This window comes from Leopardus geoffroyi, chromosome C2 (assembly GCF_018350155.1).
Source record: "Leopardus geoffroyi isolate Oge1 chromosome C2, O.geoffroyi_Oge1_pat1.0, whole genome shotgun sequence".
Classification (NCBI taxonomy): Eukaryota; Metazoa; Chordata; class Mammalia; order Carnivora; family Felidae; genus Leopardus; species Leopardus geoffroyi.
The window spans coordinates 63,373,844-63,445,932 of NC_059333.1; positions in this window are offsets into that span (position 1 = coordinate 63,373,844).

The following is a 72,089-nucleotide window of genomic DNA, read 5'->3' on the forward strand; positions in this document are numbered from 1 at the left end:
GAGAACCCAAAAGAAGACCATGGGGGAGGGGAAGGAGAAAAAGAAAAAAATACAGAGAGGGAGGGAGGCAAACCATAAGAGACTCTTGGATGCTGACAAAAAATCTGAGGTTTGATGGGGGGTGTGGGAGAGGGGAAAGTGGGTGATGGGCATTGAGGAGGGCACTTGTTGGGATGACCACTGGGTGTTGTATGAAAACCAATTTGACAATAAATCATATTTTAAAAATGTGGCATCCTATGCACTTAAAGTTTTAAAGTTTAACAAGAGGAAAGGAAAAGAGTATTTATACAGTTGAGGGTATCCTGTGCCCTAGAAACTATATCAGGTGTGTTCTATGTCAGATATTGTTTATTTAATTTTCAGAATAATTTTATAGGAAAGGGATGCTTTTTACTGAGGCTCTGCATAAATAATGCACACAATGTTGTTAATAAGTAGCAAAGTTAGAACTTGACCAGGCTTTCCGATTTTTCCAATATACTTAACTGAAAAGTATATGTGCATTACTCTATATTATCATTAATTTTTTGTGTGTTGTTTCTTATGCTTATGCTGTCATGAAAATAAACTTACCTTAAAATAAGGTCTATATTTTATTTTAAAAACTTGAAAAAGTTATCCCAGCAAGATACTACTAAAAGAATATAGCTGCTTTTCTAATGCAAACTACTCCAAATAAGCGGCTTTATCTCTGAGATGATGCTGTTTCTAATACAGTGTACAGAAGAGGAAAGGTTATAATGGTGATCATGGAGCGATCAGTGAAAGTGTCAGTCCTGGGACAGAAGATCAATTGTATGCATTGTGAGTTCTCCTTGCCCAGAACCCCAGGGACTCTACTGCAATCCCATTCTGCTTTCAATGCCTCCTTTCTCTCTGCTCTTGAATAGTCCTGTTGAAAGTAGACTGTCTAAAGTTCACGTAGAACTGACTCTAGCTCAGAGTTCAAACATTTAGTTGAGCTAAGAACCTGGAAGGGTAGATTATAAATATTTTTTTTCTTTTTTATCTAAACCACTTGTGACTTCTAAATTACGATGGTGAGATTTTATATATAGTATTTTCTGCTTCCAGTCAAGTCAGTTAATACTGTAATTTACTGTGTTAATGGTACCATTTGTCCCTTCTGATCTCACTCTACATGCAGAGGCAGCAGTTTAAAAGGGGTTGCATAAACTCTGCTCCAACTAAGGGGGAGAAGGTTTGTGATTATAAATAATGCACTTTGCAGAATAAATAATGCACTTTGCAGAATATATATCAGCATCCTTAGATATCGACTCTGAAGACATTTTGGCAACCTTGATGGCATCACCATTAATATGTGACTCTAAAGAGGATGACTAAAGTACTTAATGCTGTATTTCATCACAAGCCACACAACTACAGAAGTGAATTTTCACATTACTAAAATTACAGACCAGAATATAATCTGGTCACTGATTATTAGGGACATGTACACAAATATAATTGCTAGCAAACTGTATATATTTTTAATTAAAATAGTTTCAGCAAAGAAAGTCTGCAACCTTGAGCTTCCAAAATCTAAGATTACTCTAATTATTGTCTCTCCTTTGTAGTTTTCTTTTTTTAAAATCTGCCTTTGTTTGCAGTCTAATCATCACAATCACAAATTGCAATTTCAAGAAGACACAGAGAGACAATATAAACTTTAACCCCAAGTGTTTCTTCTTGCAGAACTCCAAAAAGCAGTTTCAAGTCTTACAAATTCTCTTCACCAACAATGATCAGAAGCCCAGTGGCTGCCACAGTAATTGTTCCATAATCATATCCGTAATATCCGACCTGGTTTATGCACACAATCTATATTCTAATAGCAGTCAACAGGTCACAAGTTAATAAAAATACCATTAACGTCCCCCTGTGACTAAGGAAGAGAAATATTCATCTTACTAGGCCACAGTGGACCAATATGATTTCTGTGGCTGTTAGTGTAATTAACTGTGCTGGCCTGTGGATTTCCCTAGAGCTAAGTATAGGCTCAAGATGACCTTGAAGAGTTATGCTCTGTGGTACTCTGCCAGAGGGCGCAGTTTGTCAAGGGTTTGGGTCAGCCCTGAGTCAGACTCCCCTAGAAGATATTTGCTTATGTAACGTGCTGGACATAAAAAGCATTTGTACCGTTTCTATTTTCCCAGGTACAAGTGCACATAAACAGAGCAACTGGCAATAGTTGTGAAGTTGATAGTTTTCCTCTGACATCTCCAGTCTTCCTTTTTTTTTAAATTTTTTTTTTCCAACGTTTATTTTATTTTTTTGAGACAGAGAGAGACAGAGCATGAACGGGGGAGGGGCAGAGAGAGAGGGAGACACAGAATCGGAAACAGGCTCCAGGCTCTGAGCCATCAGCCCAGAGCCTGACGCGGGGCTCGAACTCACGGCCCGCGAGATCGTGACCTGGCTGAAGTCGGACGCTTAACCGACTGCGCCACCCAGGCGCCCCATCCAGTCTTCCTTTTTTGTCCGGCTTTCCACACCCAAGACTTTCAACTTGCTTTTCTATAGATACAACATGCCTTCCTGCTTTTCAGTGTCCTCCCTTACATTAACCATGACACAAAAACATTGATTACAACTTTAAAACCTTTATTTTTGTTTACTTATTTATTTCTGAGAGAGAGAGAGCACAAGCAGGGCAGAGAGAGGGCAGAGAGAGAAAGAGAATCCCAAGCAGGCTCTGTGCTGACAGCAATGTGATGGAATGTTTCTCAAAGTTTAAAAGTTGTAATCAATTGGGGCACCTGGGTGTCGGTTGAGCGTCGACTCTTCATTTCAGCTCAGGTCATGATTTCTCTGTTTTCAGTTGTGGGATAGAGAACCCATCGAGTGCCATGTCGGGCTCTGCATTGAAAGTGTGGATCCTGCTTGGGATTCTCTCTCTCTCCCCCCTTCTCTCTGCCCTTTCCCCCTCTCAAAATAAACAAGTAATCTTTAAAAGCAATGCTAATCCAGTCATCTATCACTGAGGCATTGCCACTCTATCTTAACAGCTATACTTTATAGTAAATCTTGACATTTGGAAAAGCAAGCTCTCTCTCCCAAAATGTCATCTTACTCTTTTTTCAAAATTCTATCAGTGATTCTTGGACCTTTGTACTTTAAAATATATCATATATATATATATATATATATATGTGTATATATATATATATATATATATATATATATACATATACATATATATATATACACACACACACACACACACACACACACACACACACACATATATACAGACAAAAATCTGTTTGGGATTTGATTAGGATTTTGCTGAACTTAGTTCACCATATTTATATTAAATGGATACACTATACAGCTCCATTTATGTATGTTTCCTTCCTACCTTTCAACAAATAGTTCGTTATGCTTTTTTTCTCCATTAGGGTTTTATGCAATCTTTGTTTGATTTTTTCCCATATAATTTATATTTTCTACCGTTATTATAAACATTGTCTTAAAAATAATTGTGTTTTTTCTGTCTGTATAAAAATAGTGTTGATTTTTGAATATTTATTTTTCTAGCTAGCAAATTTGCTAAACTCTTACTGATTCTATTTTTTTCTATGTAGGTACATGCAAAAATCAGAGTTTTTTGTTTTGTTTTAAATTAACCTTCCAATTTTTCAAACCTGTATTGCTTTTCTTACCTTACTGTCTAACTAGGACCTCTGAAACAATGCTGGATGAAAGTGGCAATAGTGTGCACCTTCATTCTCTTTATGGTTTTAAGGAAAATGTTTCTAAGGTTCAATTTTTGCACATTTTTGTTAAAGAGTGTCAATTTGGTGTTGAGACTTCCTGTGTGTCCTCTTGCCCTACTGGGCAAGCAGTTTTAGATGAACCATGGCTTCATGCAGTAGTTAGCTTCTACTTTTTTCAGTCTTTGGTAAGCCCAGGTGCTCAACCCTACATCACGGTATGACTCTCTAACCTCAGGTGAGGCTCTCTTAGAGTGCTTCACATTCAACTGGGACTCAGTAACTTCAATCCATTGCACTGCTTTACTTTCTAAGTATTCCCTCCAGAAATATGTATCTAATTTTTAGGTGCAAATATGTTATTTATGTCATATCTGTCCAATAATGTTATGTTTTGGGGGCAAAAGGGTACCTAAAAGCATGACCTTACTATTTCTAATTTGGGAATCATTCTCATCATGTGTGCCCTTTCTCTGCACCACCTCACACCACCCTCTCTACTCCTGTCCTGCTAGGAGCAAGGGAATGATACAGGATCTCTAGGCTCTTATTCACATCTGGTGAATTGGAAGACTAAATTAGCTCAAGCCTCCAGAATCCAGCTTACCTCATCATGGAGGACAGGACAAGAAGTCACTGTTCAGGGACCTTGCTTTTAGATGTGTCAGTGTGGCTGAGAAAATAGGAGAGAGATAAGGGATGAAAAAATAAGATGTGAATGGACATCAAGGAAGAGACTGGACTTCAGCCAACTGGCAGAGTATGGAGAGGAGAGGGGAAGGTCTGCAAACTCTAAATGTTTACAGTATCATTCATTATTTTGGTCATTTTAAAAAGTTTATTTATTTATTTTGAGAGAGACAGAGACAGCATGAGCAGGGGAGGGGAAGAGAAGAATACCAAGCAGGCTCTGCACTATCTGTTCAGAGCCCAACGTGGGTCTCAAACCCATGAAACCGCAAGATCATGACCTGAGTTGAAACTGAGAGTTGGATGCTTAACCAACTGAGCCACCCAGGCACCCCTTAGATTTTTGGTCATTTAATCTGTATATGATAAATCACACATGGCATTGGGTAATTTTCACACTGATGTTAACTTTACAATGACAAAAAGTGAATAAAATATAACTTGGTTTTGAAGAAAAATAACCCAATATATTTGAAAATTTCATATTATGTATGTTATAGTATTTATTTGATTATAACAGCAGACACTTTTTACATGTATTCAAGAACCATGGTACCCTGTTTATGAGGAATAGTCATCTAGCATAACGAAGGAAGAAAAAGTCTAGAGGGAACATGGACTATAAGCAAACACTGAGTTCTGAGTATGACTTTTAGGCCCTTGCATTTTAGCTCTGAGGATTTGTATAGTAATCTATAGCAAATGAACAAATACTGAAGCCTTGCACCTGGTTTGTTCAATTAATTGTTGAGTGGTAACAGAGATTAGGGCAAGGGGACTCCAATGAGAAAAGTATGACCCATATTTTCTGTCAATTACATTAGTAAGTTATGCACCAAAATGTAGAGACCTGAGAAAAGAGACCTTACTGTCCATTTCCGACTATATCTTTGGGATTGAGTATGTGGGAGTTTGCTCATGTTACCTGATCCATATAAGAAGAAGGAAACTTGGACTAGAAGCTACAAATCACTAATTCGATGCCATTTCCGTTTACCCATACCGTCATGCTATAAAGCAGACTTCCTACAAATATTTCTTACAACAGTTTCATACTTTTACCAACTGAACATTAGAATAATGGCTTTTCTATTTAATTTCCCTTCATTCTGAAAGTATTTTCTTATCTCCTTAACCATTACTCCTAGGCACCACCCCTTGAACGCACCCCAACAATCATAACCAACACAACAAAAACTCTTGATGATATAACAGCTGTTCGATTGTTAAGGAAGAACAGATTCAAAAGCTTTTTCCTGGGTGGATCTATTCCAGGACAGAGGTGTTTTAGAGTCAATATTTTGTAGCGCAGTAGTGCACTAAGGCATTTCTGAAGCATCGGGGAGCTGCAAGCCAGCAAAATTCCTACAGTGCACAACCACATCCATTCCCTTTGAGCCATGCTGTTTTAATTCCTAGAGCCTGTTATTTGGGTAATGTCAAAACGCTAGGGAAATGACTGAAAAGCTGTAATAGGTTAAAAGAAAAAAAAGTATACATGGATGTGTTGGGCATGGGCAGAATGAGTGGTTTTATTTAGAAGTGTGTTTGTTTTTAGTAGTTCCTTGGCTTGGCTACTTATAAAGTGTTATGAAGAATATATAAAAATACATGAAATAACAGCACATAAAAATATACAAAGTAATATATAGGAAATGGTGTAAGGGCCACTTCAGTACACTTTCTAGATGACCCTTTAGGCACTCACTATCCCAGGTGTCTGGAGTTTTGGCTGCCCATGGCTCGTAGCTGGGTCCCTTGCCAGTAACTGCAGTTAGCTAAAGTGCTTCATCCAAGGCTACCCTCTTTTCCTAGTGACAACCTGCATCCAATAACTGACCAGTGTGGTGTTGCAAAGGCCTAGTCCTTTTGCCTTAGTTGGGATGGGGAGTTCTCCTGTTTCCAGAGCTCCCTTTGGGACTGTCTGTGGCCATGGTTGTAACTGCATTGCCATTCAGCTTCACCCTCTGTCCAATCTTGTGCCTCCACCCCTTACAGGTGATGTTTCTAAGAGTGCTCTCCAAAACCTCTATAAATAATTCTCTGTCTCAGGGTCTCTTTCTCAAGAAGCCAGACCTAAGACTGTTGATACCAGAAGTGAGTCTAGGGATGATTTTAAAATCGTATATTGAAGGTAGATTACTTACTAGCTTTCTGGCAATGAATTCCATCTCTTATGACAGGTGGAGCACTGATAGGCCCCAGAAATGTGGTTGCAGTACAATTATTAAAACTTTCATCAGTGAAGATGCATTATCTTGGATGTTTAAGAAGTTTGGGGACAAAATAATGACTAGAATCAGACAGTTATTGCTGGGGATCATTAATGCCTTCGGTAAAGACAACAAAAGGCTAAAGGTGATTAATCACCAGCATAAAGCAGAGTGAGTGCCAGAAGGCCTTCTTGACAACAGGTAGACTCTCTTCTCTAACAAGCAGAAGGCAAAAAATAAAAGCTGAGTATTAGACTCAGGAATTTAAGAGTAGAGCTCCAGATTGAGTTGGATTTCCAACCCTAGCAAGTTGATTACCAAGATCAGAAATGGGATTCTAAAACTGAGAATGGGGAAATCTAGCTTGAGGTCTCAAATACCTGTGAACCTGTAGGATCCCTTAAGCACTCTCAGCCTCGAGAAGCATCCCATTCTTACCTTCTAAAAACTAGTGCTCATCCTCTGAAGATAATGTAGAGACTTCTATGTTGCAAGACAATAAGCCACCTGAGAGCCACCATCACTTCTCCTTCTAGATCTTAGGCAAGTAACTAGAATCAAGTTTTAATATAACCTGGCTAGGGAAGTATTAGGCCTGTTAAGGGAAACAAAGGGATAATACTTTGAAAGAGCTTCAGAATCTAGGTAACATGTACTGGCAAGAGCTGGGCTTATATATATACAGGTCTGCATTCTACAAGATAATATATATATGGAACTGGATCCTGAAGAAGCCAATCATTAACAAAGAAATATTCAGTTGGATAAGAAAAAGTTTAGTAATATGGCAGCATTCTCCCATGATATAAGACTTAACACTCTAGCAGGACACTGGGAGATAATGCTCTTAGGATAACTCTGGAAGCTTGAATAAAGTGAAGGCCCAAACCAATTGAGTAGCAGTGCCAAATCTTTCACAGTAAATTATTAAAAGGCTCAGAAAAGTGATTATAGTAATAGAGTGGATATACTAACAGAGGTCATAAAGCCTACCAGATGACCCACTCTATTCCATGGAAGACAGTTTCTTTACCAAATTAATACAAAGTTTTCTGGTAAGAAAGGCACTAGAATCAATAATCACAATGGTGGTCATTCTCTGAAGGTCAGGGCTGATAGTAAGAGATGATATTAAATAACTGAACATTGTGATAGCAATAAAAATGACTGGATCCCCAGATAATAGAGACCAGGTAGAAGTACTTAACCATTAGGAGCAAAGCAGTATGTGCAATCATTGTTATGAATGTCATTGTTAGCGTAGCAATCAGACCAGGAGATAGTGCTATGAGAAGCAAGTGGGTCTGACCTACACAAAGTTATGAAAATGGTTGATAGAATACAATGTTCCCAGAATTAAGATAAATATACTGCCAATGAATGTATACAATCTATACAACCAAAATCAAAACCCAAAAAACATACTAAGGATCTATGATCAGGAGTCTGAGAACAACTGTTTAAATAAAACTCCCTCTCTCAAGCCCAATTTTCAGATCTGAGAGAATTCTCAGACCTGGAACCCTCTGACTAAAGAAGAGGCTGGATGGATCCTGCAATCTAGATCTTACCTATGGCCTATAGTCATTTACTTTAACAATCATAGCCTAAGGAAATGGGTATACCCAGAGATTTTAAGGATTCTTGGACAAAGACTCAAATCGACATTACTACCCATTTATGTAATAATTCATAATAGATCATTGTAGAATGGAGGCCACATGTGAGATGGGCATCAAACAGAGTCCTGGCCCGGGTTAACTCATGTTGAGTTCATTGTATGTTTAAATGTACATACTTAGTAGCTGAAAAACTCTCCACATAGGTTTCTTAACCTAAAGATAAGAGTTATTATAATGGGGCATGCCATATGGAAGTCTCCGAAGCTGTTCTTACTCCAGTCAAAATGGAAAAATTATAAGTAATAGTGCATCATGGGAAGAATGGCAGAATTGGGACCACCCCTAAAATATAGAGAGGTGATGGTTGCCATCATACCTTCATTTATTTACCAGTTTGTCCCCCCACCTCAAAACCAGAAGGATTCTGAAGTATGACAGTGAACCATCAAAACCACCAAGTGATGCCCAATTGCAGCTATTGGGCCAGATGTGGTATCTTTGCTAGAACATATTAACATAGTCTCAAGTACATGGGACATAGCCATTGGTCTACTATATGTGTTCTTTTCCATTTCTAACAGAAGTGGTTCACATTCATGTAGGAAAAGAAAATAATATTATAATATTGCCAGAGGGCTGGTTAAATCTTACACCCTCCATTATAATATACTCCAAAAGGACTGGGTCATTGAGAAATTCCATAGATCACATTTGCCCACTATTTTAAGAACATTATTTAAAATGGACACAATAAACAAAAATTGTTAGAGGTTCTGGCAAAACATGTGAGCTACAAAAATTCCAGGATGTGCCATATCAGTGACTTTTTAAGTGTCCTATTATCTTGATCATGCCAGGACAAGAGAAGCCCTCCAAAGGGAAAAGATACATTTTAGCATCTTATACCTCTTGCCATGAGGCATAATACCAGCTAAGCCTCTGGTTTCAGGCAGAAGAATATTTTATACTCAAAAAGTCTGTAATGACCCATTTACCAAGTGATATGGAAAGCTGACAGCTATGAGAGGGGCCTGGAATACGAAAGAGCTCCGTAGCAGATCTAGGCTACAGTGCTTGCAAGGTCACCACTTGGACCATGTGACTCACAGTATCTATGGTATTACAAGTATCTGTCATGAGAAAAGCACTTCTGCAGTTATGACATGTCCAATAGGAGAAGAAAACAGACACCTGGGATTTTGTCCATGATATCTACCACAAAGAATTATACACCATTTGAAAAAGAACTTCTGATTTCTGGTAGAATATCAAGTGACCATGAGGCCAGAGCCGCCCATCATGAGTTGAGTTCTATCTGAACCACTAGGTCACAGAGTAGGGTGGTCCCAGAGGTAATTCATCATACGATCGATGTGACAAATCTAGGATTAGACATAAATAAGGCCAGGAGTATAAAAAGTTTTCATGAACAGGTGGTTCAGACCTCATGCCATCCACTATGTTGCATCAGAACTTCTCAGTTTATACCTATGGACGAATCTGATATGTGGGGAATAGGGTAGAAGGAGAGGCTCTTATGACTAGCTGATGGAGAAGGAAAAAATCTGATTTAGGCTCGTGGAGGGGACATTATAATATGTGTGAACAAGCTAAAGGTGGACTATTGCTTCATCACAGTCCCACTGAGGGTGAGGGAAAATTCACTGGGCAGAGATTTGAGTGGCATATTTTATCATATATATATTTTTGCAAAACATAACTGTCCTGAGATGAAAATATACTGGGATTCAAAGGCACTAGTGCATGCTTTAGCTGGTTGTCCAACGACCCGCAAGGAAAATGAATGAAAGATTGTGTTAAAAGGTATCTGGAAAAGAAGTTTGTAGATGTGCTCTTGGAATTTCATGAAATTTAAGATCTTTGAATCACATATTAACACTTACCAAAGGGCAATTACCAAGGAAAAGGCTCTAATAAAACCAGAGAGACTAAGACTGTCATTTGACATTTGCCATCCTCTGCCATCATCACAATGCATACATGAATGGAGTTGCCATGGTGACAGAAACAGAGGCTATGTATGAACCCAAATTTAATGGGCTCTTCCCACTCACCAAGTCTGAGCCAGACATTGCTACTGCCAAATGTCCAAACTACCAGCCACAGAGACTAATGCTGAGCTGGTGACATGGCACTATGCCTCAAAGACAGCAATAAGTCACTTGGTAGAATTTAGTAACAGTGGGCTCCTTCTGCCCTTTGCCTCAGTTGGGATAAACTTGAAGTGCCATCTCAGCTCCTGAGCTCTCCATAGAAAGGGCTGAACTGCATCATAGTTTTGCTTCTTTCTCTGCCCAACCCTGCTTCCCTCATATCATATAGATGTTCAGACAATGCTGTACAAGAAAACTTCTGTAACAATTTACTGTCTCATAGTCTGTTTCCCAGGTAATTCAATCTAGGACAGATGGTAAGGGCCAGGATGAAAGTAATTACCTTCAGAAGAAAACATGAATTGAGATTAGTGGTCATTTTTCCATATCTGAAAATTCAGTAAAATAGTATTACTTCTTATTTGAAACAAGAATTTTCTTTTTGCTCAAGGGTGAGTTAGCAATAATTTGGTGAGAGAAATGATTTTATTTACATTCTACTGAAGTGACTCATTGTCTCTGTCACGACCTAGAACGTCAAAGAATTAAGTCTTAGTATGGCCCCCATCACACTCTACCAGAGTGCTTACAGCAAGTGATACTGCCTCATTTTATACATTATAAATGTGAAGTTGAGAGACATTAGTTTCCTTGCCTAAACTCTATAGCTAGGTTAGTGCTAAAGGAGAAATCAGAATATGAATCTAGCAATATTTAGTATGGTGTTTCTTTCTATCAATATGTTACCCTTCCAAGTCTTTGGAACCTATTAAAGTCTAAATAAAATAAATCACTTTAATGGGGGATATTCCACCTATTACTAAAAAGCTATTTGCTAAAATACCATATGTGTTTCTCAGAAACATCATTATGTGATGCTCATATTTCCACGTAGGAGAAGGAGAGCTGTAATTTGGTTACATTTTGCTGGGAGAGAGAGAGGGAAAGATTTGTCTTCAAGTCTGCCTTAAATAGAACTATAAAACAAAAGTGGGAGAACCCATCTGATCCCAAATTTCCATGGAAAACAAAAATATTTCAAAGGGTCAAAAGGACATTTTTTTAAAAATTTTAGATTCCAAAAGAAAGAATTTCTGATACTAACATATTTCAATAGTCACAGCTTTCACCTTCAGGTAAATATCCTAAAATCAACCCAAGTCTTTTGAGATTCAGCTTATGCTCATTGTATTATCTTCTATTCTTAGTAGTGATAAAGAAATAAACCTGAATGTTATCAGTATGTTCTTTGAATTATAGTTATAAAATGGAAATTCTATATTACTTATTTATAACCAAATTATCTACTGACTACAAATTGTACATCTTCATATTCCAAAGAGCTAACTAGATTAAGGAAATGCAATATGCATAGCTGATAAATAGCCCAGGTAGAATCTAGTTTTAAAGGCCATCACATTCTGGCTTTGTCATAAGTTGAAAAAAATGTAATACATAAACATGTGCAGAGTATAAAATCATAGCTTAGCACCAAAAATTAGTAGAGAAATAACAGAAAATAAAAGAAAGAGCTGACCAAGACATTGTTTGTTTGTTTGTTTGTTTTAAGAAATGACAGAGTTGCCTGAGTGGCTCAGTCAGTTAAGCTTCCATCTCTTGATTTTGACTCAGGTCATGATCTCCTGCATGATTTGTGGGACTGAGCCCCGTGTCAAGCTGCATGCTGTCAGCACAGCAGAGCCTGCCTGTAAGATTCTCTCTCTGCCTCCTCACTCCTTTTTCTAAATGAATATTAAAAAAAAAGATGTATTTAGTAATTTTAGAAATATTTATTGAGCACAAACTGTATTAATAACTCCACTTACATTTATACTTTTATATATTTTTTTATTCCTTACTCAATTAACACCCACAATGAAACTGTGAGATAGCTAATTGCATCTTCATTTGATGAATAAGGGAATATACACTCCAAGAAGTAACTTGCCCAAGATTACCAAGGATCAAAAGACAGACAGAACTCAAGGCTGAACATCCTCACCCAAAGGCTGCTCCATTATCCAAGTTATCTACTATTGTAAATGAAGAGCTTCTATGAAGGAGATTACCTTGGATCTAAGAAGCACCCATTCTTCCAAAATGACTTCAGAATTTTCTTGACTGTGGAGTAGAGGACCAGGACATATGGGAATGCTGAGAGATCAAATCTACTCTATGCATACAGTTAAGCCCATCTGGGTGAATTTTTCTACTTAGGTTTATACTTTCATTATATTTAAAAATATGGTTTAGGTTTTAGAAAAAATCAGGAAAATTATAAAAGTCAATATATTTTTTTAAACAGTGGGCTACCTGTTCTACCTATTATCTACTCTCTGAAAGATTAAAATGTCATTTAGTATGGCCCCATAACCATAACCCCGCCATCCCCCCCCCCCCCACCAAAGAGGTTCTATGTTCAAAAAGATCAGGGAATGTTAACTTTAATTAATTAATGCTAACCCTAATCAACCCTAAGGTTGTTCATCAGAATGTTTTTAGTACAGGACATTTCAGAGCCTTTAATATGTCACTATGGCTTGTGAATTATCTAAGGGAGGCAATAATATACAGTGTTCCTTGGATTTATTGGAATATTAACTTTTTTTATAAAGAAAAACCTAGTATCTCATCTAACTTATGTTCTATAGAATTCATCTTGGGAATTTTATCTCATAAAATCTAAAAAAGGCCTTAGACATTATTTATTTCAACTTCTCCAAGTTGTACATGAGTGAAATGAAGACCCAAGTAACTTGCTTAAAGGCACACAGTTATTGATATGGCTTACAGCTAGAACTAAGAGCCATCTGACTCCCATTAGAGTGCTATTTTCACTCCACATGCTATATTTCTGTAAATTAATATGAACAGTAAAAATAGTTTTGCCACCTGATACATACGTGGCACAAAGTCAATTACCATTGATGCAAATAATTTATAGTAAAGTGTCTTCCCAAATCAATGATATTCACTTACTAGTATATATTTTATTATAAGCTCAACATATTTTTAAAATGTGGATTTTCTGAATCCATCAGGGTATTGAACTTTATAAAATAATTTAATGCCTGTCTTCTTTTATGAATGTTCATTTTTTTATAAAATAAGAAGACATTTTTTAATGGAGAAAGTAAAAGAAATCATATCAAATGGGTGCCTACATTGTACCCAGTACTTTGCCTAAAGTGTCTTTAGTTAGTTCTCAAGGTAACTAAAACAATATATTAGTGGCTCTGTTTTCAATAGGAGATGGAAAAAAGACTCAGAATGTCAGTTAAGATATCCTATCACATAGCCAGCTAGTAGAAGAGTCAAGATTTCAATGCAGTTCTGTCTGGACAATTATTTAATTCTTTAAGACTCCATTTTCCTTTTTGGGAAATGGGAATAATATCCAACTGCATAAACTATGATAAATATTAAAACATTTTATGCACCATAAAGTGCTTATATGCATATAAATTACTATTACTCTTTCTAGTAAAGAGCAAATATATCTTAACATGTTTCCTATTTTTCAAGTCCTACAGTAATATACACCTGAAGACAAATATCACCATTGGGGGAAAACAATAAAAAAGTTCATTCTTTTATTATTTTTATTCTAAAGCTCCTACATTACTTTTAAAGTTTCACTGTAGGTCTTGATCATCTTTGTTGATTAAGCATGTGTAAAACTCAACATCTGTAATGAGAAATGGAAGATTTATGGAATTCAAAATTGCTTTGGGAACTGAAAACACAATTTTATTTATTAATGGTCACTAATGGCCTATCATCAAGGCAGCAACTGCTAGGTAAATAAACAATTAGCTGGTTTATTTGAAATGTAAGCAGAGGATAATCTAGCAATTTGTTTATTAGTCTTATCTGCTGGGCCCTTTACTTCTTAACTTCATAATGGAAAAGCTGGATATAAACTGAATGTTTTTATATTAAATTATATTTAAAACAGCCTAGGTGAGTTTGCCCTTATTTTCTAACTTAAATTCTGTTTATATCTACATTTTTTTTATCCTGTGTTTCCATTAGGTAGACATTAAGGAATTAAAATATAGTAACTCCCCACTTATCCAGAAGGTCCAGCTTGTCAGAAGTCTGATAAAGGCTTCAGAGAAGCCAGAAATATCTATCCCGAAGGCCTGCATTAAGGCTCTTAGGGATTCATGCGGAACTTTATTGACTTTTTAAATATGCAATTCTTTTAAAGCTTAGTTATCTGGCTTCTCAGACTCTGATAGATTAGTAGAAGCAAACCAGAAAAGGTCAGAAGCTGTCTGAAACAGGTAGAGTGTGAAAAGAGGTGATGGCTGACAACCTTTTACCACACTGTCCACACTGGGTCATAACAATCGTCCTGGATCAAAAGGGAAGGGCTAAATGACATTAACGATGCTTGGAATTTTCTGGTTAAGTCATGCATTTTAGAATGATTGCCCTCAAATGTGGTTAAGTTCAGGTAGCTATAAACTGAGTGATGCATGTGATTGCGTGCGTGTGTTTGTGTGTGTGTGTTGTGTGTGTAATTGGCAATGTTTTCCCAAAGTAGATACCATTTAAGAAGACTCTTAATAAAGAAGGAAATCACTAGGAAGATGAAAATGAGGCATATATTTTGAGAAGAGGGAACACCATAATCTAGTATTTTAGCTACTTGAAAGAGGGGTAATAGATGAGTCATCTGCTATGACTAGAGTACACAGTCTAAGCAGAGGGTAACCAGAAGCCTTGCTCCATCTCTTTAAGTCTTTAATTATTGTTAAAGTCTCCTCTTGCCCTACAGACTAGATGACTCTACCTTAAGGTGTTAGTTATTTATCCACTGCTGTGATTACAGGGCCTGTGCTATGGTTTGGTTAGGAGGATGAAGGAATAGAGTCTGGTAGGACAAGGTATGCGAAAAGGTAAACAGAAAAAGTCACCAATCTATGCCAAAAGTCTACCAGAACCCATGCCCTGTGCTGCATGTTTTTTCATCTCGTTTCCTCTAAGTTTCAAAACAGTCATAAATCACCACCATGGTTGTTATTCTCATCTCACGTGAGAAAACAGATTCCGAGAAGTTGATGGTCTTCCTCATAGACATGGAATAACTCGGCAGCAAGGCTGAATACTATACTCAGATCTGTTTGGTCCCATATCTGTGTGTCTTTTTATCACACCACATGACTAGCTTGGAAGAAGGGCTTCTGCAGGAGGAAAAATAGTACTAAAAGTAAACAATGGCTTTTAACAACAAACCTTACCTGCTGTAAAATAATAGTGCTTTCAATTCCTGAATAGATTGTAAATAAATAAATAAATAAACAAATAAATAAACAAGCATTGAGCACAAATTAGGTCCAGTGATGATAATAATGACATACTATTAATTAAACATCTGTTATCTGATAGCCAACATATTTTACATACCTTGTTAGTTAAGGATGACTATTCTCATAACAAAATTGAGAAAACTGTGGCAAAGAGATTTTAAATAAATTTCCAACCATGACACAATTGTAAGTGGTAGAGCTAATGGAACGAGTCTGTGTTTTCCCCTCCTTTGGTATGGTGTCTCTCTAAAAGCCACCCAAAAATTAAGATTAGTAGAAGAAAATGGGAAGTTGTATAAGACTAGGAAATGAGTACCTGATAATGCCAATTGGAAATAGTAGATTTCTCAGTAATGTTAGTGGGAAACAGTAGATTTTTCCTTACTATATATAAAAAGTTGTACATGTACACATCTATCATTGGAAATAGAAGAACCATATGCTTCAATTGTTCCACGCTATATAACTAGCTTTGAGAATGCAATAACTAAGTCTTTACACAAATGTCTCCTATTTTAATGAATATAATGACTTGGACCTACTTTACCCAAACAAAATGAGACATTGGAGCAGTTTACAACCTTTTCAGGATTACTAGCAACGAAAAAAAATGCACAAAATCTGCTCAAGTTTTTCAAATAATGTGATTGAAGAAAAGGCCAGAATAACTACTTAGAGACCTGGTTCTAGTGTTGGTCTTTCACTAGTACAGCATTTTATTTTGTAGGAGTCACTTACATCATTAGTTGTTTCATTTCTCCTGTCTCTTAGTTATAGTAATAGTTCCAGGATTGCCCATTTTATTGGTCTAAAAAGAAGTACAGACTAGGATCGAAAGACCCTGTTATTTCTTAAATGTAGAACACTGATTGACTCAAAACCTTGGAGTTTTAGTTTTCTTACCATTAAGTTGTGCTATCTATCTGACCTACCTAATAGAAGTGTGTTGAAGATCAACATGAAATAATGAAACTAAATTCTATAAAATTCTATTTTTTTTTAATGTTTATTTATCTCTGAGGCAGAGAGAGACAGAACACGAGTGGGGGAGGGTCAGAGAGAGAGGGAGACATAGAATCAGAAGCAGCTCCAGGCTCTGAGCTGGCAGCACAGAGCCTGACGCGGGGCTCGAACTCACAAGCCGTGAGATCATGACCTGAGTCGAAGTCGGTCGCTCAACCGACTGAGCCACCCAGGCGCCCCTAAATTCTATAAAATTCTATAAGCCATAAAAAACAGTCCACATGAACATTTTGTATGCCGTAGACATATTAAATATTTATGAAACGGGTAGGAGACATAGAGTAAGCAACATAGAGTAAGTTTGAGTATGGCCCCTGAGTCTTACTGCTTGGGTTCAAACACTGATTACCCAAATTATTAGGTGACAAATTTGGAGAAGTTACTTAACCTGTGTTCCTCTCTCCCCAAGTAAACAAGGAATTTACTATCTGCCTCTTGGACTATTGTAAGGTTTAATTAGACATTGCATGGAAGGTAAATGACACTGTACTCACCACATGTAAGCATCTTATTTAATAGCCAGATTTGTTAATGTTATTTATTTACTTTTTTTCTGAGGTTAAAATGAAACCAATAGAAATAAGGGAAAGATTTAGGAGAACTCCAGAGAATCTCCTGTCTTTTGAAAGCTTATGAGTGTGTGCACGGGGGTGGTTAATTTATATGGGCACAGATAGTTTGAACCAACAGCTTCTTTCCCATCCCTAATATTTCTTTTTTTTTAAATGTTTATTTATTATTTTTGAGAGAGAGAGAGATAACACAAGCAGAGAAGAGGCAGAGAGAGGCAAAGAGGAAGACAAAGAATCTGAAGTAGGCTCCAGGCTCCGAGCTATTAGCACAGAGCCCAACATGGGGCTCGAACCCACAAACCATGAGATCATGACCTGAGCAGAAATCCTACCCTTAACCAACTGAGCCCCCCAGGTGCCCCTCATCCCTATTATTTCTGAAAGGATAAGGAAATACTACAAAGGTGATCATCCAAGAACATAGCAAGTCACTCCCCTTAATTTTCTACCTCCTTTCCATTGTTCTCTTTATCTAAAACCTGAAAAGAATACTGAAAGTCAAGGACAGTAGGAGAAGCAGGAAGATTGAAAAAATAGGGTAGAATATGCCAGTCATTTTTTGGAATTTACTTATGACATATGACATAATTGGACAATTAAACTCATTTGGATAATGTTCTTTTCTCTCCTGAAAACATCCTTTCCTCCTCTCCCTGCCTGATCAACCTCAGAACTACTTCCAATGTCCAAGAGGTCTTCTCAGTCACATAGGCTGGTCCAAGGCACCTCCTCCACTTTGAGTCCCTATCCTCTGCTGTGGCTCACTTTACCAAACAGTAAAATTATCCTGTTTACCTGTTTGTGAAACCTTTCCAGAACTTAAGTTCCTCAAAGACAAGGACCATACTCATCTTTATATCCCTGAGAGAGTACTTGGCATATATTAGGAGCTCAATAAATGTTTATTGAAGTAGACTAAATTGTTTTTCTTCTTGATCATGTTAATACATCTTAAATTTTAATTCACTTTGCAAGAAGTTCAAAACTCAGTCTGTAATTTTCTTGACCACATTTATATTACTCATAACTTTTTATAGATAATTTCTAATGACACAAAACAAATAAACATCTGCTAATCTTCAGATTTACTCTACATAATACTCTACAAAAGGTCTTAATTTCCTCCCGTACTTTGTAAACAAGCGATCTGGTGTTGACTTAGATTTATAACACAACTTAAAAGGATATGCTTCTGCAAGTTAGCTTTCAGTAGCAACCTGTGATAGGAGGCTCACAACTTTTCTAACTGCCTGCTATTACAATTGCCCTGAGGCTGTTCCTTAAGGCATAAAGCTGGAGTTATTTATTAACTAATTGTATTCATTGCTCAGAACAGAATCTTCTTACTAAAAAGGGAAAGGATGTATACTCCCCTGGTACAATTACAGTGAACTGTAAAACAGCTGTTTGTGTTTTTCCACTTTGTTTACCTAACTCTTTGGTTCAACCAAGAAAACTTTCTACTAATGCAGGGAAACCCTTTACCTCCGAAACTCTCTTACACAGGGATTTGTGATTTCCCTAAGAACACAGACTGCTTGGCTAACTTCACAAGATAATTGGCAATTTGATCATTTCTAACCACACAGATTGTGTGACTAGACACACACACGCACACACACACACACACACACACACACATCCCACACATACTTCCTATTTATATTTCACACAAATCATAAGTAACAATTATAAAGCTATACAACAAAATTGAATAGTTTATAATTCATTTTTCCTGTAAAGAGACACACGTTCCAGAACTGAATTTCAAAGGAAATTATTTTTCTTCACTTCTATGGTCACTGTTTTGTTTTTTTCTAATATTCTGTTATTGCTTAGATTTTCATTTGACAAAATGTATGCATATCTTTCTGTCCCAACCCTCACATGAATTAAAGAACTATGTTTTCCTCCTTGACATTTGCATAGTCCATGTGAAGCAATGATACATGCTTGGTAATTTACATATGCAATATTATTGAATGTGTAATGTTTATGTGAGCATATATTCCTGTATACAGAAAGGAAAACTTTTAAACTTCAAATAGAAATGTATCATAGGGACACCTGGGTGGCTCAGTCAGTTAAGCGTCAGATTTCAGCTCAGGTCATGATCTCGCAGTTTGTGAGTTCAAGCCCCACTTCAGGCTCTGTGCTGACAGCTCAGAGCCTGGAGCCTGCTTCAGATCCTATGTGTCCCTAGCTCTCTGCCCCTCCCCCGCTTGCACTCTCTCATGCGTACTCTCTCTCTCAAAAATAAATAAACAGGGGCGCCTGGGTGGCGCAGTCGGTTAAGCGTCCGACTTCAGCCAGGTCACGATCTCGCGGTCCAGGAGTTCGAGCCCCGCGTCAGGGTCTGGGCTGATGGCTCGGAGCCTGGAGCCTGTTTCCGACTCTGTGTCTCCCTCTCTCTCTGCCCCTCCCCCATTCATGCTCTGTCTCTCTCTGTCCCAAAAATAAATAAACGTTGAAAAAAAAAATTAAAAAAAAAAATAAAATAAACATTAAAATTTTTTTTAAAAAAGAAATATACCATATACTCAACTGAAAAGGACATTTCCAGACAAAGATTAGAAGTAGCAAGCCAGAATGCAGGAATGATAGGAAGAAAATTGGGTAATGTTACAATGTAAAGTACAGGATTATTTTGACCCTTGGTTGGGTAAGGATAATAGCAGAACTGGGTGCATCTCTGTTCAACCAAAGAATGATGGGTGATTTTGGATCTGTTTAAATATCTGTGCATTCATACTCTTGTGCACACTTAAGTAGTCATTGATGGTCATACAAAATAGGACACAGATTTTCTTGCTAAATACAATAGTGATTTCATTAAATTTGTCATTATTGAAAATTGTACTGTAGGAAATCCACCAGCCAATCACCTTTAGAATCATTCAATTTGCTCATGTCCATCTAGAATGAAAAGCTTGCTGCACAGCTGTGTTTAAGACTGTGTAATGACTTTAAATCTAGGACACAGACTCTTTTTGCATGTCCAATCAATTTGTTAGGAATCTGATCCTGGGCTAATAGGGCTGTGTGCATTAAAATTCATTCTTTGAAAATTGTATCTGAAATGGATGCTGCATACAGCCTTCAAACTATATTAACTTGGTTTTGCCTTTACTTCACTTTCCTGAAGATGTTTTTTTTTTTTTCCTTTGAGAAGGAGACTACTGTTTTCAGAGGCATAAGTTGAAGATTAGAAAATGTTCAGATATTAGTGCTATGAATTCCTGAATTAGTATCTGTTGATTTTAAAGTGACCAGTCTCAGATACATGAAGTATATTGCCCCAGCTTCTATGGAGTTCCATATAGTCTTGAAACAATGCTTTACTAATTTTAGAACCATAACTATATGTGGTGAGCTCAATCCTACTTCCAATGCAAGAAGTGCCTGAAATAAGACTACCAGACAATACTGAAACAGAAAATAAATGAGTGATACTGGGAAATCAGGACTTTCGGTAACAAAAGAAAAGCGAGATCATACTGTTTTCCATGTACACGTATACTCAAGTAAATAAACTTTTTTTTTTTCCCTTAATTTTTCTCCATTGGCAAATTCAATGAAAAGTGAATGTCTAAACTAATCTATGTCAACTGTCATCCAATGTTATGAGTTTCTTGGTTCTGTAATCTTATGTTATAATTATACACTTTCTTTTTCTTTTTAGATGTCATGGTAATAATCAATATATGACTCTGACATTTCAAACCCTCCATACAATTGTGTCACTCTACCTTGTTTTCATAATACCATGACAGAGTATTAAAACACTATACTAGTGTTGGGCATAGAGCTGTTCAAATCATAACAGTGAATGAGGCATAAAAATGTCATGACATGATTATCATACCACATGAAACAAGTACTATAATTGTCACATACTGATTATCCAAGCTAGTGAAGAAGCCAAAATACTGTGTACAACTACAATGATAACGTAAAAATCTCCTCTGACCCAGTTCAATCTAATCTAGTTCTACCTGACCTTCAGAGGAAGGACTCTTGTGCTAAAGAAGTGACCTTTATTTCTTGTTCTGTGAAAGAGGCATGAAATGTGGTTATCAGTAAGTGCCTAAGGTTGAAACCCCCAGACATCAAACAAAAGAAGCCAGTAAGGAGTCCTAAGCTATATAGTCCTTAAAGGCAGGAGATATCTTTCTGTTCAGCATATCATCAGGCATATGGTCGTGCATTTTCAAGTATCTGAAAACATTTTTTGAATTGAATTAATTTACTGGATTATATAACTGGTCACCCTGCTTAGAGAAGAAGTTCCCCAAATCAACTAAAGTTATAGTACTGGCATGTTCAGTCTTTCAATCATAATGTGAAAGAGCAGGATGACTCTTTGGTACATTTGCACTCCCTGAATGCCTTGGAAAATGAGACAAGGTATAAATAAATGCTTAATTAAATTAAATTAGGAACTTAAATTTGCTTCTCCTATTATTAGCTGGTTTCTCACCAGAATTGTAGTTTATCAAAAGATACTTCTTTGCCTCTGTGTAACAGAAAGAAACAGAGATAGTAGGTGATGTCCATAGACTGAGAAAATGAGAGACAAATCTTGAGGCATCTTTGGACTATGAATCAGTGTTTGGAAGTTGAAAGAAACTTCCAATAGAGAAAAAGAGCTCTTGATTAGACAGCTTTTCTGACTCTTCTGTCTTCAGCATCTATGGATGTTGGCTATGATTCTTCCTTTCTTCCTCCAACTAACCTGGGCCAAGCTCTAGGGACAACCATGAGGAAGAAAAATCCCTGGGATTCACTCACTGATTTTTCCCTTCACTTATTGCCTTCACATAAAAGTTATCAGGTACTCCTTAAGACAGAGGGAGGGAGGTGCCTCCCAGAGGGACATGGTTTCATACTGCTGGGTTTTGCTTATACCATACCATAGATGGAATGACTTTTGTAGCTGTGATTCATGTTATCTAATTTGCCATAAATTAACAAAACAATTTACTAAATTATATATTCTTCAGTATGGATTATACTTTAACAAATTGAAATACTCTGTAATGAACTTTCTGTCACTTTTCCATAGGGCAATAGCCAACTGTATATTATAACTAGGGATATATTTCTACTTATTTTTGTTCTATTACTTTTTAACGTTTATTTACTCATTTTGAGAGAGAGGGGAGCATGGGCAAGAGGCAGAGAGAGAGAGAGAGAGACAGAATCCCAAGCAGACTTTGCACTGTCAGCACAGAGCCCAAGGCAGGGCTGGAACTCAGGAACCCTGAGATCACAACCTGAGCCAAATCAAGAGCCAGATGCTTAACCGACTAAGAGACCCAGGCGCCCCTATCAATTTATTTATTTTTATTGTTTTCCATCTATAATGTGAAAATTTTTCTTATAAGGATGGATTTGACTCTCCATTTTTCAGGAAGGAAATAGGTAAATAAATTTAATTCAAAAGTAATCACTTCATAGTTTCTTAAATTTGAATGATGGTTTAGGTCTTTAATTTCCTGCATATATTTCTCACATTAAAAGAAATAATACTTTAAAAATTCCTCCATTTTGAAGCTATTCAGTATCTGCTACATCGTGCCTCTTGCTAAAATACTGAACTCTTGTGAACAGGGTCCATTTCGTATTAGGTTTGCATTATCTTACTCTTATTATCAACACTTGGTAAATACACTTTTGATAGTAGGTGACTTATATTTCATTACACATATTTATGTTCTCATCAGCATGTAGAAACTTGACCATGTATTAGAATATTAAAAATAACTAAGCACTGTATTGTTAACTCCGCAGGAAGCTTTAAGAAATATTTTAATGTTTCCTAAGAAGTTAGCCATAAATACTCAGCAAATGAGTGCTTTATTTTAGATAGAAAAAGAAAGGTAATTTAAAAATAAAATTCTGGAGGGAATTCTCAAATACTAACAACTCATCAAAGTGGATTTCACTCTAGAAAATAGAGAGAATGCCTTAGTTTGGCGGTATAAATTGAGTCTTTGAACAAATTGGGCACATTTAGCAAATTATGCTTCTAAAATCTTCTGTAATAACATAATCTCATAAACCTTTCACTTAATATTTAGATATATCTACTTCCCTTGCTTCTTGTCTCATGTGAAGTGTTTTCAGACCTTATACTATAAATTGGAGTTGTATATGCATTGAAATTTTGTAAATCAAAAATTTTTATCTGTCTCCAGTTCTCAAGGAATTAGTTTGGTACCCTACATTGTTTCTTTTCTTTTCTTTTTTTTAATGTTTATTTATTTTTGAGACAGAGAGAGACAGAGCATGACTGGGGAAGGGGGAGAGATAGAGAAGAATTGGACACAGGCTCCAGGCTCTGAGCTGTCAGCACAGAGGCAGACGCAGGGCTGGAACTCACAAACCATGCGATCATGACCTAAGCCAAGGTAGGACACTCAACCGACTGAGCCATCTAGGTGCCCCTAGTACTCTTGATTGTATTACCACTAAAATCTCTGGTATGTCTCAACTGTCATCTCAATTAGACTGGAAATCTAACAGGCCACAGGTATACTTTAAACCAATAATGCTATCACAAACATAAAAAAATAAGTACTTCAGAGGCACCTGGGTGGTTCGGTTGGTTAGGTGTCCAACTCTTGATTTCGCCTCAGGTCACAATCTCATGGTTCTATTCATGGGATTAAGCCCCATGTTGGGCTCTGCACTCACAGAACAGAGCCTGCTTGGGATTCTCTCTCTCCCTCTCTCTCTGCCCCTTCCCTGCTGGTGCATGCACACACTCTCTCACTCTCAAAATAAATAAACTTAAAAAAATAAAGCACTTCATATTTAAGAGGAAAATACTTACAAAACTAGTCACAAATATATATATTTATATATATTATATATATTTCATATATTATTTAGGCTAAATTATGTATCTGCTATCGTCAGATCTGTTTAAAATGAGATTTCAATTTAAAGCAATTCATTTATAATGAGTTTTTTTTTGCTGAAAGTAGAGCTGCAGGAGCTTTAGATTAGGATATGAATGGCTCTCAAATGCAGATACATAAAAACACAATTCTCACAGACCTTGAGGTTTAAACCATATCATGTTATAGTGAAATAAACAGGTGCAACCACACAAGAGAAAACAACAGCCTTATTGGCTATGTGAGACATTTCCCTGTGTGTACAGAACAGCTGAAATATTACCATTTGAAGGATCCCTGCCTTCCTTTTCTTCTAAGAGAACTCTGCCACCTGCACAGTTTCTGCAGAACACTTCAGAAGATACCTTTCACTTACCTGAAAGAAAAAACAACAACAAAGAAGCATTTAAACATCATTTCATGGTGAATTTGTTTCTGCAATCTTAATTTTAAAAGTTTGTGTTACATAATAGACATGTTTCTAAAATGTTGTATATGCACCAAAGTTTTGTAAATCAAATTTTACCTTTCCCTTGTCCTGACATTACAGATTTAGACTATTTTTGGAAATTTGGTAGTTGGTTGATCATTATCCCTGATAAGAGCATTTAAATGTCTTGGACAGACCAGATACTCTTGTATTACAAGAAAGCAGTGTCTCAATCTAATGTAGAAGAAGGTGGATATTACAGGGTCTCTTTGTGTATTTAATCATTTAATTAGTTTTTAATTCCTTTATTTATCCAACAAATATATATTGACCTTATTCGGTGCCAGCCATTTTGCTAGGCCTGGAGGTGATCAAGAAATTCATCCTCACCTTAAAGATCCTACACTGCATCTAATCATTCTTACAGGTAAACTGCATGTTTGTCAAATAGGACTAGTCTCAGAAGTAACCTACCCCTTGGTCTCTGGGCATACTCAGAAGTCTAACACACAAAAGCTTTATCTTTCTTTGGCCCTCAATTTTATGCTCAGTTTGCAACATTAGTGCAAAGACATATTTCCTACCCAGAGGAAACACAGTCCAGGACAGAATGGGGAAACTCAGGGACATAGTAGTAAACAGCATCTTGGCCGACTGACAAATCACCAGGAGGAGCTTGCACTGCTAGATAATAGATGCCCAGACCCAGCTTCTAGAAGTCCTCTAGCATCAGCACCACTGAAGATGACATTTTCTTCCGACACCTCTCATGGTGTCCTGAGACATTTCAAAAGCTCTAGGCTTAAGTGAACTTTGACTCTCCCATTCTCGGCATAAGAATGTTTATCACTCTCCATTGCTGACTTCCAATTACCAGCCAGTCCTGTTATTCTATAAACCAGATGAGCCTAACAGGGTAGTTCCAGTCCCTAGACCAAAAAAATCATTTTCTGCTTTAGATGAAAGCTGTGTTGTTCCCTTGGGGATTTACACTCTGGCATTTCCTATCTGCCACTGGATGTTGCCGATTTATATTCTATCTTAACATCCACAAGAAGCATTGGGAGCTCTTGGCTTTCATCCCACCCAATCTGAGAACAAGGAATGAGCTCTTTTCAGTGGGCATGTGACAAATGAAGCTGTTATCGACCTATAATAAGAGTTACCAGAGCTATCACAGAGGGTTGTGAGATGAGCTCCTGCCTCATAGCACTGCATGGAGCTGTTGTTTTCCAGGAGGCTGAGCCAATGTGTGGTAGTAAATAAAAATGGGGGTATGGGAGCTGGTGAAGGAGGTGACAGCTGAGATGACTGCATTTAGGGAGGCAGCTAGGACAGCAAGCACAACTTTTTGGCATCCTTAGGGTCTGCTTGATTGGGGTGGAAGAGCTACATCTTCTTCAGTTAGGCACTTCAGGGTGTTTATCGATTCATTTGATTTGGAAGTGAATAAAGAGTTTTAAAAATGCAAGTCCTAAAAGGTATCACATAGTAAGATTTCTCTGTAATATCTCTAGTAATCCAATGACTATGAGTATGTCTTAAGAAAGCTCTAAAGCACTATAAAAATATAAAGCAGTTTTCTAAATGCTACTACACTTGTCCTCACGTTCCCAAAAGTCAATGGATGAACTTCAACAAACCCCTATATAAAAAATATATTCATACCTAAATTTATGCACTAGTATTAAACCATGATTACATTGTATTATACCCACACTCAGACTTGTAAGGAAGGAAAATTAGATGCTGAGTGTTTATGTAGCTATCATGTCTTCGAATATTGGCTTTTCTTAGTCCAAAATGTGGAGATTAAGTAAAGCAATCAAACACATATTCTGTGACACCCAAACTTAACGAACCATAATTTTATTTTTTGGCCAAAACACTGACCATCTGATGCATAGAGAACTAGAGGCTAGTGTGTTTTAATTTAGTCTGTAAAGGGGCATAATGAAGCTGGGAAAATATAGTAATGAAGTTTTATGACAGTTTTTGCATTTGAAAGGCTTCAGGTTCTGGAGCACTGATAATAGCTTTTAAAAATGGCAGGAAGAGTCTGCTAGAGATGATTTTGGTGATCAGAAGGAGAAAATCTAACATTCTAGAAGCTGTGTTGTGAAGTGATTAAATGAGTATACTACGGAGTTAGAGCTAGTGGGTTTGAACCCACTCCGCATCTTATCAACTTTGGGTAAGTTACTTAAACCATATAAACCTCAATTTCTTCATCTGTAATAGGGAAATAACCCTGTTACCTATATCATTATCGTGCCCAGCCTATGTCTGCTTACAAGAGCCCCGTACATGTTAGATATCAGTCTTATTTTCTCTTGGATAATCTCAGCTGCACCTTCTTTCCTTTGCTATGGGTAAGGTGGATTTGAGGTAGGGAAGGAAGAGGGGACTTCATATACAAAAGTTTTACTTTATGACTGGTAAGAGAAGGGGCTGATTGGTAGTCTTTTGGGCAGTAGTTTAGGGAAGTTGTTGAGCAAGGGAGGTGATACTGAGAGATGAGAATACAAGAATGCATTACAATTGTGTGGCTTTTGCTGCTTCCCCAATGTTTCACAGGCATGCTCTCAATTGGTTCCTATGGTAAGCTTAGAAAAGGGATGTAGTAAGGACATGGAGGAAAGTTTGAGTAGAAGCTTATGTAGAATATCTTAGCTCACAGGCCAGGGACAATATTCTGAGACTTAGTATTGCTGGGGAGGATTAGTAAAACTTTGAACACAGTACTGTGGCCAGGAAGAAAACTGAACACCTTTCTTTTTCTTCAGGTTGTCATTAGAATAAAATGATGAATATATTTTTTTTTAATTTTTAAAGCTTATTTATTTACTTTGAGAGAGAGTGAGCACAAGTGGGAGAGGAGCAGAGAGGAGAGACAAAATCCCAAGCAGACTCTGCGTCAACAGCACATAGCCCAATATGGGGCTCAAACTCACGAACCATGAGATCATGACCTGAGCAGAGATCAAGAGTCAGACACTTAACTGGCTGTGCCACCCCAACACCCCAAATGATGAAATTTTAATAGTGTTGCCATGCCTAGATTACTTGCAACAAAAAGATAAGAAAGTGTTAGAAGAAAATTTGGCCATTAAGGCAAGTCAGCCTTTGTTTCTAGAGTCTGGAGCAAAAATAAAAATAGAGGTCTGATAGCCATATGTCTAAATATTTGACCATTCTAAACCAAGATAACAAACTAAAAATAAAATATATTTTATCCTCCCACCTTGACAATGTATCTTCATAATGACCTATAAGGCCAGGTTAAAACTGAAAATTGTATCACTGTTTGGAACACTGTACAGAACATGGTGTTACAAGGAGTCTTGGCCCCAACCTTGACTCCTGATCCATGAGCTTCCTCCCGTTTCTTTCCACTGCTGGCTCAGTCAGCACCATAAGGAGACTCACATCCTTCTCGACACCCCCAGGCTACACATCCAGGCACACAGCTACAACCAGAGCCAAGCTTCTACCCTAGACATGTGCACACAAACAGCATAATGTGTCCTTAGAAGAAGAGGCCCAGGGAAGAGTTCCCTGCAGACCCTGGAAGCCAATTCAGAGCTACTTGGGCAGGGAATATTGGAGTCCCCTAAACTTTATCATAGATTCAAAGGGGTGGTGCAGTCCCTGGGTGGGTTTATTTCTTTGAGCTCCAGAGACTCCTCACCCCATGAAGAGAGGTATAGTTTGTTGTGATGGGTGGGTGCTCTAAAGCATGAGACTCATGGAGGGAATCTTCTTACCCACGGCTAAGAGTTACACTGCTCCATGTAGTCTTGGGTAACACCCACACGGGAGTAGAAAATAACATTTTCTAAGAATAACCAGGGTCATTATTGCCTCCCAAGTGTATATTGAACATCAGCCTTAAAAGACTCACTACCACACGTTCTAATTGCATCCCTACTGCCTCTCTCATTGTTGTCATTGTTTTGTTCTTTGCCCCCTTCTGACGTTGTAATTCTCTCTGTTTTTAACAGAAAGTTTACCACGTGGAGAACATAATGAGGCAGCTGCTTAACAGTTGCAGCTAAACAAGAATAAGACAATTTAACTCAGAAAGTCTTCTCCAAAGAACTTTGTAAATATGAAGAAGAAAGCACCAAAATTGGAATTTGGCCAGGTGCTGAAACTAACCCTGCCACTTTCATAGATGTGTCATTGGATCCTCAACCATTGCCCATGATCAAGCCCTCAGTTTTATCTGTCATGAAGGATTTGGTATAAGAATGTAAGATAACAGTGGAAGAAGCAAGCAGTGCATTGCCGACTTATGAATACCATCCCTGCAAGGATGGTTTTCACAGGAGAGCTCCCACTGGAAGTTCCACATAAATCAAAAACATAAATAAATAATAGTATGTAAGTACTAAATGGACCTAGTATCCCTAAGATAGTTTAATCAAAGCTTCAGGTATTCTGAAATTAGATTTGTTTTGATTTTCTTCAGGCTCCATTTTTTACTTCATGATAATGAAACAAAAGCTTTTCTAAAAACAGACAAAAATCAATCACTGCTACCTCGGGTAAATGCCATTCACATTTCCTGAAAAAGTCACCTTGTGAACTTAATGCAATCAAAACAATGGCAGAAAAGTTCTAAACTCTTGTTAAATAACCATTAATTATTTATCTAAAAACTCCATTGCTTACAAGTAGATGTAATTCTTAGACATGGAGGAAAAAAGAAATAACCAACAATGAAGATTTTATCTGTTGAGGCTTTTGAGGTATAACAAAAATTTTTACCAAAGGGAGTCTACAGAAATGCTGTGAAAGGCAGAATTTGGCCTATATCACCTACATAAATGGACTATTTTGCCTGCATGAATATTGTTAGCCTAAGTGATAATGCGTCTATAGTAACTCTACTCTCAGCCAACATCCACCTTGGCAGATTAGGAATTTGTGTAGCTGAAAATATAGGAATAAATAAGATTAATATACTTAGATACTGTAAGAAACTATATGTAGCTTAAATGACACTTTATAATTTGCAAAAAAAAATTGTTTTTACAACATATCTCATTTGATCCACAAGACAACCACGTGCAATATGCTAAAACTAGGAAGCATTCTCATCCCTTACCTATCTTTTACAGTTTTCTGGTCCATTTCTAGACTACAAATGGAGAATCACCTCCACTGATAAAGGTGGGAATAAGCAAAGCCAAGACTTGACCCTTGTTCTTGTCACTAACCTTCACTTCCTCTAATAGCAACCTATGGAATTTACTCATAAGAAGTAAATGTTATGGATTTGTTAAATTACATTTCTTCACCTAGAAATGTCCGCATACCTTTTTCTGCAAAAATTAAAGGATGAAGCCATAGGGTAAAAGCATTTGCTTGGCCAGTTATGAAAACAAACTAGTTTCAGGAAACTTTTCCCTCCCTTTATTCTACCTAACTTATTATCTTCATTGTCATCTTCTTTCTCGAGTTCTTCTAAGTGACTTAATGGATTTTTCTCTTCATTCTTATTCCCTCATATTATTTATATGTGTAGTTTTTATTAGGTCCCCTAAAGGACCAGATGACAAACTCCTAATCTTTGTTGCATTATACATATTTCTATTTCTGGTTCTTTAGTATTCTGAGACATACCAAAAATAAGCACAAAAGTTAGTGTCAAGGATTTAAACTGTATCAACACTGGAATTTATTAAAACCTTTGCCATGGTTTTGCCTATATATCATATCTACCAATGTGATTTATACAAAGATTTATTCAGTGCTGATTGTTCTTTCTGAATTGCATCATCCTTTCCTTAATAAACTCACACCAAACTATTTAGTTTGTTTTTATTCCCTCTCCCAACTTAGTGGCAAATGAACTTGTTTTTATTCTTTTCCTATCACCATCTAAAACAGTACTATTCTATAGATGAAGCTGAAAGGAATTAGGAAATTTTACTGAGGTCACACAGCTAGTAAAATGCTGAGCCGGGAACGAACTCAGTTGCCTGATATGAAAGACTTGCCTCTTCACCACTCTGCCATCCTGCCTCTAGGAAACATCCTCACTCCATGCCATTTGCTTTCTACATTTTTTCTTCATTCCATCTATAAACCACAAATGGGGGAAAGGCGATGAAGCATAAAGCACTGAAAGAGAACAGGATTTATGAATATTTTCTTCAATATTATAGCAATTGGTATGTATGTAATAGACTGAAGGCAGCTCGTGTGCTTGTCCCTGGTGTTCTCCACTAGCGATACAGATTTTGCACATGTCACAGAGCAGGCCCTATGATCAAGGTCTTTTCTCACACAACCATGTATCTATTATCTAGGAACCATCCCAAGTTCAATTTCACTGAAATGTTATTCTGATCACACCCAGATTTTACAGGTAACTAACCTGGCTTCGTTCACTGCCACCCCTGAGAGCCGAAGGTGCTGCAGGAGTTGCCCCTTTAGCAGCTACATCATCTCCATAAATATTATACTTCATCATCCACATCCTCTGTTTCCCTTTACCATCCCCCCCTTCTCTTTCCAGCAGGGACAGAGGAGTAAATTACATTATATTCCTCTGATCCATAAACTATGTCAATTTCTGTGAAAACAATATTAAATATGGTAATTTCCCCTCTCTTTTTCTTAATCCATTACATTCTCTACCTCAGTCACAATGACCTTTGAAAGAAAACAACTGCAAAGGTGTCTGGGTAATGTCATTATGCTAATTTGCTGCTGCTAATCTGTAGAAATAAAAAAATAGCTCTTAGAGTGGGAAATTTCTGGAAAGAAAGCATGGTACACTTTTTCCTCTGTTATCCCCTGTGCCTGTACTCCACTTCAGCTGAGCTTCCTTTGTTGACTGGGGACCTGGACCTTTCGCACATGTTGCATCTGCACCTCTCTCACCTTAAGAAGTAATTGGTGGGTTTGGACTTGATCTTCTAAACTCTGCCCAGAACACAGAAGAATATTATCTTTTCTTATAGGAGATTGGGTGTCTCTCTGGGAGGGGTGCTCATCAGATGACTTGAGAGCAATTATTGGGATCATACTTTGCCAAATGGGCAAAGAGGCACTAAACCACACCAGGAATCTTTAAAGTGGTGGAAGTTTAATACAACAATGACCACAAAAAGCTGAGTAATGATGCTGCCATTTTGGTTCTCTCACCTGCCCTCCTGAAGAACTTCCCTGTATATGCTTTTGTTAACATGTCAGAGCTTTCACCTGCCTAAAGTAGCATCATTGCTCTCAGTCCAGGAACCTCCAGGGGCAACTGGGAACCACGGAATCCCAGAGCAGAAAGAGACCTTAGAGAGCATTAAGTCTTTCCCATGAGAACTAACTCCCTCTCTGCATGTTCCAAAATGGAAGAAGGGGGAAGTGACTGCACAGAGCAGTTTCCCAGTCTCTCTGGTGGTAGAGTGACTTTACTGTTTATGGGAGAAGGGCTATAGTGAAACGCTGACATCCAAATATACTCTTTGGACTCTTAAACTTGTTTTCACTTACTGCACTACTTAAATGAGCCTGGAAGAAAGTACTTTGTATAATTTCAAATCTATTGTAATGTTGGTACAGAATCATATTTTTTTACAAGTGACAATCTCATGTATTCTAATTGGAATTAGGTAAAAATAAATAACCCTAATCTGTCTCAAATTCATACATACAGCTCAGTTTGAAATGTGTCTAATAATCAGAGAAAAAATAAAAAGGTAAACTATTCACAGTGATGTTTTATTTTGACATAGCCTCTCAATTTTTTCTGGAGATATAAATGTGTTTAATCCATCTACATTCTCCCACATACATTCTGGCAAAATCACTGCATTATGACAGCAGATATGCATTAATTATCTAAATGTTGCTTGCACTATAGCACTAAAGTACTTTACACACCATGGAAGGACACAGAGGTTTTACATATTGTTAACTCATGTGTGACATTAGTGGGTTGAAAGTAGTGGGAGGCAAATGTAGCTGAGGGTTAAGTGCTGAGTCTCAGAACACCTGTGTCTATTTTTTATTCTAACTGGCCACTTGGGGAACTTTAGTCTGTGTTTTTTGTTTTGTTTTGTTTTTGTTTTTGTTTTTTCATCTTGTTTTGTTTTCCTGTTTGGTTCACTCATTTAACATTTCTGAATCTAGAAAACGAGCCAGTTTGCTCTGAGTAACTATATCACTCAGTACAAAATAGAGTTACGCTAAGAGTAGGGAAGAGGATTATGAGTGTGCTAAGAGTAGAAACTAATGGAAAGCTGGATTTATGTGGAGCTTTGCTGAAAAGAAAGCTAGCATAAAACCAGAGAATGGGACAGGTATCAACTATTTTTTTTTCAACGTTTATTTATTTTTGGGACAGAGAGAGACAGAGCATGAACAGGGGAGGGGCAGAGAGAGAGGGAGACACAGAATCGGAAACAGGCTCCAGGCTCTGAGCCATCAGCCCAGAGACTGACGCGGGGCTTGAACTCACAGACCGCGAGATCGTGACCTGGCTGAAGTCGGACGCGTAACCGACTGCGCCACCCAGGCGCCCCAGGTATCAACTATTAAATACAGTGTAGCACAGTGAGGATAAAACCCACCTCTGGGGCACCCCAAGGATGGTCCAGGCTTCTGGAGCACTTCCCGCCTGCCTGCAAGGCACTGAGGCTCCCTTCTGGGTCCTGGCACCACTGCTTCAGTTCAAACTCTCGATTCCTCTCTTTCAGGGATGGACTGCTGCATCACCCATCCTCCCTAGCTGTATCCAGCCTACTCACCTCTCCTCCAGTTTCCAGAGGCTTCATACTTACCCTATAACACCAATCTAGTAATGCTTGTTCCTCACTCAGATACACTGTGTGGACTTCAATGGTTTCACAATAAATAGAAACTTCTTCACAAGGCATTCAGGCTCACAATGAGGTCACACACCTCCACCCCTAACTCCCACCAGCTTTTCTGGAGCTCCCTATCCATGCAGCTCTCACTGGGAACAGGAAGACCACGCAGGGCTCCATTAATTTTCTCACCTTTACTTCCTTCTTCATAAAGTTTGTTTTGTTTTGTTTTTTCTGTGATGTCTTTTTTGAGCCTGTCAGAACCTTGTCTATTCTGCCAGTTTCTGCTCAAATGTTCTTCAGCCTATGAAATTGTCCCTGGTAGCTCTCTCCTGACCCAGTCTCCATCACAGGCAAAAGGTGTGCTCCCTACCCAATACTCCCATAGTGCCTTGTTTACATTCCCTGCCATGTCCCACTCCACCTTGTCATTCCCTTAGCGTGTAGGAGCCTATCTTCCTCCAATAGACAGTGGGGCCTTAAGGGCAAAGAAGTCAACTGAATGATTTTAGATGTTTGGATCCCCAGAATACTGCCTTGCACTTACCAGGTGCTGAATTAAGAGTTGTAGACTCAAAGACTTCATTTAATTCCATTCAAAGAAACAATCAATGACTCCATTCTACCTATTCATCATGGATAAGAGTATGGATCACTTTAACCAATACATTATACTACATCTGTTTGGCACTTTGTAATTCCCCCTGTGCAATTGTAGAATATAAGAGAGAAAGAAACACACTGAAATGTCAGTGCCCTGAAGGCAGAGCTCTGCCGGCACTAGAAGTCACTTGGGGATGTCTTCTGTTGTTTTTCAACAGAAACAGTTAACAGTAGGCTTTGGTAAGGGAAAGAAAGCAAAAGCGTCTCTAATTTTCCCATTCTAAAGCTTCTCTTGCTTGGCAGAAGCTCTGGATGTATGGAAGGCCTTTGGGACATCTCTCTCCACGGCTGCCAGGTAGCTGTTTTTCCTGCCTCTGATGTGGCTCCCACCAGACTCCCCTCAGCCCCTCTCCCTGCCGGGTTACATAAGGATGAATTGACATTACATGTAAAAATAACAGAGGTTAGATGTGAGGCCCAGGTGCTTTAGTAAGTAAGCACATTCAGCCCAGTCCCTTTGGGGTAAAAACCAATAAAGATATTGACAAGGGGAATTGATGTTATCTTTGTAAGACATTCATAAAGCATCTCAAAAAACAATCCCCACAGTAACATTTGCCTTTTCATTCTCTACCTTGAGTACCCTCTTCTGACCATGGCTGCTTTATTTTCACCCCGTCTCTGCAGCTGAATGCAATAACAACAGTGGATTCAGAAGAGTAAACAAGAGAGACAGAGAGGAGATAAAATCATTGGTCTTCCACGCAGTGTTTTGAGTTAAGTGTTCAGCTGAACTGCTTGGGTGATGAGAATCCACTTCCATGCGGCTAGGGGGAGCCAGAACCCAGTTGAATGCTCTCTGGTAAAGAGAATTCATTTAAATTTTCTGTCTTGCAGCTTGAGAGTATCTTTCAAAGGATCCCCTTTCATTTGTCCAAAGAAGAAGCCAGGCGTCACTGACTTGAGGACAGAAAAGCAGACAAGGCAGAATCACCCAGATGCACTCTAGAGATTTTTATGGTGTTTGTGCCTGTGGAATAAGACTGTTACCCACAGGGGCGCCTGGGTGGCGCGCAGTCGGTTAAGCGTCCGACTTCAGCCAGGTCACGATCTCACGGTCCGTGAGTTCAAGCCCCGCGTCAGACTCTGGGCTGATGGCTCATGATGGCTCAGAGCCTGGAGCCTGTTTCCGATTCTGTGTCTCCCTCTCTCTCTCTCTGACCCTCCCCCGTTCATGCTCTGTCTCTCTCTGTCCCAAAAATAAATAAACGTTGAAAAAAAAAAAAAAGACTGTTACCCACAGTTGTACAGATTATTCCACAGCTAGACAAATTAGGAAATTTAAGATGGAGATATTCTTCAACTGGCTTCTTTTCTCTACCTAACCCACTTGTTCTAGTTTTAATTCAACGCTTTCTGTGAAAGACCCCTTTAAAAGTATTTTTTTTTCAATTCGGGAGTATAAATTGCTCTTATGTAAAAAAAAAAATTATATACGCACACAAACCACACACACACACACACTTTTGGATTTTGAATACAATATTTAAATAAGAATGAGTTTGTAATATGTAAATTAATAACAACATCTCTAGGACAAGTAGGCAGGAATAGGTTTCTAATTTACCAACAGGTGGCATGTGCACATTGGTTATTTGGAAGTCTTCCCACCACCCCTCCCCCACCTCTTAGAAATAAGAATTTCCTTGTGGCACATAATAATTATACCATACCTAATCTATACTTAATGCACACTATACTTAATCCCAATTGAGAAGAAAAAGAATAGAGTGGAGTTACTTGATTAACTGGGTGAACTTCAGCAAGGTATTTAAACTCAGCGATCGTAGTTTCTTAAAATGAGGATAACAATCATACCTACTTCTGTGGGTTATTTTGAGGCTTAAAGTGGTTATAAAGTAGCACCTTGCTTGGCACACATAACTGCCTCACATCCTATCATCTAGGACCCGATATAATGCTTGGTGTAAAATATGTAGGCAAAAAACATTTGCTGAAAAAAATGAATGAAGAATAAATGAATGAGTGAAGGGAATTCTGCATTTGGTACTATCTTCATGGCAAAGACCCAGTACCACATTTTCTTATGCTCTCTCCTTCCCTGTCATTTTGCTAACTTGGGTGGAAGATTCCCTTCCCTTCCTCACTCCTTGATTAGCAATGAGGACATCTCCAACTCTACTCCATTTAGGCAAATTCAAGACCCAGTAAGGATGAGGGCTTTGGGTAGAAATGAGAGGTATGAGTATCATTTTGCGGAAGGGGAGGGTCAGCGGTTCTGCTTCAGGGTAGAATAAGAAACACAAATAGTAATTTGGAGTCACCAAGATTATAGAAGAAAGAAAGAACCTCAGATTGGGATCCTGGGATCGCAGTCTTAAGAGGGAGGAAGCAATAGCATGAAGGACTCTAGAGGAAAGAAAAGAATAGGTATAGGAGGGAGAAAACTCATGTGTTATAATGAAAAAGACAAGAGTTCTGAAAGGGAAGGATTACTGATATGGGTGAGGGATGAGGGGTGTACTGAGATGGGGTCTGCAGAGTTGGATTAGTGGCAGCAAGGGGATGGGATATGTCAATGAAGCAGGCAAAGGGTAAGGAAAAGGGTGAGAAGAAGAAAATTTCTATTTGGTCAGCCAAGGAATTGTTCAATTTCCTAAGCAGGATGAACAGTAAGGCAGACCCTAGAGTCAGGCCACGTGGTTCAAGTGGAGTAATTACACTACTCATTCCCAATAGGTCTCAGCCCCTGGGGGTGAGAGGAGTCAGTGACATCTAATCAGGTAGGGGAAGTGTAAAAAGACACCAGGTGAGGGACAAAGCTGGGCAACAGGCTATACTACAGAACACAAGTTTGAAGGGAACAATCAAGGCAGTGTTCTCTACATTGTTTTCTTCCACGTGAACTGATGTGAACTCAGGTAACCACAAGGAAAATGGCAGCCAGCAAAATAACTCACTAAGCTGATAGACAATGCTATTGGCAAATTGATGAGAGCTGCTCTGTGAAAGAAGGAGCCAAATCAAAAGTGTGCTTCTGACTAGACCATGCCTGATCTGCAACTTGAACTAGGGTGGAAAGAACGAGCTACCCTCTGCCTCCCAAACCACTATTGACAGCAGCAGCAGCAGCAGGCAAGCCATTTGTCCATATGGTGACAATGAACTCAAGGCTAGATTTGTATTCAACATCAGCTTACTGTGTCCAGGAAACCTTTTTATCCTTTTGGCATTCTTTGGAATGTTCTTTTTATATTCATACAAAGAAACATAATCTATGCTCTGGTCACTTTTGTAGTACGCTATTGCAGTCATCTCTCTCCCTTCTACCATACATGCCCTGCCTGCATGATGTCTTTCTTCCTTTCTCCCTCCCTCCATTCCTTTCTCTCTCCTTCCCTCCCATCCATCCTTTCTCCCCTTCTTTCTTTGTTTTCTTATTTTCTTGAGTGTTTATTGAGCCTCTTCTAAGGGCACTGTGGTAGGCACTGGAAAAGATGTTCTACTAGACCTATAGTTCCCATAGGCTTTGCATTTCCACTGCTCTCCTTGCATTAATTAATTAATTAACCTACTTGTTTTTACACATGATTTTAAAAAAATCCTTCTGGTCAAGTGCTAGCATCAGAGTCTCTCTCCTGTATTTGGAAAGGACCATCCATCTACTTTTAAATCCAAGCTCTTCCTACAAGTCAAACAGGTATGTGTATGCAAGAAAAGTTTTTTCAGTTATTAACCTCAACATGGATCATTAAGAAATTTGTAAATGTAGGGGCACCTGGGTGGCTCAGTCAGTTAAACCTCTGACTTCGGCTCAGGTCATGATCTTGTGGTTTGAGGGTTTGAGCCCCTCATCAGGCTCTGTGCTGACAGCTCAGAGCCTGAAGCCTGCTTCAGATTCTGTGTCTCCCTCTCTCTCTACCCCTCCTCTTCTCAAATTCTCTCTCTTCTCACATCTCTCTCTCTCTCTCTCTCTCTCTCTAAAATAAATAAGCATTAAAAAATTTTAAAAGAGGGGCGCCTGGGTGGCGCAGTCGGTTAAGCGTCCGACTTCAGCCAGGTCATGATCTCGCGGTCCGTGAGTTCGAGCCCCGCATCGGGCTCTGGGCTGATGGCTCAGAGCCTGGAGCCTGTTTCCGATTCTGTGTCTCCCTCTCTCTCTGCCCCTCTCCTGTTCATGCTCTGTCTCTCTCTGTCCCAAAAATAAATAAATGTTGAAAAAAAAAAGTATAAAAAAAAATTTTAAAAGAAAGAAATTTATAAATGTATGCATTTAGTCTATCACCTTCCTGAAACTGTAAATAAAATTTTGTTTCCACATGTGTGAATGTATTTTCTTCTGAAAATAATTTTTGTCAGATTTTCAAAGGGGTCTATAACCTAAAAATAGATAAGAGCAACTGAGCTATTTTGAAGGTAATGATGATAAAATTTAGCAAATCTGTTCTTTGTGTCGGTATTAACATTAGGGTGCTTCTCATACCTCATTTGATTTCATGATGATCACAATCATGATGGACACAAATGAAGACTATTATCAATGAAGATAACTTTGTGGTACATTTTAAAGTTTGGCTTGCCTCAACATGATATAAAAAGAATTGAGATTACTCAGAAGAAGGGACCAGTGTAAAATGTAATTTATAGTGTATGCTCCACTTCAAATTAATATATTCTAAACTATCTTCAATATAAAGTGTTTTGATGCACTCATACCAATAAAATGCACGTTTATGGGATTACTTGGTAAAAAAATGTTTTGAAAGAATAAAAATTAGTAATTATTTTTGTCAGTTTTGCTCAGTGAAGCCCTATGTACATGATTCATAGGGGACTTGGACTCATTCACAAAGGTATCTGATTTAGAATTGGTCATACCATACATAGTAAAAGTTCAGTGATACCCTTTTACATAATATGCCCAAATAATCCTTTACTCTCTATATATACATAGGGACAAGAGATTTATAGGCTATTCTTGCCTTGTTACTGAATGCAGTGTGGTATAAGAAGACTGCAGGATTTACACATTGACAGCATTAGCTGGGCCACATCCTAGAAAGAAACTCAGGAGGTAAAACACACTTGAGTTTACCAGTCCCTTTAACCATAAGGAGATTAGAATGCACAGCCCAAATGAGCAAGACAGGGGATTAAGAATTCTGTGTCCTTGAAGTTCTGTAAATAAAAATTAAACTACTCATCAAATCATGTTCACATTTGAAGTGAAGTTTTAGGTAGAAATACTGTGTTAATGATCCTAGAAACTAGATTTCGATGCAAAAAAGCCTTGGAAATACCAGCTTTGTTACATTGACAGCCTACTGAAGGAAAGAAGCAATGTGGCTTATAGAAAAGAAAATCATATTGGTCAATTCAGTCATTAATTCACTCAACAAAAATGTATGTGGCCCACTCCAAGATATGTATCCAAGTGAAAGGAAAACCTATGTTCACATAAACACCTTTAGAGCACTTTTATCTATAACCCACCTAAATAGGAAACACCCCCAAATGTCCTTCTACTGAGGAATGCATAAACAAATTGTAGCATATCCATATAATGGAATACTACTCCGCAATAAAAATTAACACAGTTCTGTTACATGCTATAATGTGGATGGATCTCAAAAGCACTGTGCAAAATTAAAGAAGCCAGACTCAAAGGCCACAACTATATGATTCCATTTATATGACATTCTGGCAAAGGCAAGCTATAGGGACAGAGAACAGATTAGTCATTCTCAGGATAAAGAGTAGGGAAGCCTTAATTACAAAGGATTAGCACAAGTACGTGCTTGTGTGGGGGGAGGGGGGAGGGGGAAGGATAATGGATCATTCTGAATTTTGATTGTGGTAGTGTTATACAACTCTGCATTTGTCAAAACACATAGAATGGTACACCAAAAGGAGTAGATTTCACTACATATGTATTGAAAAATAAACTTGAGAAAAAAGATGGCAATAAGATATTCCAAGTTCACAAGCAATTTGGTTTGATATATTTTATTTCTTGGATTCTGTGAGGAGTTCAGAGATGGAAAAGCAAAGAAAATGTAAACAAAATACAAAAATCCTTTTCTTTGACCTTAAAGGTCATGGTCTAGTGAGCAAAACAAGCTTGTTGGGACATACAGAAAAAGTTCAGTAGCTTGTAGGAGATGTAGGCACAATTTATAATACGAGAAAAAAAAATCTATTATTACTGGAACAGAATTTCCCTTCCTGGTCACTCTTGCTAGAAACATATCCTCATAATTGTAACTTTTGCTAATAAAACAAACCCAGGGGTGCCTGGGTGGTTTAGTAGCCTAAGCATCCAACTCTTGATCTCAGCTCAGGTCATGATCTCACCGTTTGTGGGATGGAGCCCCGGGTTGGGTTCCATGCTGATAGCACAGAGGCTACTTGGGATTCTCCCGCCCCTTCTCCCTCTGCTCCTCTGTGGTTCTCAGCATACACATGCGTACACTCTCAAAATAAATAAAATTAAGAACAAACAAACAAATACAACAAATCCAGCTCCTCAAAAGGGAAAGAGTCTCATCCTGGGGTTCCCATGGCTGCCACAGTGGCTTTCCATTCTGAAGTATAGTGCAGGTTTGATGGGCATGGCGGCCCCCTTCCCCTCTCTTCTGCCCCATCACCTCAATTGCTGTTATTCAGCAGAATGTAATCCGCCTTTCTCCCCCTTTTCCTGCAGCTGCACTGATTTCACAGTAGAAAAGACATCATCTACCAAAGAGCTCATGGTTTTTGAGGTATCAGTGAGCTGTCACGTGAATGAACAGCTTCTGGGGACGACAGAAGGGGCAAAGTTTATTTCATCACCTCTGATGGATATATAGAGTTGATAGTTTAAAAAACAACTAAACTGCACTTCTTGTGGGCTTTTTATTTTATTTTTTTTTTCCTTTTCCGTTTTCTCCATCCCCTGGGAACCAACTGAGCAGCTCCCTCCCTGCCTTATCTCACCAACTACAGTAATGAGCTCCAGGGGGACCTCGCTACCGCTACTGCCTTTGAAGTAACACGTTTCTCTGAATACACTTTGAAATTTCTCTTCCTACGTTGTTTGTTTCTTGTTTGCTCGGACTGTCTTCATGGGGGAGGAGGGGGATCTGACAGCGGTTGGGGGGAGGGGTGGTCCAGCATGACAGTTCTAGAATGTGTAAATGGAATAACAACAACAATAACACAAAACAAAATAAGAAAGAAGAAGGAGAAGAAAATACCCAAACTCTGCTAACCCACTGCCAGAGCAGAAATGTAAGCCCTTGGGCTGGAGTTGCTGAAGCATCCAGCAGGCTGCAAGCAGAGGAAGACAGTCAAGGACAGACACAGCTGGGAGGCCTGAAAGCTGTCACAGAGGAAATGGGCTGCTGGAGACAGGTTCTTCTGGAGAAAGCTGACAGACAGCCCAGGGGAGGGGCAGAGAGAGAGAGAGAGCCTCTGCTCTCCTCTCCTTGGGGTTTAAATGCATAAAGATCCAGCATCTGAAATAGTTTAGGATCCCGTATGCCAAGCAGGAGGGATACACAGCACATCCAGTTTATATACCTTCTATCTTGGAAAAACGTAAAACTTTTTTTTTTTTTTTTTGGAAATTCAGGAGAAGGAAGGGAGATTAGATTCAGCATTTAAGAGACACAAAGAAAGAAGGATACAAAATGCAGGGAGAAATCTGGTTAAGACCCTTGATTTAGCCGTCCATTCTTACTCAGGATGGAAGAGTTAAATTTCAGTCTACAGAGAATTAATTAGCCACAATTCCCAACGGACAGGATTGTAACTTGGTACAGTAATTGGGAATGTAGAGAAAACAAGATTGCGCTAGTCCTTGAAACATGAAGTAGGCAATCCTCTGCCCAGGAATCCAGTGTAGAGTGGACAACTAAAATGACAAAGTCATCTCAGTATTATTTGGCTTCCTTTATATGAAAATACTGGTCTGAGAGGACCCTTAGATTTGGAAATATGGGATAGCAGACAAGGACCCCAGGGAAACTTGCTTTGCTCTAGCCCGAATAGCAGAAGGCAGTTCTAAGGACACCAAGAACTTCCAGTGTGGTTTCACCTCTGCTTCTCTAAATTCCTTCTGAACATTTGCCTGTGGTTTTGTAGTCACAGCTCAAACATATACCTGAATATGAAAATATAATCTCCTTGCCTTACACTCTAATTGAAATTTGAGTCATCTTTGACTCCTAGGACTTCTCTTGTCCCCCTGCTTAGTCATTCTCCAAGTCATTTTATTCTTTCTTGACACAGTTCATCTTAGTCTTTACCTTCCTCCTTGACTGTCACTTCAAGTTCTTATTAACACCTAGCTAAATTCTGAAAGCACTTCTTCAATGGTTTCCTTCACTCTCTCCCTCCCCCTAACTTCCCCATTTGCTTTTCTTACATCACTGCTTTAGTATTTAATCACTGATCAGAAACACTTAAAATTCTTTATTTTTATGACATAAAGATTGCATTCCTCAGTTCAGAATTAAGGCAGATAGCAGTTACCAACCCAGCTCTCAGACTAAGTTGTACATGAACCATTAGGACTGCCTCATTCCTACTTCCAGGCCTTCCCCAAACCATTAATCCCACCCTTTCATTCCCCTCTTATTTGTAGAGCTCATAGCATCAAACTCACATGTCTCCCTTTCTTCTTTTTTGGGGTAAGCATTTGGTAGTCCTAATGTGTGCATGGTTTATAGCCTGAGATTGTGCTTCACCCTAAAACCACTCAGTTTAATTTATACAGCAATGAATGCTGACGGAGCTGGAGAATTAATAGAAATTATTTGCTCCATTCCCACAAGCCAGCCCTGAGGATGCCAGAGAAATAAGAAAGAGCTAATGGATGAAAACCTCTGAGAGAGAGAGAATAGACATCCAACTATGTTCCCTAACCATATTGCAAGTAAAATTAAAAAGTTACAATAAAAACAAGCCAGAGATATTTCGTATGTCTTAGAATGAAATTGGTTGCTATTAAATTACCCTCAAAGTAACAAAGAACTCGTCAGGGAAATTATGAAATATTTAGAATTGAGCAACTTTGATATCACTTGCATTTGAAAGCTGGCAGGGAACAACTAAAGCGGAACTTGAGGAAAATGTATAGTTTTAAAAACACCAGAAAAGAACAAAAATAAAGATAGAAATAAAATAAGCCATGATTCTACATGATTCACTGTAAAGGAGGAATAGTCCAAATTGAAATAGAGAGATATTTAATGAAGAAAAAGGTAGAAATCAAGAAATACAGAACAAATACAATAATAAATATTGCTCAAATCTAAAGCTGGTTCTGTTAAGACTAGACAATCCTCTGATAATATTTATTAAGGAAAAAGGAAATATTTTCAATTAAATAAAATGCAGAATATAAGTTTGGCCATAGCCAAAGACAAAACAGCAAGTAACAAAAAGAGTATCACAACCATTTACTAATACATATAAAACAGATGAGATATCCATCTGAAAGGAATATAAAAATGACTGTGACAAATTGCAGTTTTTTTCTAAATGTCTGAATGGGCACCTAGAATCTTCCCACTCCTTCATCTGAGATGAAGTCCATTTCTCTTCCTTTTGAACTTTGGCAGATATGAGAATGCTCTGACCAATACAGTGTGGCTCTCTAAACAGCTACATGATTTTCCATGCTGTGTGTTTCTCTTGCTCTGGGAAAGCCAGCCACCAAGCTCAAAGCCCAAATTAGCTGGTGTGGTAAGACAACACAGTGAGACCAGATTGAGAGGCCCACAGGGAAAGAAATTAAAGTCTTAGCTGAAAGCTGGCATCCATAGTCTGGTATATAAATAAATGGGCCTTCAAGTTATTTCTGCTCCTAATCTTCAAGTCTTCCAGCTGAGGGACATCATCACTCAGCAACAAGCCATCCTACTATAGTCCTGTCCGAATTTCTGACCCTCCAAATCTGTGAGAATAAAAAAAAAAATCTTTGTTTTTATCACTAAGTCTTCAGATAATGTGTTACACAGCCAAGGTGATGGAAACAACTGCCAAACTGGCAAAAAAATTGGAAACTTGATCAATAACCATTCAGAAACTTAAAATGGCAACTTAAGGTATCTTGCTACAAGTCCCAGGGCCAGAGACATGTTTTTTTTTAAATTTTTAATGTTTATTTATGTTTGAGAGAGAGAGAGAGAGAGACAGAGTGTGAGTGGGGAGGGGCAGAGAGACAGACACAGAATGCTGAGCAGGCTCCAGGCCCTGAGCTGTCAGCACAGAGCCCAATGCAGGGCTCAAACCCACCGACTGCAAGATTGTGACCTGAGCTGAAGTCGGACACTTAACCGACTGAGCCACACAGGCACCCTGCCAGGGCCGGAGACAGGGGAAAATCAAAATTTTGAAGAAAAGATAATCCCTATGTTACACAAATTGTTTAATAGAAAAAACAAAACAAAACAAACTGTGCAATTCTAAAGATTCTGAAACTAGTTAACGGCAGTACAAAAACATTAATGATTTTATTTTTGAGCATACATGAGAAAATCCTAATAAAAATTATCTAACCAAATCTAAGAGCCTACAAAAACAATAAATTTACCAATCTAAGGATTATTTAACATCAAAAAATCTATCAACATAAGGCAACCCATTAGTTACCTGAAGAGGAAATTAAAAAAAAGTCATCCAATTTTTTCTAAAGGTAGAAAAATAAACTTTTGATCAAGTACAATATATATTTATGAATATTCACAAAACCAACCAAACAAGTAAATAAAAAAAAATCTCTCAGAATACTTGGCGTAGTAATGTACTTCTGGAACTTTATATAAAGATATTATACCAAATCTACTATGAGCTTCCTGCAAAAAGCACTCCCTAATTAATCTGGAAAAAGGACAAGTACCCAATATCACTTTTACCATTCAATCTAGTACTAGAAGTTCTGGTTGATGCAAAAGCACATGAAAAAGGAGAAAGAGCCTCAAGAATTGAACAAACTACAACAGAACTGTAACTACTTACAGTTGATATGATCATTTACATGAAAAAAAATCAATAGACTTTTCATAGAAACCATTAGAACTCAAAATAAATTTCTGACATACTTATAAGATCAACCTGCACAAACCAAAAGCATCCACATATTTTGCACAAACCAATATATTCATCTAATAACAGAAATAGCCAACTTGAAGGTATAATAGAAATTTAGTACCATTCATAATCATTACAAAAGAGAAAATACCTACAAATTTTCTTGCTCAAGAGTGTACAAAATCTTTACAGAGAAAAATTTTAATTCTATTATAAGTTATAAGAATAGATTTAAATAAATAAGAATTGATACCTCGCTCATGGATGAGATAACATTACAAAGACATGTATTATCCATAGGTTAATCTAGAAATTAAATGTAATGTAAAAATACCAGCATACCAGCAGAAGTATTTTAAAGAAATTTGAAAAATTCATTCTCAAATGTATGTGAAAAAATAAGAATCATAGATAAATAAATCTACTTTCAAATAGTAGATCAGAGAAAACCTGAAAACATTAAGACACATTATAAAGCCATAGTAATAAAAAATCATAAAATTGCCACAGAAGTAAATAGACCAAATAGACAGAATAAAGAGTTTACAAACAGATATAAACATATATAGGAACTATATACATGATAAAATAGTTATATAAAGGAGTAATTATGTACAAGATATTAGGGGAAAATAGGTTCATGAAATGGAGAGCAATAAAATTGAATGTCTACATTATACTTACACACAAAGATGGATTCCAAACAGATATACAATTATGTGAGAGAAGTTAAACAATAATGCTAATGCAAGAATCTTAGGGTGGGAACATAATTTTTAAAAAAGACCCAGGAAGCACAAACTACAGAGCAAATAAAAGAATCATTGGCTCTGATCACACTGGAAATTAAGTATTTATGCTCACTGTGAGTTACTATTGATAAAGCTGAAAGGTGATGTACTTTTAAATAATATTTGAGAGGATATTTTAAATCTTAAAGGGATTAATATCAAGTACATGCAAGAAATTCTAAATCAATGAAACCAAGGCAAAAAACACAATAGAAAACAGGCAGAGAATTAAAAAATAAAGTTCCCAGAAGGAAAAACTTATATGCATAGCATGAATAAAATTAATTAGAAAAATACAAAATAAAACTGCCAATTTACACATTTCAGATTGGCAATAAATAAATAATAACAACTGTTGACAAAATTAAAGGAATTAGGATTTTATTGGTGAGAACTTATAAAATGGTTCAGCCAAACTAAAGAGCAGTCTGGCAGGATTAATACAATTATGCCTGTGTTGAATCAAGGAAACTTCAGTCCCACTATTGGATACATACTTTAGCACAGCAGTCTTCAAAATGAAGTACCTCTGGGGTGTACAAAAACTATACAGGGAGGTATGCGGTCACAAGTGATTTTACCCAATTCATCATTATGATCCACAGATTTCATATATTATTTAATTAATACGCTGGTATTCTTCTTTCCCACTACTTCTTTGACTATCGCTTTTTTCCCACTTTAAGAAGAAAGGTCTACCTCTTACTCATCCAGAGTTTTACTACGGGACATTGCCACAGGAGTAAAAAAACTGAATCCTTGATTCAGACAAAAGGACAACATGAAATCTGCGGAATGATGTGTTAAATTAGAAGCAGGGTGTTTTGGTCAATGCTGGGATATTCTCAATTCAAATATAGCGAAGGGTGTAGCTGAGGAGTGAAGATACAGTTCTTCTAATGACCTCATTTTATCCATCCTTGACTACTGTTAAGAGAAAGCAGGGGTTCTGAGGAGAAGTCCTGTGGTATCACAAAGCTAATGAAGAACTGCTGAGAAAAGTGATGGTACCTTATTTCATCCAGGTAGATACATAACTCAAAGAAAGACTCTATGCCTTACCTACCTGTTTTAGAATTATAATATTCAAAATCTGTAAGAAGTACGCTGTACAATATTAATCTGTTATAAAAGGCTCCCCCTCTGCCTTTTTATTATTCTGTTATGAGAAAGGCCTAAGGAAATGCTTTGTGGTTAGTTCTCTGTCTCAGCTTCATATTTTGCGTGATTTCAAGAACAGGAAGGAAAAAAGTTCCGTCTTTACTTTTCACAGGTTAACATTATATCTTTAAGATAAAAAAAATACTTACACGAGAGGTGTTTTATATATATTAAGCATTGATGTAGATCTTTTTACTAACTTTTATGGAAAGTTTATGGGGTATACTAAAGCATTTAAGACTTAGAGACATATGACTGTAAGAAATAAAACAATCATATCTTAATTTATACATAACTTTTGTTGCAGAGAGTTATGATAGGATGATTAACAGCATACTTTCAAAAGTAAAAATATATGTCATTAAAATCAAACCATGCAGAAGTTGTGGAATGAGAATTAAATTTCAAGAAGAAAAAGAAACAAAGTCCGATGGTTGACTGTTAGAGGTTTGTTTAGGTATGTTTACCCTTTTTAGAATAATGGTGATTATCAAAACTCTATGGTGTGTGCAGAGTGCCGTTTCTAAATTATCATTTGTGTTTTGACTAAAAAATGAAACAAAATAACAACAACTAAAAACTGGCCTTTTGGAAAAATGGCCGATTCCACATCTGGAGCAGGCCATTCATAACATGAACCCTGCCATGACTGACAGAAAGACAATGTCAAAGACTACCAGAGTCATATCAAAACAACACAAAAATAGTTTACACAGGCTTCCATGACCAAAGTATAGGAAATTCTGAGCATTAATTAGCAGTAGTAGCAGTAGCAGTAATAATGACTGCAATAGGTTGAAACACATGTAAAAGTCCAGAAGTTCACAATGATTTTTTAAAAAGTCCTCATTCATAATCCTTAAGCTTGCTAGGGCAGTGTCTCATTATTCTGAAAACTAATTAAAGGAAAAGATCAAGTATTTGTCTTGCTGTTTTTCATACTAACCAGATAGTTGATAAGGAAAAGCCTTTTTTTTTTCCTTGAGAAGATCTTCTTTATAGGAAACTACAGACGATAAACATAAGAAGAATAATAGACTAGAAAGTATGACTTTTGTAACCTTAATGAAATCTGGACATGATGAGCATAGCGGCTAAAACCAATTTTAATGAGTTATAGTGAATTTCAAGCAGTTGGATCAGGCTAACAATAGCTGACCTCACTGATGAATTTTAATATCACTAATAGTGAGACAATATGCTATTATGCCCTCATGAAATTAATAATCCTTAATCCCATCAAGCTACTAGATCTAACTTTCAGTTTGTTGGAAATGTGGGAGGAAAGAAGAACATGTTAAACAATACCATGAAGACACAATTATGAAAACACATTGATTGGACCCAGAATATGGAACTTCCATAAGACAAAGATGCAGTATCCTCAATAAATAAATGGCATGGAAAATTTAAAAATGAAATTTATAAATATAAATTAATATAAAAAAATAAAAACAGATTTTAAAGAAGAAAATGTTCTGGATTTTGAAAAAGACTCAGAAGCAATCAGCCAAAGGCAATGTGTGGACTGATTCTAACAAACAGAAGACTAACGAATTTTAAACAAGCAGAGAAAGTTAAGCACATACTGAGTATTAGACACCATGAAGGGATTCCTGTAAAATGTGCTTGTCATGACATAATGGTATTGTGAATTTTGTGTATCGGATATACATCTTAAAATATCTGTGAATGAAATGATTTGACATCTGCGATTTGCTTTGAAATACCCCAACAAATAGAAAAAAATATATATCTGGGGGGCATATAAGCAACAAGAATGGCAAGAAGTTGATTTTAATTTAGATGATAGATATAAGACGTTCATTAGAACATTCTGATTTGTGTATGATTGAAAATTCCCATAATAAATAAATAAAAATAATAAATAAATAAATAACCTGTTGTATTCAGATTCCACTGGAGGCATGTTAAGAGTAATATAACATAGGGGCGCCTGGGTGGCGCAGTCGGTTAAGCGTCCGACTTCAGCCAGGTCACGATCTCGCGGTCCATGAGTTCGAGCCCCGCGTCGGGCTCTGGGCTGATGGCTCAGAGCCTGGAGCCTGTTTCTGATTCTGTGTCTCCCTCTCTCTGCCCCTCCCCCGTTCATGCTCTGTCTCTCTCTGTCCCAAAAATAAATAAACGTTGAAAAAAAAAGAAAAAAAAAAGAGTAATATAACATCTTGGGGTGCCTGGGTGGCTCAGTCGGTTAAGTGTCCGACTTCAGCTCAGGTCATGATCTCACAGTCTGTGAGTTTGAGTCCAGCATCGGGCTCTGTGCTGACAGCTCAGAGCTTGGAGCCTGCTTCCGATTCTGTGTGTGTGTCTCTCTCTCTGCCCCTCCCCTGCTCATGTTCTGTCGCTCTGTCTCAAAAATAAATTAAAAAATTTAAAAAAGAGTAATATAACATCTTTAAAAGTTTACGAATGTTGGATATCACACTCATTAAGAAATATTTAAACTTCTAACAAAACAGATTTTGATGCAAAATAAATAATGTGCAGAAAAATAGGTCATTTTTCAAATTCTTTTCAGGGGTGCATGAGCATAAAAGTTTGAAAACTTGCCATATACAAATTCTTTTCTAGATATGTGACCCATCTTCCTTACTGAGTAGGTATCTCAAGATAGAGATTTAAGAAAAAAAAATCCATTCACTTTCTTAGCTTCTCTTACATCTCAGATTAGTCATGTGACCCTATATCAACCTTTAAAATGAAGAGCTAATTCTGCTGGGGAATTATGGGAAACATCCTTCCATTACAAAATGATATAAAGTGCTCTTTTGATGCCCTGACTGCTTCAACCCTGTCCACATGACGTTTGTATAGTATCATACAAGGACATGATTCTAGAAACTGCTGCAGCCATCCTGTGAAATGGGGAGAGACAACATCTAAAGATGACAGAAAAAGTTGGAAGTTGTACTCTGCAGATGCAAAGTTAAGAGGGGCACCTGTATGGCTCAGTCAGTTAAGTGTCTGACTCTTGGTTTCAGCTCAGATCATGATCTTATGGTTCATGAGTTCCAGCCCCACATCGGACTGGTTGGGATTCTCTCTCTGCCTCTTCCCTTCTCTGTCTTTCTCTCTCTCTCTCTCTCTCTCTCTCTCTCTCTCTCTCAAAATAAATAAATAAACATTAAAAAAAAGAAGAAGAAGAAAACTAAGACAGTATGTAGGGATCAATATTTCTGAAAGGAAATTGGAAGAAGCCAAACTGGGAAGAGGAAGAAGCCAAACTCTAATGCAGGCCTGGCAAAGTCTCAGCTAAAATGCAGTGAACTTTAAAGAAAGGATTTCCAATCAGAGTGTTACGCATGGGCCTGTGTGCCATACCTTTAGCCTCCCACCTCGATCTTGCTCAGTCTCTACAGGCAAGCCTCTCTGGGAAGAATGTGCTAAGGGGAAAGTGGCTCCCTGTAGCTGAAGTTGACCGTGAAGGAGTTGAAAGGTAGAAGCTATTTGCAGAGCGCGTGACCCACAGCTGGGCTGCAGGTACTTCCTTGAAGGGAGACCTTTCACCATATTTACCACAGAATCCAAGTTCTTGATGTAATCATTGAGCCTCTAAACAAATCCTGGACCCCTATTTTTGATGTTAGCAAGGCAAGAGAGGTGGGGTAGGGTATGAGTGATTTGAGCCAGGCTTAAGGTAGAGTGTGGCAGACTAACCCTGCCTGGAGCTTGCCCTTCAGGATAGGTGTGATCAGATAGGAGAGTCAAAGACAAACAAGGTTTAAATCCCAAAGGGACCTCCCTATATTACTTATTAAGTGGTTAATATCATATCCTAAGTTGTTAAGGTCAATGGAAAGCAATGAAAGAATTTTAAATAGGAGAGTCAGATCAGATATTGTTTTGATAATCACTTAGCTGACTATCAATTTGAATGATCCAAGGTTTAAGGCAGGTGGAACAGGCAAGAGATGGAGTAGCATGGCATTGAATCTGTCACTGAGAATGGAAATTAGAAGATGCACTTGAGCCATGTGTTTATTTTACAGTGTAGTTGGCTAAGGCTGCAGGCATCAAGGTGTAAGATTTGCCAGAAGAGAAGTACTGGGAGTTGGTGGTGAGCACAGTACACAGTACTTGAAAAAGAAAACTTAGTTCAGTAGTTTAGTGGGTCAAGTGATAAACAGGATGACATCTGTTTAGTCAATGTAATTTTTCCAAAACTCTGGAAAAAAAAATGTATGCGAAGATAAATGCAACCATGGATATGAGAAATTTATAGGAAGAGCCTGCTATGTGGGGTGAGCTTAGCCTGAATTTAAAATCAGCTTTCTTATGTGCAAGGTTCTTACTCTGGGAAAACTTGCTAACTTCTCTTACTTTCAGTATATACCTCAAAGGTTTGGTTTGTTGGAGGATTAAATGAGAAAAAGTGATGTAAAGTACTACTTGACGTAATAAATCCTAAACAAAGGAAATCTGCTCTTACTATTTGTATCTTCCAGGATGACAAAAATAAAACTCTTAAGAAGACAATTTGTCTCTGTAAGAGGAAAAGTTTATCAACATTTAAAAGCATAGCAAAAAGAAAGAAAAAAGAAAAAGAAAAAAAAGAAAAGAAAAAAGAAAGAAAAAGATGTAGGACCTGTAACAAATACACAAATGCATCATTACTTATAAAGAAAAGATGACTCTAAATTCACAAATCTGAATACAGGACGCATGAACCTTCCAGATATGTTCTAAGAAGTGATTTGTGTTTACAAGTGCCATACAAATTTAATATACTGATATCATTCAATTATGTCCAATTAAATCCAATTATCATTTTATTTTCACGTCCGACCCTTTTGTTTGTTTTGATGACAAATATGTATTCTACAAAACTTGCTTGCTAAAGACAATTTAAATTGAAAGTAAAGCTATTTACTTGCAAACTTCAGGCTATGTACAAAATAGATAAGATAGGAAAGTGATATACAGGGCTTCAAATAGGAAGAACGGGTCCCTAATATAATTAGTAGTGCATGCTTTGCCAGTTTTCCAAAAAGAATAAGCCATACATTCTTTTTATTGTCTCCCTTATGTCAGCATAGAGTAAGAACTCCAGGAATATGTATCTTGGGTTCATATATTGTCCATACTCTTGTACATTTAATTAATATTTTAGGATAAAGTACAGAAAAAATGCTGATCACATTTACAAATAACATAAGAGAGGAAAACCATCATAGAGGATTCAAAAGGATTCTGACAGGCTGAAAAACTGGGGAAACTAATAAGATGTGACTTAATGTAAAATCCTGCCTTAAAGTTTAAGACTTATAGGGTGGAAAAAACTTGATCTAATATTTTTCCTAGGTGGCATGATACTATATATATACAGAAAATGCTAAAGACTCCACCAAAAAACTACTAGATTCATATATCTAGTATATGAATTCTAGTATATCTACTAGATTCATATATCAGTATATGAATTCAGCAATGTTACAGGATACAAAATCAACATCCAGAAATCTATTGCATCTCTATACACTAATAATGAAGCAACAGGAAGAGAAATTAAGAAAACAATCTCATTTACAATTGCACCAAGAATAATAAAGTGCAAAGAATAAACTTAACTGAAGAGGTAAAAGACCTATACCTGAAAAACTATAAAATCTGATAAGGGGCACCTTAATGGCTCAGTTGGTTTTAAGCATCCAACTTTTAATTTCGGCTCAGGTCATGATCTCACGGTATGTGAGATCGAGCCTTGCATAGGGCTCTGTGCTGACAGCACAAAGTCAGCCTGGGATTCTTTCTCTCTCTCTGCCCCTCCCAACTTATTTGTTCATTCTCTCTCCCTCTCTCTCTCTCATAATAAATAAATACACTTAAAAATAATAAATACAAAGCACTAATGAAAAAATTGAAGATGTCACAAAGAAATAGAAAGACATTCCAAACTTATGGATTGGAAGAACAAATATTGCCAAAATGTCTATACTACCCAAAGCAATGTACACATTTAATGCAATCTCTATCAAAATACCACCAGCATTATTCACACAACTGGAACAAACAATCCTAAAATTTGTATGCATCCACAAAAGATCCCAAATAGCCAAAGCAAATTTGAAAAATAAAAGTAAAATAGGAAGAATCACAATTCCAGACTTCAAGTTATCTACAAAGCTGTAGTAATCAAAACAGTATGGTACTGGCACAAAAACAGACACATAGAATAGAGAACTCAGAAATAAACCCACAATTATGTAGTCAATTAATCTTTGGCATAGCAGGAAATAATATGCAATGGGAAAAAGTCTCTTCAACAAATGGTATTGGAAAAACTGCATAGCTACTTGCAAAAGGATGAAACTGGACCTCTTTCTTACATAACATACAAAAATAAATTCAAAGTAGAATAAGGACCTAAATGTGAGACCTAAAACCATAAAAATCTTAGAAGAGAGCAAAGGCAGTAATTTCCCTGACACTGGTTGTAGCAACATTTTTCTAGATATATTTCCTGAGGCAAGGGAAATAAAAGCAAAAATAAACTATTGGGGCTACATAAAAATGAAAGTTTCTGCATAGTAAAGGAAACAATCAACAAAACTAAAAGGCAACCTACTGAATGGGAGAAGATGTTTACAAATGACATATCCAAGAAAAGGTTAGTATCCAAAATATATAAAGAACTGATACAACTCAATACCCCAAAACAAATAATCCAATTAAAAATGGGCAGAATACATGAACAGACATTTCTCCAAAGAAGACATACAGATGACCAATAGACACATGAAAAGATGTACAGCATCACTCACCATCAAGGAAATGCAAATAACAACTACAATGAGGTATCAGCTCACAACTACAATTAGGTATAAGCTAAAATCAACAACACAAGAAACAAATGTTGGAGAGGGTGTAGAGAAAAAGGAACCCTCTTGCACTGTTGGTGGGAATGCAGATTTCTGCAGCCACTGTGGAAGACAGTGTGGATATTCCTCAAAAAATTAAAATCAGAACTACCATATGCAGAACTACCATATGACCCAGTAATCGCACTACTGGGTATTTACCCAAAGAATACAAAAACAACAATTCAGAGGGATATATGCACCCTTATGTTTATAGCGGTATTATTAACAATATCCAACTTATGGAAGCAGTCCAAGTATCCACTGATAGATGAATGGGTAAAGAAGAGGTGGTATGTATACACAATGGACTATTATTCATCCAGAAAAAAGAATGAAATCTTTCCACTTGCGATGACATTAATAGATGTACAGAGTGCAATGCTAAGTGAAGTAAGTCAGAGAAAGACAAATATCAAATAATTTCACTCATATGTGGAATCTGAGATAGAAAACAAAAGAGGGAAGAAAAAAAATAGAGAGAGATAAACCAAGAAACAGACCCTTAACTGTGGAGAACTAAAGATTGCCAGAGGGGAGATGGGTGGAGGGATGGGCTAAATGGGTGATGGGGATTAAGGAAGACATTTGCACTCAGTGCTATATGGACATCTGTATGTTATGGACATCTGTATGTAAGGACACTGTTAACTATACCGGAATTAAAATAAAAATTTATTCAAAAATGTTTTCTTTTTCTTAGGAAAATAAAAAGCTGATTTTGCGGATCACACAACAAAAGGGAAATAACAGTACTCAATTGTATGTACTCAATATGTACTGCTGATATAAAACAACAACAACAAAAACTTTTCTTTTCTTGGAATACACTGATATGATAACTCACTAAATCCACAAAATATTGGCCTGTTACATGTATAGCATTGTGACAATCTTTGTGAAAAATTCGAAATATCTATTTTTGAGAGTTTTTACATGATCAAGTGAGAGAATGGTCCTACTGTACACTTCATATAGTTATCGAGACTCTACTATGGATAAGTCATGGTAACGGTAATGGGGTGGCAATCGGTAAAACACATCCACTACTTAGAGTCTGTACTTTATTACAGATTATAGGATGGGGAGATATTTTTCTTAAATTTTGAGGTTTTAGGCTTATTACAAAGTACAACTGCTCAGGGAAATACAATATTCAGTGAATAAATTAATCATATACTCCTACACACATACATCCCTATACAGAGAATTCAGTTAAATATTTAGAGGGTTTACCTCTGCCAAAGTGAAGACAGTGGCTGTTTCACCTTGGTATCATATGGATAAAAATTCCCAGAGAAATTCTACTTATAAGTCTCAGATCTTCAGTAATTCTAGCTTCTCTGACTGCCCCAGATCTTTTCTTTCTTTCTTTAATAGACTTCATTTTTTGTGTTTTTAAACTAACACTTAGCTCATACTTGACAAAAGATTTGAAGTGGAAATTATGTTAAATGTATGTATTTTTAATCTAATTTCTTTTAAAATAAACATGAAAGATGATTTTAACATTTTGAATTTGACATCTCTCAGGATGGAGCCACTGCACTCTTTCTAGCTGCCCAAGGTGGTTACTCAGATGTTGTTTGATTATTGTTGTCTTCAGGAGCAAAAGTCAACCAGCCAATGAAGGTAATGTCTGCCTATGCAGAGCAGTGGGACAGGGAGGACCTGCTGTCCTGCAGCAGCACCTAAGATAACCGGTCATCTCTGGGTGTCCTTAAACCCTTTCGCTTCACTACAAGACTCCCAGGCAGAGTCCCAATGTAATGTAAACTGATACGAGAATGCTTGGATGTTCACGTAAGCAAGACTGGTCTGAGCTCTTGGTCAGGCTTCCTCAGTCTTTAGAAGTCCAAGTGCAGAGGAACCTGCCATGAGCTGATAATGAAAGGTTGCCTAGCCAGGTCAGACCAGTTCAAGCTCTGTCTTCTTTGAAAGTGCAAACTCTGCATATTTAGTCCTCTTCCTTGCTGTTCTGTGGATGCTGTGTGGCCTGGTGGGAGCAAGTGTGTCCTTTTGTTGGCAGGATGGGACAGCGTCACTGTAGATATCACAGATGGCCACAGTGAGGTGGGGAGGGTGAGGCTGCTATGCAGAGCTGCCCAGGAATGCTGCCAGCAAAGTGAGTCTGGGTAACACATGCAGCATGTATGGGCTAGGGGTGGGAATGGGGCTTTTTCTTTCTTCTTTCTTTCTTTCTTTCTTTCTTTCTCTCTCTCTCTCTCTCTCTCTCTCTCTCTCTCTCTCTCTCTTTCTCCCTCCCTCCCTCCCTCCCTCCCTTTGTTTAGAGAGAGAGAGAGGGAATAAGCAAGAGGGGAAGAGAAGTAGAGGGAGAAAGGGAGAGAGGGAAAGGGGGAGAGAGAGAAAATCTTAATCAGGCTCCACACTCAGTTGGAGCCCAATGCAGATATGGTATGATACTGATCGTGACCTGATCATGACTGTCCCATATCTCCTTCCTCCCTCCCTCCCTTCCTTCCTTCCTTCCTTCATTCCTTCCTTCCTTCCTTCCTTCTTTCCTTCCTTCCTTCCTTTCTTTTCTTTCTTCTCAATAGACTTCATTTTTTGTTTGCTTTTAAACTAACCCTTAGCTCTTACTTGACAAAAGCATTGAAGTGGAAAATTATATTAAAACTGGAACCCTGGGATCATGACCTAAGCTGATACGAAGAGTCGGAGGCTGAACCCACTGAGCCACCCAGGTGCCCCATTCTTTCTTTTTTAATCATCAATTCTTACTTAACAAAGGTTATTTCTGGATCAGCTTTGATTTGAGGAGAGATTTTAATCAGTTAATCTGATAATTTACCTGATTAATTGACATGGCAAAGGCCTATAAAGTAACCTATTTTCCCCCATCTTTCAGTGTAATTTTTTCTATTTGTTGTTTTTGTTTTTGTTTTAAACCTGAGGTGACAACCCTATAAGGTCAGCAGTTTTAATTTTGGTTACATACACTTCATTGATCTGGTTGTCTTAGACTTTGCTTTTGGGCAACTGAATACACATGCAAATCCAGTGTGCAATCACTCTATACCATTCTCTCTTTTTACCTTTTATCTACATAGAGCTACTGATGACTCTTTATAAAATTATGCAACCATACGTACAACTACTTATATATTATTTTTTAGCAACTGTAAATACAATGACCAACATTTATATACTAGTTATGTTTACTATATACCTGCAAGTCTTCAAAGTGCTTTATGTAGAATAACTCACTTCATTCCTCAAACAAGCCTATGATGTAGTCACTACTATTTTCTCCAAATGCTATTAAGGCAGAGTATCTTATATTTTGATTCAGAGATTCTCATATAACACAGTTTTCTTAGAAGACCTAAGAGAAAGTTTGTGTTTTACTAAGGACATTGTTTAGTCTCCCTGGAGAAGATGTCATATGATTTGGTGGATGTCAAAAATTTTCAGTAAAAAGAGAATAAACAAGGTGAGGAGAATGGGAATGTGAAATTCACATTCCAGGCACAGATAAAGCATCAAAGTAAGAAAATGCAAGGTGTGTCAGGAAGATATCCAGACAGTAGCCTAGAAATTCATCACAAAGGCTTTGAATGTCATGTCAAGGACTTTGGGCTTTGTTGTGTAAACGAATAGATCATTTCAGAAATAGAAGGATTTCTCTCCTCATATGTAAAATAAAGAGAAAAATACTCTTAACTAATCGTCGCTATACAATAGCAAATTATATCAACCCTTCCTGGAGGAGTTTGGGTTTGGCAAAAATTCACAGGTAAATACTAGAGTTTGAAGATGTAAAAAATTTTGGCGTTTAAGCTGCTTCACCTTTGAATACTCCCGAGCAGTATGACAGCCCAACTTGGCCAAAACAAGCACACCTATGTACTTATCAATATACAAAATACCAAATGCATAGTTATCATCCATATTTTTGATAGTTTATTTTACAAAGTTCATATGAATTTACATATGTGAGGTTTGACTATGAACAAAAAGGCTGAGGGGCATCTGGGTGGCTCAGTTGGTTGAGCGTCTGACTTGGGCTCAGGTCAGGATCTCGCAGTTCATGAGTTTGAGCCCTGCATTGGGCTCTGTGCTGATAGCTCGGAGTCTGGCGTCTGCTTCAGATTCTGTGTCCTCCTCTCACAGGAGGACTCCTGCTCCTACCTGCTCACTCTTTATTGCTCTCTTTTTCAACATAAATCAACATTAAAAAAAATTGATATTTTCACAACCATATGAGAATTTATACTCCTATGTGAGTGTTTTACTTTATGGGCATTTACTTGTGCTTTATTGGTGATGCTGTTGTCACAACCTGCAGAGAATGACTTTCAAATCCAGATCTTGAGACACATGAAAAAGACAATTTTCTTATTTTACCTGTATATTTTGTTACTGAGGTCTAATGGAATTAAAGTTCACCCTTCTCGGTTCTGAAATGACTTTTGCCTAATTGGAAAAATAAAATTCATCCTCAAAGTATGTAGATTCTGCACAGGAATAATAGATATCATTATTCAGCACCTAACAGTCTGGGAAGCATAGTGGTAAATGATAGAGGTGTATGATCTATTATGTGTCTTAGGCCATGAGATCATTCTGATATAGTTGGGTTAAATATCATTACAAAAGTCACATAGATAGACATAATTAAGCAGAGAAAAAACAGTCTGAAATATGGTATGAAGAGATTTAAAATGAGTATTTTATGTAGCATAGTATTTAAGAGTTGGTGATGTGCGTGAAGGTGTCTGAATTTAAAATCTTGGTTCCAACACTTGATGTCTGATCTTGGGATGGTTATTTGTAACCTCCCTTGGTTTCCTCATCTTAAAAATTATGGTAAAATGCATACTATATACACTACTCTTTAAAATTTTTTTTTAATGTTTATTTATTTTTGAAAGAGAAAGACAGAGCATGACTAGGGAAGGGGCAGAGAGGGAGACACAGAATCCAAAGCAGGCTTTAGGCTCTGAGCTGCCAGCACAGAGCCCAATGTAGGGCTCAAACCCACGAACTGTGAGATCATGACCTGAGTCAAAGTTGGATGCTTAACTGACTGAGCCACCCAGGAGTCCCTATGCACACTATTCTTAACAAAGTAGTTGGTGCTGGCTGTTGGCTGCTTGGTTTGGGAACTTCAGCTGAGAAGGTTTGTCTTTGCTTCAAATGGCCTCCCATCATCCTTCTGTAGGCCAGACTAGGCTTCTTTACATGGTGGTTTCCGGGAAGAATCCCAAGACAGTAAACACAAAAGCTTCAAGGTCTCTTGATGTCTAGGCTCAGATGGCCCACAACACCATCCTGCCACGTACTTTGGTGAAAGGATCTCGCATGCTTTGCTCAGATTCAAGGGATACAGAAATAGACTCTATTTACCGGTGAGAAGAGTAACAGTCTCATGACCGAGGAACACACATATAGAATGAAAGGAATGAGCTTTTTTTTTTGAAGGAATGAGCTTTTAAAAACAACATATGCCAACAATATTAGGGAGTTGGAATCTTAGAGTAAAGAGCAGCTATTTATGAAGGGCTTTACGAAGGGAATAACAAGATGATCAAATCTGATTTTAAATGATTACTCTTTCTACAGTATACTAAATAGATGGAAAGAGAATAGACTAAGTTCAGAGAATCCAGTTGAGTTTCAATTATAGTAGTTCATTTCAGAGAGGAAGGTGGCCTGAAGTAGTTAGTGGTGGTAGGACAGATGGAAGTAGATACATGCAGAGGCTCTTATGAGATACAGAAGCAAAAGACTTGACAAAAACGACTGGCTTTTGGAATAATCGGGCTTGTTAACTTGCCCTCTTTCACATCACCTGAGTTAATGAATCTACATCCAAACTAAGCAAAGCCAAGTTACTGTAAGCCATGGGTTTTAAAGAAATACAAAAGAAACAAATTAAAGTTTGCTAAAAATGTTAAGATTTGGCTGCTGGTGACATTTATTATTGTTCAAGTGTCCAGTGATACTGTGGAATGGTGGGAAATCTATTAAGAATTGCTTGATAGCATCCTTTTACAATGCCATTTTCAATAGGACTTTAATTTACATTTTATAAATTATGCAATATTTTTAAAGTGAGTGAAATCTTTTAGTATTCTAAAGTGCAACACTGTATTTTTGGGAGCTTAGAGTTTTGAACATATAATTTCACATTCCCTGATTCAGTAATAAGCTTTCCAAAAGGTGAGACCTGTGGAAATGTTGAAATGAGTTATTCCATCTCCTTGTCAATTCTTTAAAAAGTAATTTCCACATTAAGTACTGTTCACATACAAACCATAATGGGGATGTCTGATATGCCTGCGGTAAATGCCTAAAGTAAGTTAACATTTAATCAGGAATGTTTGTTTTAATCCTTATAGAGATATTAAAGGTAAACATTCCAAAGGCAATTGAAATGGACTCTATTTGTAAGAAGTGTGTACTTTAAGACTGGGAAGGGGTAGGGGTCTCTTGTAAATACCTCATTAAACCACACTGAGACTCAGTAGGTGTTACTTCCAAAGGAGATGAACAGAGACCTTTTGGGATTTGTATAGGTCTGAAATAGGTTCTGACATGAACAGTGGAATTTAATTACTTACATGGCAGCTGACCACTTCCAAGAAGTACTGAAGTCATTGTTTTGAAGTATTGAAGCCATTGTGTTGGATCAAATTAGCACAGTCAAGATTCTTTACATAATTGGCACTTCAAAATACCAGGTGCTAAGTGGACAGTGTACCTTGATCCATTTAGAATAGTCTTCTACACATGTAAACCAGGGATGCATAGCCTTGTTTCTATGATAGTTCAGTACATTTCCAGTGATCTCCAGAGAAGCCAGAATGGTCTCAATTCAAAATATATTTTGACTTATTTTCTTTTTTTAATTTTAAATTTTATTTTTGAGAGAGAGAGAGAGAACAGGGGAGGGGCAGAGAGAGAGGGAGACACACAATCCAAAGCAGGCTACAGGCTCTTACCTATCAGCACAGAGCCCGACATGAGCTTGAACCCTCAAGCCGTGAGATCATGACCTGAGCTGAAGTCAGGTGTTTAGGCGACTAAGCCACCAAATGCTCCTATTTAGATTCATTTAAAATGTACCATATGCCTTCCTAAAAATTGATATGAAATATGAAATGATAATGTCATACATCTTTTAAAACTTTGTTCTTCATTGTATAGATGCCTTCTTAGATACGCTTTGCTTTATTGCACTTTGCAGACATTGCATTTTTTAAAAATGAAGGTTTGTGGTAACCCGGCATTGAGCAAGTCTATCAGCACCACTTTTCCAAAACCATTTACTCACTTCATTTCTCTGTGTCACATTTTAATGATTCTTGCCATATTTCAAACTTTTTAAAATTATTTTTACATTTGTTATGGTGATCTGTGATCAGTGACGTTTGATGTTACTATTCTAATTGTTTTGTGGTGCCAGGAACCACGTCATTATAAGATAGCAAACTAAATAAATGTTGTGTGTGTTCTGACTGCTCCACTGACTGGCCATTACCCCATCTTGCTCCCTCTCCTGGGGCCTCTCTATTTCTTGAGACACAACAATAATGAAATTAGGTCAATTAATAATTCTACAATAGCCTCTAAGTGTTCAAGTGAAAGAAAGAGTTGCACAACTCTCACTTTTAATAAAAAGCTAGAAATGATTAAGCTTTGTCAGGAAAGCATGTCGAAAGCTGAGATAGGCTGAAAGGTAGGCCTCGAGCCAAAAAGCCCAGTTGTGAATGCAAAGGAAATGTTTTTGAAGGAAATTAAAAGTCCTACTCCAGTGAACACACAAATGATAAGAAACTGAAACAACCTTATTGCTGATATGGAGAGTTTGGGTGATCTGGATAGAAGATCAAATCAGCCACAACACTCCCTTAAACCAAAGCCTAATCCAGAGCAAGACCCTGACTCTCCTCAATTCTACGATGGCTGAGAGAGGTGAGGACACTGCAGATGAAAAACTGGAAGCTGGGAGAGGTTGATTGTGAAGTTTAAGGAAGACACCATCTCCATAACATGAAAGTGTAATGTGAAGCAACCAGGGCTGATGTAGCAGCCGTAGCAAGTCATCCAGAAGATCTAGCTAAGATAATTCACGAAAGTGGCTACACTAAACAACAGATTTTCATAGACAAAACAGCCTTCTATTAGAAGATGTCATGGAAGACTTTTATAGCTAGAAAAGAGAAGTCAATGCCTAGCTTCAAAACTTCAAAGGACAGGCTGACTCTCTTGTTAGGGGCTAAGGCAGCTGTGACTTAAAGCTAAAGCCAGTACTCGTTTACCATTCTGAAAATCCTATGGCCCTTAAGAATAATGCTAAACCTATTCTGTTTAGCTCTCTAACTGGAACAACAAAATCTGGAGAATAGCACATTTGTTTACAGTATAGTTTACTGAATATTTTAAACCTACTGTTGACACCTACTGCTCAGAAAACAAGATTTCTTTCAAAATATTACTGTTCGTTGACAATGTGCCTGGTCATCTAAGAGCTCTGATGGGGACATCAAATGGGATGAATGTTTTCTTGGCTGCCAATGTAACATCCATTCTGTAGCCCATGAAGGGAGGAGTAATTTCAACGTTCAAGTCTTGTTATTAAAAAAAATGTATTTCTTAAGGCTATACGTGCTATAGACAGTGAGTCCTCTGATGATCTGGTCAAATTCAATTGAAAACTTTCCGGAGAGGTTCACCATTCTAGATGCCATTAAAAACATTCATGTACAGGGGCGCCTGGGTGGCGCAGTCGGTTAAGCGTCCGACTTCAGCCAGGTCACGATCTCGCGGTCCGTGAGTTTGAGCCCCGCGTCAGGCTCTGGCCTGATGGCTCAGAGCCTGGAGCCTGTTTCCGATTCTGTGTCTCCCTCTCTCTCTGCCCCTCCCCTGTTCATGCTCTGTCTCTCTCTGTCCCAAAAATAAATAAACGTTGAAAAAAAAAAATTAAAAAAAAAAATAAAAAAATAAAAAAAAAATTCATGTATTATAGGAAGAGGTCAAAATAGCAACATCAAAATAACAGGTGTTTGGAAGGAGTTGACTCCAACTCTCATGGATGACTTTGAGGGCTCAAGAATTAAGTGGAAGAAGTAACTGCAGATGTGGTATAACAGAAAGAGAACAAGAATTAGAGGTGAGGCCTGAAGATGCAACTGAATTGTTGTAATCTCATGATAAAACATCAACAGATGAAGAGTAGTTTTTTAGAGAGGAGCAAAGAAAATGGTTTCTTGAGATGGAATCTACCACGGGTGCAGATGCTGCGACAATTGTTGGAATGACAACAAAGGATTTAAAAGGTGACATAAACTTAGTTGACAAGCAGCAGTGCTTCCTGTATTGACAGTGGATTATTAATTACATGTAGATTTAAATTTCATTTACATTACATTTTATGTAAATTGAGAAGAGAGAGACAGAGATGTAACATCTGTATTTGGCAAGATGAGATTCTGGTCCATAGGAACTTCTTTCCCTATTTAATGGTTGGAAGAGACTTCATGAATGAGGTGAGATTTTAGAATAACTGTTTAAAACAATCTATTAAAAGTCATTATTATAAATAAGAGAACATTTTTTACTCTGTGGCATAGGTTAGTGGTGACAAGGAATGTCATGATAAAAGACATCTAATGGAACAGGAGGGGGAAAAAAAGGATGTATAAAGGTAACTGGTTGGAGACAACAAGGACAACAAACAAAACAGTTTTTACATGGCAACTTTGCAAGGGCTTGTAGGATTTTGGTGGGGCTTGCAATTCAGTGAGTCATTGTAATGTTAATGGTTGGACAATATCCAGAAGGCCAACCAGATAGCATCCATTCACAAAAGCCAGGAAGTGAAAATGCATCCTTAAACCTGATTTCCTCCTTCACCTCAAATATGTTGAAGAGGCCACTGAACCTTAAGGCAGAATTTTCCTCTTGATGTAATAGTCTTTGCACAATGTTCAAAGAGAGGGACTGTTAGAACGTAAGGCACAGTAGCCAAACAAACAACATGGGGATAATTTAAAAAGTGGTAGGAGGTAAGGGGCAGTAAAGCCAATCTAATGTTAGCTCGTCTTCTAATTCATGTTCTTCTCCCCTTTTCAGCTTTTCAGGCATTCAGCTTTGTCCTAGACTTTTTCTACAGCTTCAAAATACAGCTTCCAAAAAAACAAAACAAAACAAAACAAAACAAAACAAAACAAAACAAAACAAAACCCACTTCTACTCTAAGGCCCCTTCATCCTCCTTTCTCTGCCATCAGAATGTGGTCTGAATCCTATCATAAAAGAAAAGTCATATTTAATGAGAAAGTAGGAAGAAGACAGAGATGAAGCAGGAATCATAGTGACACAAAACTAGAAAAGGACATTTCTTTGCTCAATAAATATTTATTGCAAGTGTCTGCCAATTACCTTTTAAAGATTTTTATAGGCATCCTACGTCTTTCATCTTTTTCATGTCACAGTTTATTCAAGCCATGAGAAGTGCATGTGTCAGGTAAATGCTGATTTACATGCAAATTGTATTTGCTAACCTTGCCTTTAAGTGAGAAAAAATTTGGAAATTTATATTTCCCTCATTAATTCCTACTTCAAAAAATTCAAATATCCATTATCAATTGTAAATAGAAAAGAATATGTTGAGCAATTTTGGCCCTCCCTCTGCCTTCCAGAAATCTGTGCTGACTGAAGTCAACAAGATGGGTTTTTACCATCTCCTTTCTGTTTACAATGGGGTCCTGAAAAGATAAATGCTTAGTGCAAATTCACGTGATAGATTCACACATATCTTAGGAGGGAGTCCTACTAAATAATCCCAAGAAAATACCTCTCCAGGCAGTAGAATGGGACAGGAAGAATCCAAAGAAATGAACATGAAGGTGAAAGGTTCTAATAACAAAATCGATGATTATAAAACTCTATGTTTAAACAAGTAGTTTATTTCCAGTTTTTCTTCTACTGGGACATTTTTAAGTGTCTATGCTCATAAAAGAAGTACCATAATCTAGACCAGAGTTGAAAACATTTCCCAAAGTCATGTAAGTCATATAAGTTGCTTAACCAACAAAATATTGTCTTCATTTAAGATTTTCAACAAACATCATGAGACAGGTGTGAACTTAGATTTTTCAGAAAATTCTGGATTGTGTTTCTAACCCCTGCTCCCTCCTCTTCAATATTCTTTATCCCAATCCATGTCCTTTCAGAAGCTTTCCTTAGCAGTTAGGCAAGAACCAGGCAAGTTAGTTGATAAACCCGTTGTTTTGGAAAGAGAAGGCATCCTTTCAGGCAAGAAAGCAAAAGGAGGGAGGCTATAAGGACACTGGCCAGTAAGAGGTACTGAAATGTCCAGAGCTCAGAAACAAAGGAATTTTTACTGGGGATCTATAACGCCATGAAAATATGGGATGACTATACACAGTTACAAGAATACTTAAGGGTTAGCTAGAAAGTAACAATAGTATTTTGGAGTTGAGAAGAACTGTAGAGTTGCCTGTTTTCAGCCTCACAGCTACAAACAAGTGCTGAGAAATACCCAAATCTTTTTTTTTTTTAATTTTTTTTATGTTTATTTATTTTTGAGACAGAGAGAGACAGAGCATGAACAGGGGACGGTCAGAGAGAGAGGGAGACACAGAATCTGAAACAGGCTCTGGGCTCCGAGCTGTCAGCACAGAGCCCGATGCGGGGCTCGAACACATGGACTGCGAGATCATGACCTGGGCCGAAGTCGGACGCTCAACCGACTGAGCCACACAGGCGCCCCGAGAAATACCCAAATCTTATTTTTTGATGGGTATATCATAAAGTTAATAAAACTTCAGTTTTTAATTCCTCCCTTGCCCATATCCTAATGAGTTCTGAGAGTTGCACAGTGCTTTCAAATGAGTGCAGAGGAGAAGGGGGGCGAAGCTGTGAACAGGAGGTATTTCTCAAGTTTTTTTGGGGGGACATGCCCATAGATTTCAGAAATAAGAGACATGGATTTCTGACCCTTAAGCAAATTGTGCTTATTTGATTTCTAATTCCAAATAAATATTCCAATTCATAAATAATTTTGTATGTGTAATTTTGGATTCTTAAGAGCTCCAATTTGATAAACTTCAGTATCACTCCTGCATGTATTATAAGAGTTAATTCCCCCTTATGAGTTTAAATTGATTTAAGATGCTTTACTTTTGATGATTGCTTAAACTATTTTAGATTTATCCATTTCAATGAAACAACTATACATCTGAAGACCTAGAAATATTTGGTTACATGGGTTAAAAAAGAAAAAAAAAAAAAAAAAAAAAAAAAAAAAAAGAGTGCAGCTTCTAATGTGATGTTTCCTTACTACCACCTGGTGGCAGTATCCCTAAAATATAAAATGTAAATGAATAGTTTTATTTGCTTTTTGTGTCAAAGCAATGTTTACAAAAGAGAGGGGTATATAAGTGTGTGTGTGTATATATTATATATATGCATGTATATATAATGTACATTATATATGTCACATATATATAATGTATTACATATATAGTATGATATAATAGATATGTAATATCTACATATAAAGTGCATATAAAATAGCAATATAGTGTTTTACTTTGTCTTGTGACAGCCCTCTGTTATATCAATCATGAATTTGATAGATCAGAATCCTGTTTTATTTTTCAGGTAATAGATGTGGCCTTTTTATTAAGTATCTGGATGCCTTTAATAGAAATTAAAATGAGTGCTACGTAATGAGAAATACTATACTTGATGCCCATGAATTCTCCACAGCTTGAGGGATGAGGTAGAGATGACCTGTGTTCCTGAGGCTGTACACACCCTTCAGTGCTTCATGCTTTTAAAGAAAACGTGAAAAATACCACACATTCTTATTGACTGCATCATTGCTAAGATTGTAAGGTATTCTTTATCCATTGAAAGAGCTAGAATTATATTAAAACTTGAGTATATTAAAAATCATGTTAGTCTTATTCATTATAACAAACTAGGCATTTTAATTTGGGAGAAAACAAATATTGCAAACCTTTTTCACTGTGCTGGCAATTTCTGTCTTCCGTTTTGTGGTAGGCTGGGCACCTTTGTGGGGCTTTTACATGGATCCACCAGACTTTCTTGAGCAAAAAAGAAACTCACAGATTCTCTGTGTACTAAACAGACCGTTGGCAATAGCTAAACAGCTGTTGGCTGTATGATACATATTTGGCTAAAAACAAACCCATCTGTATTTAATGCATTATTGCCAAAGTGTAGTAACATGCTGTTTCCAGTCTGAAAACACTGGTATCCTCGTGTGAGACGATCAAATTGAAAATCTCACAACATGGCTTTTGCACTTCTTGGCTATGCAAGTGGAAAACCCAGGAGTTTGCCAGAGGATGGCAGGATTTATTTCCAGAGGCTTCGGTTTGGAAGGCGAGGAGGATGGCAGTGAATAGGCACAGACTAGATAATTCTTTCCCTTGATAAATTCTTTAGCTATTTTATCTTGCTTTTCAAAAGAATCCCTTAGTGTCTATTGCCTCTTTGTAAATGCACTATATAATATTTTCGATGATTAGCAAAGTAATATCTTCCCAATAGTAAATAATAATGACAAAAACAACAGAAAATACAAGGAAAAAAAATCTCCAGTTTACTTGGATGTGCCATTTCTGAATAAAGTTATTATTTAATGACCCAGGTGCTTAAGAATACTCAATAAACCCATCTACTGGGACCTTTGTGCTTGGATAACAAATGAAAAAATAGACTAAGAGAGGTTGGGCCACTTGCTCAGGTTGTTTAGCACTTGCATGCTCAAGTGAGGATTTGAATCCAGGTTTTTGCTTTATTTAGAGCTGACAGCTGGGTTTTTTTCACCACTACAGCATACCATCTCTCATTATGAAAATACTACCATTCAAAAAATATGTCCCCAGAGGCCACTGGAATATAGACAACCATTTTTATGATAATTTAAGATCTGGAGATTTTTAAAATTAGATTATGCAATGACTACAATAGGAAGCAACAACTTCATTTGGTCATGGGTGAAATATTCACAAATGTACTAAAATATATCTGTAAACAATTAGATGTGGAATTTCCTATTATCTATCATTTAAAGAAAAAAAATGTGTTAGCTAATGAATTTTTAAAAGTTAATTAGCGTAATGAAATTTTCCTCTAAATACTAGCACTCATTTTATCTGAGAAAACACTGAACAATTTGGGGGAATTCTTTTAGTTTTGTCATGATTTGAATAATGCATAGCTTTTTCTCATAATAGGCAAATGTTCAAATCAACCTCAAAGAAATCTTCACCTGGAAAGCTCTAACTAAATGAGCATTTTTCTTTGCCTACCACTAGCACCAGCTTCCGTAGTAAATAGTCAACAGCTGGAGTGGTAACAGGGAACTCTCCGTGCAGCTAATGAGAGCCCCATATTTCACAGCTCAGAGACTGCAAAATACTTTCCTTTCTTTCTTTCTTTTTTTTAAAGGTGTTTGCAAAAATCTCACTTCTTTGTTTGAGTGTAGACCGAGGGAACCTTTGCTTTTAAAGGAATAAACTCTTTGCACTAATAATCAAGTTCACAGAATTGTAAAATATAAATGAAGATAATTTACAAAGTGATTGGTTTTGCAGTATGCAATGTCACAACCCCATCAAAACAACCAAGATGTGTCTGGAGTATGATTAAATCTAACAGTGAATATTTTTAAAATAATATTTTCCCGATTTCTTAAGTGAAAGAATGAAGAGATGGAAACATTATCTATGGAAATGTTCACATAAATGCTATGAAAATGCATGATACAGAGAATATATTAGTCCCGATACACAAGAACATCCTTGAATATATATTTTTAAACACGTTGACAAAATGCCACTTCCCTTGGAAGACATTCTAAATAATTTAAATTAACTCTGAAAAAATGTTTGCCAAGTCTTTTGTTTAATTCAAGTTTCTCCCTTGCTTCCAACTGGTGTTTAGTTTTGCTCAAAAATGTTTACAAGAAATACTGCAGACACCTCTTGGACCTACTACTAAGTAAAATTTGAGGACAACTGGAAAGAACTGGGGCCGGACACAAGGTTATATTAGAGCAGAACGGCAGTACCCAGGAGAAAGAACAGAGATAGAGAGAGGCACAAAAGAAGCACTTGAATTAGAGGGAGAGGGAACAGTGAGGGAGTTGAGAGAGAAAAGGAAGAGCAAACATTCAGAAAGGTAGAGACACAAAGAGAAGAAAAGAGAACAGAAGAGTGCTGTTCATCCTCCAGAGATTGGAAATGAGCAAGGACAGAACAAGGAGCAATTCTAGATGCTATAGCCCTCAAACTTGTTTAGTCCTCAAGACAATTATGTAGAAGACGGATCACTGACCTTCATGGTGTAGTCTTATGGAAAGAAGATGGACATTGGGTCACACTGAGCACTTATAAATTGTATGACTTTGGCAATCCATCCCAGGGAAGTCACTTCAAAGGTAAACTAGGAAGTTTTAAGCCCTGAGTTATATGAGCTAGCATATGTAGCAATATCCAATATGCTTTATGTCTTTTAGATTAATAGATATTTGGTTAGTGATAATTTAGGCTTCACTTTACAGATTAAACACTGACTTTCAGAGAGGTTCAAGGGTTCCAACTTGGAAACTCACTCACTGTGTTTGTTTTTAAATGTATGTGAAATAGAACAATCCTAACCTATAATAGGTTCTCACTAAATAGTTCCTGTGACCTGTATCCCACACTTTGCTCTAGCCTTGACAGGGATTCTGTCTCCTCTCACCATTCAGAAGTGACCTTGGCAATGTCTCATGAGAATTACCAAAGTGTTGCTGTGAAAAACATAAAGAATTTAGTTTGCAAATACCAAGGTGGCCTGTAAATACCCCATACAAGATTTCATATCACTTACAGAACATCTTAGTTTGCACTAGCCCCTTTTCAAGGGCTCAGTAGCCACATGTGTCAGTATAGATACAGATGAACTTAAGGACAACAATAATAAAAGAAACCAGTGTAGACACTACCCTTATTTCCTCCCTCAAGTAAGCTAACTAGAGAAGCAAACTCTGTGAACTTAAAAAACCTCTCCTTCATCAAATATTTACTCTAGCCTAGGGTGTTTTGTGGCTTGGCTTTACTGAGAAATCAAACTCACAAAATACAAACTTCCACACTTTCTTCCTCTTTTCCTCAAAATGTCTATGCAGCTATACCCTCCTCATAACTTCTCAGCAGCCAAGGGTTTGGGGTTTTTTATTTGTTTGTTTTTCTGTTTGTTTTTATTAATTGTCTCTTTCCTTACTTCTGTCTCAGAGGAAAAGTGTTTTCCTTCATTCTCCTTCTGCCTGTTTTTCTCATTGCCTTATTCCATCAGACATCATCTTGTATAAGTTCAGACTCACTTTCTACACAATGTGAAGTACACCTGACTTCCTTGGTCTCCCTTTCTTAAACAAATAGGAGCTATACACTCAGACAATCCCAAAGCTGTTTTAGATTCACAGCAAAATTAAATGAGAGGTATAGAAATTTCCTACATTCTCCCTGCCTCTCATATGCACAGCTATCAACACCATCAACATCTCACACCACAGCGGTACATTTGTTGCAATTGATGAACCTGTGCTGACGTGTCATTATCACCCAAAGTCTACAGTTTAAATTAGGGTCTCCTCCTGATGTGTCACAGTGGGTTTGGCAAAAGTATAATGACATGTAACCACCCTTATAGTATGACAGAATAATTTCACTGCCCTTAAAATCCTCTATGCTCTATCTATTCGTCTCTCCCACCCATTTTAGCCCCTGGAAACCGGATCTCTTTAATGTCCACACAGTTGTGCTTTTTCCAGAATATGACACAGTTGGAATCACAGTATCCTTTTCATTCTGGCTTCCTTCACATACTAATCTGCATCCACATGTCTTTCTATGGCTTGATAGCTCATTTCCTTTTAGTGCTAAGTAATATTTCATCATCTGGATGTGCCAAGTGTATTTATCCATCACACACTGAAGGGCATCTTGATTGCTTCCAAGTGTTGTCAACTATGAATAACGCTGCTATAATTATCCATGTGCAGGTCTTTGTGTGGATGTAAGTTTTCAACTCATTTGAATAAATACCAACGGACATAATTGTTAGGTTTTATGGTAAGAGTAGGTTGACCATAAGAGTTTTATAAAAAAATTACAAGTGGCTGCCCCATTTTGCATTCCCACCAGCAATGAATCAGAGTTCCTATTGCTCCACATCCTCACCAGTATTTGGTTTTGTCAGTGTTTTCGATTTTTGCCCTTCTCATAAGTATGTGATGGTACCTCATTGTCACTTTAATCTGTAACTCCCTAATAACATAGGGATATTCAGCATATTTTCATATTATTCAGCTTATTTTTCATCTGTATATCTTATTTAGTTAAGTGTCTGTTCAGATTTTTGCCCATTTTGTACTCAGGTTGTTTGTTTTCTTACTTTTGACTCCTAAGAGTTCTCTGTTTACTTTGGATAATAGCCCTTCATCAGATATGTATTTTGCAAAAATTTTTCCCCAGTCTGTGCCCTTACTGTTTCTTAATTCTTTGACAACTGCTTACCCCACCCCTATTTATTCTCCTGAAACTGCTTTTCCCAAGGTCAGCAGCAACAATCTCACACACAAATAATTTGCTAATGGCTGCACTACTCTCTGAATATATTTAAAAAAAAAAAAGAATTATTTAGTTTAAATGGGTGAATTTTATAATCTGCTATTGAATTATATCTCAATAAAGCTGATACACACACACACACATAATATTCTATGCATATACACGTACACTCACAGAGCACAGAGAAGGGGGGTGAGGGAGAGAGAGTTAAAGGTAGAGATACAAACCAGGAAAACAGGGCCACCTGGGTGGCTCAGTCAGTTAAGCTTCAGATTCTTGTTTCAGCTAAAGTTATGATCTCACAGTTCGTGACATGGAGCCTTGAGTCACTGATAATGCAGAACCTGCTTGGGATTCTTTCTCTTTCTCTCTCTCTCTCTCTCTCTCTCTCTCTCTTTCTCTGTCCCTCCCTTGCTTGCGTTCTCTTTCTCTCTCTCTCAAAATAAATAAACTTAAAAATAAAATGAAAACAAATGGATTTTCTCAT